At 46.7% G+C, this 71,492-nt stretch overlaps 3 protein-coding genes and 1 long non-coding RNA gene across 4 annotated transcripts in view; 1 reads left to right on the top strand and 3 right to left on the bottom strand.

Moving 5' to 3' along the window:
- Positions 1-1,727, bottom strand: part of LOC102710428 (protein PHR1-LIKE 2-like) — a 6,512-nt gene extending 4,785 nt beyond the window's left edge. The window contains exon 1 of the mRNA XM_040526773.1: positions 1,425-1,727. Coding sequence (XP_040382707.1) covers positions 1,425-1,608 — 184 coding nt within the window. The 5' untranslated portion in view covers positions 1,609-1,727. The remainder of the gene's footprint in view (positions 1-1,424) is intronic.
- Positions 1,728-10,988: 9,261 nt separating this feature from the next.
- On the top strand, positions 10,989-16,015 carry LOC102718862 (glucose-1-phosphate adenylyltransferase small subunit 2, chloroplastic/amyloplastic/cytosolic). Its single transcript, XM_040526603.1, has 10 exons — positions 10,989-11,315; positions 11,946-12,242; positions 13,189-13,458; positions 13,583-13,762; positions 13,970-14,073; positions 14,186-14,297; positions 14,488-14,586; positions 14,672-14,791; positions 15,381-15,498; positions 15,763-16,015. Exons 1-9 carry the CDS (start codon positions 11,058-11,060, stop codon positions 15,495-15,497), a joined length of 1,557 nt encoding a protein of 518 aa, XP_040382537.1. The 5' UTR covers positions 10,989-11,057; the 3' UTR covers position 15,498; positions 15,763-16,015.
- Positions 16,016-20,588: 4,573 nt separating this feature from the next.
- On the bottom strand, positions 20,589-25,877 carry LOC102718580 (pyrophosphate--fructose 6-phosphate 1-phosphotransferase subunit alpha-like). Its single transcript, XM_015840469.2, has 19 exons — positions 25,676-25,877; positions 25,114-25,277; positions 24,856-24,968; positions 24,561-24,635; positions 24,349-24,462; positions 24,030-24,097; positions 23,860-23,943; positions 23,687-23,740; positions 23,519-23,599; positions 23,348-23,441; positions 23,124-23,197; positions 22,934-23,044; positions 22,806-22,850; positions 22,665-22,721; positions 22,476-22,580; positions 22,287-22,403; positions 21,861-21,964; positions 21,151-21,316; positions 20,589-21,031 (listed from the first exon to the last, which is right to left on the bottom strand). The coding sequence occupies exons 1-19, from the start codon at positions 25,766-25,768 to the stop codon at positions 20,894-20,896; spliced, it is 1,857 nt and encodes a 618-aa protein (XP_015695955.1). The 5' UTR covers positions 25,769-25,877; the 3' UTR covers positions 20,589-20,893.
- Positions 25,878-53,313: 27,436 nt separating this feature from the next.
- LOC102711088 lies at positions 53,314-55,527 on the bottom strand. The gene is made up of 3 exons (XR_423736.3): positions 54,402-55,527; positions 54,228-54,310; positions 53,314-53,566 (listed from the first exon to the last, which is right to left on the bottom strand). It is a non-coding gene; the product is annotated as an uncharacterized LOC102711088 (long non-coding RNA).
- Between the last annotated feature and the right edge of the window lie 15,965 nt (positions 55,528-71,492).

The raw sequence follows: 71,492 nt of genomic DNA, 5'->3' as shown, positions 1-71,492 counted from the left end.
GATATGACAACTTCGAGTAACCCAGTAGCAGGGACTACAACTTCACACATCTTGCTCAACCACATGAGAATCAGTAAATCTGTCTTATTAAAGCACAAAATCAGTCATCAGTACACTAGTACAACAATCAGAATCCACTTTCAAGTGAAACAACACAGGCTCGCATAAAACAAGGCAACAAGAAAAGGAACCAAATCATGTTGACCAGTATAATGTGCATCCGGAGCAGCAAACTGAAGCCTCAAACACATAAACTCCATGTGCAACTGTAAAAAGTTTGACAAGAGAGCAATCCATAAGAGAATAATCTTAATCTCCCATCCTACCAGCGTAAGAGCACCAGATTGCTCCAAACTGAACCGGCAAAGGTTCAGCTACTTCTACATTAACATACCCAAAATCCTAAAGCAGACGACAGGCGCGTGTTCAGGGACTAAACCAAACTCGTTGCACGGAAGCTCCCATCTGACACCAACGAGAGTATGAGAGTAGATGGCAGCACTGGAAACGTGAAGAAATTGGCAACATAGATAATCCTCCTCCCAGTGAGCTACCCACGCATTCAATTCATGTGAAACTTATCTCTATCTTTGCGCTTATGCTTATAAAACAAAATTTAAATTTTCAACCTTAAATTTGGAGTTGATTCTAGGGTTTTTTTTTTCACTGAAGTTTATTTTCCAACCTTAGTTTTTAGATCACTAAAAGTACCTATATAATGTTTTTCACATTTTTTTTGCAAATATGTGTTTGGATTTTTTCCATAAAAAATTAAAACTTACCCCCATGAGTCAACTCAGCAACTTGGAAAAAACAGTTTAGTACTACCTATGTTTCATAATGTAAGATGTTTATTTTTTTTGTTGCAGCGCTATGACCATTCGTCTTATTCAAAAATTTAGTATAAATATAAAAAATGACAAATCATTTAATTAATAATAAAGTAAGTCACAAGCGAAATAAATGATATTTCCATAATTTTTTGAATGAAACAAATAATCAAACATTCCAAGCAAAACAGTCAAACATTTTACGTTATGAAACGCATAATTTTTTGAATAAAACAAATGATTACACAGTGCAAGTAAAAAAATCAAATATCTTACGTTACGTTAAACAGAGGGAGTATGTGTTATTTCATTAGATGAGATGATACGTTATCTAATTTTTATAATAATTATTTCATTGTATAAATAATACGATTAACTAACAAAGTTAAAAATCTACTTCAATGTGAAATGATAAATTTCTATATATATTTTTTTAAAAAAATTAACGTTTAGTGACTCGTGAAATGTGTGCGCAAAAGCCGGCAAATAATCTCCTCAAAACGCAGCATGAGACATTTAATGAGCACAGGCGAAGTCAAGCAGTAGAGTGGTGTGAACAGGGAGGAGGAGGGGGGGGGGGGCGGGGGAGCTGACTGTCGGGCCCGCCGAGCTGGGCGACGGCGTCGACGAAGCGGTCGTGGAGGTCGGCCGTCCAGCGGAGGCGGGGCTTGGGGTCGGCCGTCAGCACCAGGCCCGTGACGGCACCAACAGCGGCAAGGCCGCCTCCTCCATCGGCATCCGGGCGGCGGTGGTGGTGGTGGATGAGGCCGGGGAACATCTCCTCGGCTCCTCGCCTGCTGCTTGCTGCCGTCGAGACGAGCAAGCGGTCGATCGTTTTGGTTTTGGTGGTTTGGGGATGGAGATAGAGATGGAGGATGAAGAAGAAAGTAGGAAGGAGTATTCGGTGGCAGGCGCTCACGGACGGGCGCGTCGCGACAGGGCCTCATCATTGCCATCAATGCGCAGGTACATGGCATGCCACACTTTCCGGTTCGCACTTGGGAGTTGGGACCACCAGACGGACAGGCACCTCCACCAAGTTAACCTAGGCCGCGATTGTTTGGATAAGCAGAGAAAACGTAAGTGATATATTAATATATAATTAATTAATTATTAATTATTAAAAAGATATAAAATATATTAATATGATTTTTAAAACAATTTTCTATAGAAATTTTTTTAAAAAAACATCGTTTAGCAGTTCGTAAAACGTGTGCATGAAAAATGAGGGGTTAAGTTATCCTAGGCCTCTTGCCGAACGCGGCCCTAGTATATTACTAGGGCCGTGTTCGTTTGAGAGAGGGTAAGTTAACTTACACCTTACCTCTGCATGAAAACTATAGTAATAAATTAGTACATGATTAATTAATTATTAAAAATATAAAAGAGGTTAAAATAAGTTTTTAAAAAAACTTTTCTTTAGAAAACAAAAATACACTGTTTACTATTTCGGAAAGCGTGCGTGCAAAAAATAGGGGATAAGTTAACTTAGAGGGGGCAACGAACGTGGCCTAGGGATGGCAATTTTGCCCATGGCTATGGGTACCCAACCCGATGGACATGGTATGGACGTCATTTTTTATCCGTTGGCATGTCCGCCCGAGATCCGAATATCAAATGGATAGTAGCCGGGTTTTAATTTTTGCTTGTGGGTAACCCGTACCCGACCCGATATATATATTTTTGGTTGACACAGTGACATGCACAAAAGTTGATTTTGGCCTATTAGTTTTCTCTTGGCCCAACTAACCCCACATAAACAATCAACAAAACCCTAATACTCTAGTACTTCATGTGTCCAACCCGTTCTCCATCTCTTTGTGGTCGTCTGATCAAGTCCAGTAGTGCAAAGGCATTCTCCATCTCTCTGTGGCCGCAGCGGCAAGTCTTCACTCATGCAATGGCTCAGGCGGCCGTCGACGGCGGCGGGGACTCCAAGTGTCGACCTAGGCGACGGGCGGTGGCGGCGGCAAGGACTCCATGCAGTGGCTCCGGTGGCTGACGGCGGCGGGGACTCCATGTGGCGGCTCTGGCAGTGGTTGCAACGACGGGGCATCCACACTCAGGAGGCCAACGGCGTCGGGGACTCTACGCGACATCCAGCTGTGACGGTGGGTACTCCACAGTACGCATGGCTGCGGCGGTGGGAAGTCCGCTCGATGGACTGGGCAGTCGGCTACGGCGGCAGGTCGTCCATGCAATGGCTAGTGCAACTGATTACGGCGAGGAGGTGTCCAAGTAGCAGATTAGAGGGCCGACGGTGTTAGCGGGGAGCAGGCGACCGGCTACGACGGTAGGGGAACAGGCAGCCTGCGGCGACAATTGGGAAGCGGGTGGCTGACGGGTACCTAGTGGGTACCCGGCGCCTGTCGGGTATGGGTTTGGGCATAGCGATATGCTCGCGAAACATTTCGGGTAAGGGTCGGGTACATGATTGCGGGTATCGAGTCGTGTATGTTCCTGCTCTACCCATACCTGACCCGACCCATTGCTATCCCTATATGACACTAGCATGCCTAAGGATGGGAAGGGGCGGGTTGGATAGGAACGGATCCGAACCTGGACCCGAATGGAGAAGCGGGTCGGAATCCATCCCCGTACCCAACCCGAATAAGGACCCGCAACCCGACCTGGTGACCCGCTCACCCGTATTGAGTAATGTCTCACTTTAATCAACACAACAAATAAAAGACAATGATGAATTCAACAAGAACAAAATTTAAATTGGATGGATGTGCAGTATTGTAGTTCAGTGGATTACGATAACAATGATGAATTCAACAGATAAATGGTTTGCCATGACAGAAATGTGGACTTAGAATTGGGCTTTTGCATTTTCTATGGGCAGCAATTTAATGGGGTCATAGTTTAATATACCCCTCTCGGGTCCACGTGGGTAGAACTCCATTCCTGTCCCCTCACCCGCCCAAATACGGGGCCCCGGACCCGGTTACCTGTGGGTCAAAATTGGGACTCGTCCCCATACCCATAGGGGCGGGTACCCACCGAGGACCCAACTCCGCGGGTGAAATTGTCATTCCTAAGCATGCCATGACAATATTCGGGTCCTTTGCAGTAACAATATGTTACAAATGACACTGTTTGAATTGTGCTCTGAGTCTTGGGCTACAGTGATTTGCGCTAGAACAGTGACCGAATACTATAGCGGCAATGCACTAATAGTACACCGGTATAATGTATTTCACTGTTTAGACCATAGTACGGTACTATAGGTGTGTTTTTTAGCCGTTTGATGGAGATCGGACATCCAAAAATATGGTCTAATGCAAATCACTGTAGCACCTCTGCATTTTGTTCTCAAATGCAGAGGATCCCATTCCGCCAAGAGAACGCTGCAACGTTAGTGTTGGTGGCGTGGTAAACATGTCACGCTAACCAGCTTGTATGGCAGCATTGTCTCATATGGTAAAAAAAATTATTCAAGATTTAGTAATAAAATTATTTATTAAAAATACTTAAAAGATAAAAAAGATGAGCTGGTTGGCTAGTGTCGTCTTGTTGTGGTCAATGTCTGCCAAGATGCAGCATGAAGAGGCTGAGCTAGAATGACATATCCATGGTTTAGGGAATTCATAGTGGGGGTACTCCCCGCAGCCCCCTCATCTCTCTCTCACCTTGTACCCCCTCCTCTCTCTCTCTTTAGATCCAGGGCGGAGCTCAGGGTAGCGACCCCGGCATCAGCAGTGACTAAGGCGACGACGGTGGGTGTCAAGGCACCAAAACGTGGCGGGCGTCAGGGCGCGCCAGAGGACCGAAGCTCACGAGGACAATGGTGGCGGCGCAGAGCTTGCGAGGATGACGATGCCGGTGCGAGAGGGGTGATTTGGGGGAGACGTGTGCCCAAGGAACACGACAGGGCCACGAGCTCTCCTAGTGCATCGCTCTAGAAGGTCTTTGCCACGCTCGAGGCAGAGGTTTCGCGGGAGCACGCGGAGCTCTGCAGGTCAGGCAAAAAAGTGTGGGTAGCACTCTCTCTTCACCGTGGCGGGCTGAGGATCCACGCCATGCACGTCGACTGTGAATGGTCTTAGTGTCGGATCGTAGAGAGCAATTTGACTATTCATTTTTTTACCTAACACAATTGACTTTTGCGCTTGCCTTTTGACTATTCATCCTATTCTATATATATATATATATAACTATTAATTATTTTATTTTATTTTTATTATAATAGATATTTTAAGTATGATTTATAATTTATATATTTATATAAAATTTTTGAATAAGACAAATGGTGAAACATAGATTCAACCGTCACTGACGTCAAATAAAAAAAAACAGAGAGTATATTCTACGGGTAACTGAGACTTTTTTTTTAACTCATGCACTTTATTTAGTAGAGAAGAGTACACGTGTCATGAGTAGTCCTTGACACCGAGGATTGAATTGTATGTACCAGCAAGATAACTGAGACTTACTGTTTGAGACTCTAGATACTCCTACAATATATTATCCTATAATTTTAGGAAAAAATCTTTAAATGCACCTCAAAACCCACCCAATCCCTTCCATACACATGAGAATACTGAATCCCTTGTGTGCTCTTAAAAATTTGTTTAGAACCCTTCATACCTCTCGCATCAAGTCTTTGCCAGTCTAGAGGTTAATTTGCTAGACATATCTATTATTCCTTGTGTGAATGGAGAACATGCATGGAATTGAGAATTAATATGTAGCAAGCTCTCTGATAAGCCAACTGTAATAAAATTTTATGCATGTCCTCCATTCTCAAAGGGCATAATAGATATTTCTAGGCAAATTGAAATATAAACTGTCAGTTACTTGACAAAAGGGGTAAGTAAGGGTTCCAAACAAATATTTGAGGACATATAAAGGATTTGATATTTTTCAGGTGTATACAAGGGATTGAGAGAGTTTTGAGCCGTATACGAACAATTTTTCCAACATTTCTCTCTTGGACCGACACTTTGTGTTTTACCTCCAAATCTTTCCTGTAGCCTGTTCATTTGTACCGCTATTTTTCTTTCTCAATCCAAACCAAACAAAAAATGATTTGAGAAATGGCTTTTACAAAAATTTCCTCAACCGTTCGTTTGCATCCCCTCGATCACACCCGGGTTTCGGCGTAATAACATCCAACCGGGCAGCTGTAGCAAAATTTGGCAGCATCTTTTTCTGGAGGTGAGAAAGCATATTCTTTCTCTGAGAAGCAGAGAAGGATCTTTATATTATTTTAAACCTTTTTATTTTGTTAATTTTAAAACTAAAACTTCTAAAAAATTATCTTTACATCTAGATCTTTTAGCCACATCACCCCTCCTATTATGACCAAATAACAATTAACACACCGAATGTCAGGAGTTTGACATTGTAGTATTCTTGTACCGCTGATGTTGTCAATTAACATTGGCACACCGGCGTGTACTCTCTCTGTCTCGAAATAAGTTTATTTTTTATTTTTAATATATTATTTGACTCATCTCTTATTTTAAAAAATATGATTAATTTTAAAATAATTATTAGAGGATAAATATGAATAGTGCATGACTATTTTTTGATTTTTTAATAAATTATTAAAATAAAACATACAGTTAAACGCTGGACATGAAAAAATAAGTCTTGTTTTTAACAGATGAAGTATGTGTTATTTGGTTACGTTAGTCGGAATAGTATGACCAAAAGAGTTATATGTAAAAAAATAATCACGTTTAGTTTTAAAATTAAAAATTTAAAGAGGGTTCAACAAAAAAAATGAAAAAAAAAATCGCATAGAAAAACATGCAGAGCGTGAGAAAGATCAATGTGCACCAGAGAGAGACGTAGCCAGCCAGCTAGCCGGGCGGTGCCACTTCATTCTGGGCCGTCCGTCCCCGTGCACGCGCGTACGTACGGTGGCAAATACTACTACCATCACGAGCCGCCGAGCCATCCCTCTCCCCACGAGCACGAGGCAGCGAAATCCGCGAGTGGCACCGCGCCACATGTGACGGCCTTTTGCCACGTGAGCAAGCTAGTACCACCTGTGTACGACTGAGCATCGAGGCGAGCGGGGTCCACGTTGCGGGGTGATGGCCTTGGATCCAGTTCCACCAAGGAGCGGATATATGGTAGGGTGCCCCCGGGTTGCGCACACGGTTCTACGGCGAAGCTGGCCAGTGGGTTCGCATGCATCATGCTACCATTGTTTCCGTATTTGGCGAAACAGCGGGTTTTCAAATGAAAACTAATTTATAATTAAAATTTTTATATATGTGATTATAGTGACTCTAAATAAAAAAAGGTAAAGTAAATTATGATGAGAAAAAAATTTACAAATTAAGCTCTAAAATTTGAATTTTGGCTTACGAACGGGTGTAACTACGAAAGGACGGGAGCTTCTGCTCATTCCGTTTTATAATATAACACCTTTTAAATTTTATTTAGATTCATATAAATATTAATAAGTATAGACACATATAGAAACGAACATTGAAATGAAAAAGAAATATCTAGGCACGATCATAAAGTAATTAAGAAATTACATGTGACTTGATAAAATAAAAATATTCGCACATAAACCATTAGAATTTGTATGAATACGAAATTTAGTTTCAACTTCCAATTTTTAACACAATTTTTTCTATGTACTATTTTTCATTTTCTACATTAACCTTAGTTTCCAATGTAGCCAGTTGTATATTCATATCTAACTTAAGATTTTTAGCCATCCCGAGAATAAAATCTCTGATATCATGAAAAAGGCTGAAACCTAATATGGCTCCAACTTTTGACGCTCTTTCTTTCTATATTTTTACATTTTTCTCTTTATGTTCTTCTTTTTTATAATTTTCTATCTAGTTTTTATACTCTTTTATTTTAGATTTTCTTGCAATATTTACTGCATTAGTTCATATGTATTTTGTTACCTTTTTATCTTTTTAATTTTCAATTATTCCTTAAAATACCGTGTGAGCTAACTAGTTAAGGATATGCACTATATACACTTCCGTGCTCTGTGCCATTGGTCCCAGCTAGGGTGGTAATGAGTCTAACCATTTTGCCTACAAAATTTAAGGGACATGTTTAAAATGGATTGAAAATAAAATTATATAGAGTTTTGAGCTAAATCTTTTAAGAATGAAATAGGATTGTGAAAGAACCCACAGGCCTTCCCCATTCCCACACCCCTGATCCCACGTGATGTGCTCCGGTACCTAGCCCATATGGCATTCACTAGCATGCACAGGTCATGCACCCTAGGCTAGCTGGCTAGCAAGAGAGCCAATCCTGCTATTATATATTGTTTCTCTTTCTATGCACACATAAGCAAATAAAAAGGAAAACGTTAGCGTTAGATGCATTTGATCGTGTATATAGCACGCATGCCCTCCGTGCGTTGTATAGCTAAGGTGCCAAGCCATCGGTCCCCATGTGGTAAGCGCTAGGTAACATGACCATCGGTAGACGCCAGACTAGCATATGCCTCGCACGTAAACTAGGTAGATAGTACCTATTACATTTATTGTTTCTCCTCCCATACACACGTCACTAAACAAAAGAGCAAAACCATTAGCTTGAGATGTCTTCCCTGCTCACGCTCTATGGCCGAGGTGCCTAGCCATTAGTACCCATGTGGCAAGCGCTAGGAGACATGACCATCGATAAACACCAACCTAGCATATGCCTCGTGTATAACCTAGTACAGTGCCAACCCCACTACATATGTTCTTTCTCCTCACGTACACACACCAATAATGAAAAGAACATAACCGCTAGCTTTATATATATCGATGACGCACTCCACTGAAACGCCCTCCACGTACTCTATGACCAAGGTCCCGAGCCGTTAGCTTCATGCTGCAAATGCTATACAACATGTACATGCGATGGTATAGGCAGTAGCCCAACACTCCAACCTAGCTTAGGTTGGCTTGCAAGAGCACCAACCCACTACATACTGTCTCATCTACAAGTGTTAGCAAATAAAAGGGCAAAACCATGAGCTTAAGATGTATTATTGACAATTGACAACATGGTTATTTACATGGTAGTACTTAAGATGGTATTTAGAAACATTTTAAAGATAGGTTGTTATTACAAATTTCATTTTTTTTCTAAAATAGCAACAATAACAATGCACAATATACATTTCAATCATTTCAATAAAATCCTTATATAATTTTGCCTCTTTATATTGAACTACTTCAATAACTATTGTATATTGATCTAAATGTAAATAATCCAAGCTTTTTCTAGGAGTGATCTACAAATTTTGACAATGGGGCATCGGTGGAGAGAATAACCACATATTATGTGTTATGTACGCATTTGTACATGCCTATGGTATATGGCATGACTTTTTTTGTCTTGAGGCGCCCCACACAGCTGCTCCATGGTTTTGTACCAGCTTGAAACAGCAGGAGATTTGGCATAAGAACAAATTTATAAGTGTAATTTGCATGATATTCTACACTGCTTGAAGCAAATTAATTGATTGCACTAACAAAAGAAACTTTCATTAGAAAAAAAAACACTTGTTACAACAAAAACGGCACGCTTTGTAACCCGTTGTATAAGCTTGCAACCAACATCCTTCATATGAGAACAAACTTTATAGCTTTGTACAACTCTTGTTAACAAACTAATTTTGTCACGCTAAGGAATGAGCTTTTCCATTTCCCCTATATAAATTAGAGGACCCTGCACAGCATTTCCAAAGACAATACAGGGCAACACTTCTATAATATTCTGTTGCCCATCTCATTTGGGTTTTCTTCTGCATCCTTTTTTCAAGATAGTAGGGTTGTTAGTTTTTTTTTTGATTAATTGCAATCATGAATGTGCCTTTGGCATCTAAGGCCTCCCCTTCTCGCTCCAATGTTGCTGGTGAGCAACAACAATCAAAGCGTGACAAAACAGGTGTGGATGATGCTAGGTGTTCATCCAAGAACAAAAATCTCGACCGCAATGTCAATGAGGTAACAAATCTTTTCCACAAAAATACAATTATATCTCTATTATTAAAAACGGAGTCATCCATCCTGTTTTCCACCCCACGCCATGCAAAAACCATCGGTTCCAAAAAAAATCAAGTGGTTTCTTAAAAAAAAAGCTCATTTCTTTTCTCTTTGAGCCTGTGTAGTCTATCATCAATTATATGAATATATTGCAATGCATGGGTATATTACTAGTTTACTAGTAAATATTAAAAACTGTTGCTTGATTTATTTGAAGCTATAAACATGTATTTTTTTAAAAAAAATTATGGAATTGCTTACTCATATAGGACATATTTTTATGTGAATATTTCTCTGCGCATCATGTTCAACTTTATCATAATTTTTCTGTGAACAAAATATAAAAGTGCTTAAAATTTGTAACACCTGGATATAAAAAAAATAAAACTCTTTAAAAGCATGGTATGCACTAACAACAAGCAAGTTGTGTTAAAGAAGTTTATTCAAGATGCTATGGCTATATCATGCAAAACATTTGTGGTGTGTATCCATACCAAAATACAAGTCCTGCAAAAACAAACATCCTCGTGCCAACAAAAAGGGGCCATGTGCCATCAATAATTCAATGTGCCAGTTGATGGGTAACAATATATTGCAAAAATCCTTGTGTGATCTGTCACCCTACCACGAACACACACAGGAGGACCATTTCTTTCCCTATGAGGACATCATGGTCATTCCAAAAGGTAGTGACACACTGACACCTCCTCAACGCAGACAAAACATTCCATAAAAATTAAAAAATCTCTCTCTCTCTCTCTCTCTATCAAATAATTGTTTATGAAATAAAAATATTTACCCTACATTTTTAACAATTTGTTCCATTTAAATACATAGACATGAGAAAGAAGGATGAAATTTACAAATAAATAGATTAAACATATCTTCCACATATATTATTCTCTAAAAGCGCAAAGAATGAATAAAAACATTTTAAACAAAAATACATACATAGCCTATTTATTTCGAACCCTTCCTGATTTCAATACAAACAAAAGAGATCTAAAAGCAAAAAAAATTAAAATAAAAAAAAGGAAAAAAAAAAGGAGATCTGAGAGAGAAAATGGGTGACATTTATAGAGAGCCACACGAGGGTAAGGCTACCCCACTAGACGGCTATCTGTCCACTCGCTACTGGCCGTCCCTTGATCTCTCTCCCTCTCTCGTCACGCGGCCACTCCACACGCGCACGCAGGGACCCCGTGAGCCTCGCCTCGCCTCGCCTCGCCTCGCCTCGCCGCGCCGCGCCATGGCGATGGCGGCCATGGGCATGGGCATGGCCTCCCCGCCCTCCAAGGCCCCGCTGCCCCCGTACCACCACTCCGCCGCCGCCGCCGGAGCGTCGACCTCCTGCGACGCGCTCCGCCTCGCAGGAGGAGCGGGCCGGCCGCCGCGTCGCGGGGTGGCCTCGTCGTCGGGGAGGCGCGGGCGGCCGTTCGTCTTCTCCCCGCGCGCGGTGTCCGACTCCAAGAGCTCGCAGACCTGCCTCGACCCCGACGCCAGCACGGTACGCCCCCGCGCGCCACGCCCGTGGGTTTGGGGGGATGGGAGGGAGATTTCTGTGCAGCTTCGCTAGCTGCTCTGATCCGTGCCTGCGTTTGTGTGGTGGGAATCTGGCTTGCGCGGAGAAAGATCACGGGGGTTTCTGTTTCGGTAGTCTTCTGGATTTCGCAAATGCGGCTGGCGTCTCGTCCTTCCATTTGGACGTTTTCGTGGTTCCCTATTTGTTTATATTCTATCGATATACCTTTGGTTCCAACAAATGCGGCAATTGTAGGATGCTAGTTGTTGAGGTGCAAACTTAGTACTAGTAAGATTTTTGTGGGTGGAAGATCATAAGAAATTGGTAGCGGCTTGTCATATTCTTTGGCTTGTGTGTTCTTAAACTATTATGTGATCGGATCAGGTGGTACTTGGATCATTCTTTATCATTTAAAAACAATTCTCTTCCCAAATGTTTTTAATCATTGGGGTTTGACAGGATATTCAGTGGTCCATACTACATTATGGCCATTGGCTTATAAGGATCTCTGGATTCAAATTACTGAGTAAAATTTTTCAAGATAAGACTTTGCTCCACTCATTATTTGCTGGATGATGATTGCCTCTGCTGATGTTCTTCTTTTTGTTTCTGCAGAGTGTGCTTGGAATCATTCTTGGAGGTGGTGCTGGGACTAGGCTGTATCCCCTGACGAAGAAGCGTGCCAAGCCTGCCGTGCCATTGGGCGCCAACTACAGGCTGATTGATATCCCTGTCAGCAACTGTTTGAACAGCAACATTTCGAAGATCTATGTGCTCACACAATTCAATTCCGCATCTCTGAATCGTCACCTGTCAAGAGCCTACGGGAACAACATTGGCGGGTACAAGAATGAAGGGTTCGTTGAAGTCCTTGCTGCACAACAGAGCCCGGATAATCCTAACTGGTTTCAGGTATCTTAGTCAATACCAAATGTTTTATCTGATATCAAATGTAGTTCATCTATCGGTGGACATTACCTATTTATTTGCCACTCCAAAACCCTTTCCGTAGTAATAAAATTCATCCTTATCATTAATTTTGCTGTCTTCAGTTCTAAAAGTATACATTATTGAATTTTAACATTATAAATTATTTCCTTGGAATTATCACTCTCTTGCTACCATTTTAAGGATAATTCTTAACTCAATTAGGCATTTCAAAAACTGTGAACAAATCCATGCCAATGAGTGCTTTTGCATTTGTGTTCCAAGTCCAGTCCTGAAAGAGTGTACTGTTTGCCGATTAGTATAGGGAGATAATTAGTGTGGTATGCTTACTCAAAATTGCTATTACCTCTGCTGCATATTATAAAATTTTCTGGCTCTTCTAGATTCATGTGAATGTTAATGAATCTGAACACATATAAAACATATGCATCGATCCATGGATGAATCTAGGTCAGGTCAAAACATCTTATAATATGGAATGAATGTAGTAACATAATTGTTCTTGGTTAATAAAAGATCAAATCATGATTCATGAGTTGTAATTTAGTATGCATCAGAATTTCTCTTTTAGATTTTGAATGCTAGAGCATACAAGCACATAATTTCTGCTGGCACATGCCAATTTAGGCATATTATTTCCATCACTATGTTCTCTTTGATGGTAATAATCCATTCTGAGAATGAATTTACAAATAAAAAGGTGCAGCTGTATCATTCCACAGTGGTTTTCATAGGGTATACGAAATATAAGGGACGTTGTTTCTATGAGTGCACTGTCTATCACCTTGTATTTTGTAATGCACAGGCAACACTTGTCATTTGAGTTGGTTACTGAAGATGTCCATGAAGTGATGTAGGATCCCATGCTACCTTATACTAGTACTGATGCTGTTTTATATTCTGACCTCAGGGTACTGCAGATGCTGTAAGGCAATACTTATGGCTATTTGAGGAGCATAATGTTATGGAGTTTCTAATTCTGGCTGGAGACCACCTTTACCGCATGGACTATGAAAAGTTCATTCAGGCTCACAGAGAAACAGATGCTGATATTACTGTTGCTGCGCTGCCAATGGATGAGAAACGTGCAACTGCATTTGGCCTCATGAAAATTGATGAAGAAGGGAGAATAGTTGAATTTGCAGAGAAACCAAAAGGGGAACAGTTGAAAGCAATGATGGTATGCTTGTGTTGTGCCTTTCTTCCTATGTTGTGATATACAGTTTGAACTATCAGTTATATCACCTCAAACTTTAAAATCAAATGGCTTTTCCATCATTCTATTGCCTATTTTCATCTTGTAGGTTGACACTACCATACTTGGTCTTGATAATGAGAGGGCAAAGGAAATGCCATATATTGCTAGCATGGGTATCTATGTGATTAGTAAAAATGTAATGCTTCAGCTCCTCCGTGATCAATTTCCTGGAGCTAATGACTTTGGAAGTGAAGTTATTCCAGGTGCAACAAACATTGGAATGAGGGTATGGGAAGCTTGTTCGTTTATTAGCCCTTAGTTTTCTTCAGTTCATTGCTTTTGATTTTATGAATGTTAGCATTTGAACTTCTTTAACAGAAATATTGTCACACCATATGTAACGAATCTCTTTATTGCTGCACACTCAAAGGCATGCGTACATGTAGGTCATGTACTATATTTGTTTCTTAAGAATCTATTTTGTTGTTTGCAGGTACAAGCTTACTTGTACGATGGTTACTGGGAAGATATTGGGACCATTGAGGCATTCTATAATGCAAATTTGGGAATAACGAAAAAGCCTATACCAGATTTCAGGTATGCTTTCAAATTTTTGCGCTGTGCTGTCACTGAATAGTATGGAATCGGAAGCATGTGAATCTAGAATTGCCTTCTTATGATATAACGCATGCCTTCAAAATATCTGCAGTTTCTATGACCGGTCTGCTCCAATTTACACACAACCTCGACACTTGCCTCCTTCAAAGGTTCTTGATGCTGATGTCACAGATAGTGTCATTGGTGAAGGATGTGTTATTAAAGTAAGTATCTTTTAGTTGATCTTTAATAGACATAAATCTTTTAGTTGATCTCTTTCTCTGACTTCCTTTCATTCACTGTTGTGTTTGTGTAACCGTGATATAATTCAAAACCTTCTGTAGTTTCTATGGTCTTTTCTACATTTTGTTCAAAGTATTTTATCACGTTGCAACTCACTTTTCATGCTTGTAGAACTGCAAGATACATCATTCAGTAGTTGGACTCCGGTCCTGCATTTCTGAAGGCGCGATAATAGAGGACTCATTACTAATGGGAGCTGACTACTATGAGGTATAACAAGTGCATGTATAATGGGCTCTGTTAGAGAAATGAGAGGACTTATCCCTCTTCTTATTCTTTTTTTCTGGTTCCCCAGACTGAAGCAGACAAGAAACTCCTTGGTGAAAAGGGTGGCATTCCCATTGGTATCGGGAAGAATTGCCACATTAGAAGGGCAATCATTGACAAGAATGCTCGTATTGGAGACAACGTTAAGGTACTCCAAATTGATATACTTATCATCAAGCATAAAATATTTTTCTATGTTATTTTTTTAGGAATAATACTATTGGGTATTTATCATATCTTCTCCTTTGAGGTTTTGGATTGATTTTACTAGAAATAGTTAATTCCTACTAATAAGTGTACTTGCGATGATATTTTATCATTTTGCTATATGATATCATTGTGCTATAAAAATATCTTTGACTTGGGCTAATCTAACTATAATTCTATTCTTAGCATGAAAGAACATTCAGGTCTTCACTCTTCATTGAATAAAAAATGTAAACACTCAAGCATTGAGAAGTGTTTGCTTCCAGTGCTGCAAACAAATCCTAGTCATGCGCATATGTACCCGCATTTCATTCCGCATGCTGTTTTCAGATCCGGTTGTTTTCTTACAGCTGGACGTGCTTGTGTATTAACATCTCAATACTAGAACAGTTTTATCTTCTAAAGTCGATGCCTTGTAAATATGTAGGAAAATAATTGCATTACAAGATCTTGCATCTCCATTGTTCTTCTAAGCATAACACTGCTCTCTACATATTCCTATGTAATAATAATGGACACATGGTTTGCAGATAATTAATGTTGACAATGTTCAAGAAGCTGCAAGAGAGACTGATGGATACTTCATCAAAAGTGGCATTGTTACCGTGATCAAGGATGCTTTGCTCCCTAGCGGAACAGTCATATGAAGTAAGTTATCTATCCCCCTCTATGAACACGGGAGTGGATGCAGGCCTGCAATTCATAAAGCTCTGCTTAAAGAAACTACGCAACATTTCTTAAAAAACAAACTATGCAACATTTATAGGAGTTAGTAAAGCAAAGACGCAAATGCAACAGTCGAGGTAGAACTTGCAAGCTCAGATGTTCGGATGCTATGCATTTACTACATTATAAAATGCTTTAAATTGTTACAGTTTGGTGTTCTTTATTATGGCTTGCGTTGCCCTGCAGGCAGCTGCATAATATGTGATGAGGGCATCGGCGACGAGCACCAGGCCGGCGTTATAAGAAGAATAAAAGCAGTGCCGTTCAAGGCACCTTATTCCTTTTTTTTCTCCCCTCCCTTATTGTGCTTGTGTTAGGATAAATGTAATGGTAGAAGCAACTGTTTTTCAGATGTTCTGGGAGTGCAAGATACCCTGCTTGAATTTTCCATGTTTTGCTCTGCCTCTGTATGAATGAATCCCGTGCGTTTCTAACTCGTCAAATTACAAATTTGTAGGATGTAGTAACGTTTCCGAATTATGATCAGTTTACTCATCGCAGAACCCAAAACACACCTGATCAATCATGAAATGCAGAATCAATCCCCATTCAATGCCCTCGAGCTGGATCTTTCGTCAAGGGAGGACTGATAAAATAGCACAAAATTAGTGTGCATCCTTTGATTTGCCGGGGTGTAGTTTGGTTAAACTGAGATGCTACAGTGCTGACTTGAAATTTGAATGGCACCAGAATAAACAGTTTTATGACATTAAATACTATATCTTTGGTCACACTTCTTCATGTTCTCTCTTAGACCATGCACAATGTTTCTATGTGGCGAGCAAAGACGGCTCCACCTCGGCATCTGTTGGAGCCTTGAAGAGCCAAGGCACAGATGCCTCAGCTCTATGCATGCAACATGATGAACCACACAAGCGAGCTCCTTCCTAGTCAACTAGTCCCTTCCTCGAGCGCACAAGTTTACCCTCACGCCGTTTGGCTTGCTCTCCTACCATTGTTGTCGTAGTTGAGCTTGTCCTACCACCATCACCGCCATTGTCACTGTCGTTGCGGAACTCACCCTCATCATCCGATCTACACCATCGTGGACGAGAGGGAGCTCATGAGGCCAAATCCGGATGAGTTCACGGTGAGCCTATTGGAGCAAGAAGGGACAGTGGTGGCCGTCAGTTTGTATTTGAAGCAGAGGGAGTGCGGTGGCCATATCTAGTGAAGAGGCCGATACATATTTAGGAGAGGAGGTCGGCCCCATTGGCCCCAAAGCTCGGCCTGTCTGTCACTTCTTCACTTGCACAGGGTGATGGAAGGAGAAGAGGATTCTGGGCAGTGGCCTCGATTTGCTCCATCACCGATGATCATGTTGGCCGCCCACCTCGGTTTGCGCTGGCATCGGGGAGAGGAGAGTGGGGACACCACTATCGAGGTCGGTAGATGGGGGACACCATCAATGTCGGTGGGGGTGATGGGGTGCTGGGCTGGGGGTAGCCGGGCAGGGATATGCATGTACTAACTTTTCACTTCACATGGCTTCCACTGCATAATTGTGGATGAAAATATGAATTAAAATTACACAAGGGGTTATATGAAATGGGAGGGTCTGAAATGTAAAGTTTTATGAGTCTTACTAATGATATCCTGGACTACAAGGAGAGTGACATTATCCTAGATAGCACCTAAGAGCATTCCCATTATCTTATCTAAATATGATATTTAAAATAGATTCTCTTATCATATTAGTTATCTCACCAATAGAATATCCGCATTACATTATCTCTATATATTGTATTAATATTTTACGACCACCTCTTCTCATATTGTTATTGCTCTCTTTTCTTGAAATTGGATATTGAGATATTGAGTGAGGAGAGAACATCCAAATATGGAGTATTTCTTTCCTATATAGATGGCGCTCTATTTTTGGAGGATGGAATGAAGTATCTAATGGAGTAATATTCCCCCGCCACATACTTTATTTTCAAGATAGAAGATGAGATGGAGTATTTGTTGCGAATGCTCTAAGACCACTCCTATTAATTATTAATTAAGAGTGGCTTGCATTGTTCATGCCCTTAGCACTCTTACTGTTACCATGTTATATTCGGCTATGACTGCATTGCATTAATCTATTTTAACGACTTTCCATCTTAGGGCATCCTTAAGGTGGAATTCAAGTCATTTGTAGTACTGACACGGTAGCTGCAGTAGTATGAGCCTGCTAAAATATTTGAGCAATGTCTAAGTGCTGCAATAGGGGTCTTGTTTTTACTGTTCATGAGGTTCTTTATTGTCCTAGTTATTATAGCAACGATTCTTGTCCAATGATGTACGAAGGAGTGGTGGAGGCCATGGGCTAATACCCTTTTCATTCAGTCTTCTGTTGTCGTATGATATTGTTGTCGGAGTACCTATAGTCATGTTTTTTTCCCTTTCATAACAAATTGAGTAAATTGCACTTTAGAACCACCTTTTATTACCCAAGTTTTACTTTGGGGCACCCTTAAATTTATCTTTTTTTTTACTTTGGATATGGTAAATTTGACATTGTTATGGTTTCCGTAGGATCAATATACAAGAATTGATTTTAATTAAATAAATATCACAAAGCTAATTATTCATCACAATATATTAACCGTGACAATTATCTTACAGTTTGAACCATCCTGAATAACCTTTTTTTTGTCATATCTATCCTTCGTTTCAGCAAATATATGGACTACACGTAGATGAGGTTTCGCTGCCATACTAGAGACAATGTGTTAAATGTTGTTGATGTGTATTAAAAAAATCATTCAGGATGATCCAAACAGCAACTATGGCAAATTTATCTAGCCCAAATGAAAATATGGGTTTAATTATGTATTCACTCTAACAAATATTGCAATGTCTTATGTCTCTTATTTGACCTTAAGCTTGTGTCCCGCTAAAAAACATTCCTAATTATCCTTTCAACATTAAGTGCTCCAATCAGGAGAAAAAATATTTTCTTTTATAGTAAATCAAAGAAATGTCATTGACAAACACCCAAATCAAAAAAAAAAAACCATTGACAAGTGTGGCTTCTAAGAAATATCATCGAGAAATAACTTTGTCACGAAAATGCCATCATCGTCAAGATTTCGTCCATCTCACACCATTAAACACACCGCTCATCTTAGAACATTTAACAGGGGCCTGCAAACAGCACCATAACGATGATGATAACTGTTTACCTACAGTTTTCTCTATTTTTCACTCTCCAGATTGGTGGGTGCATACTGGCGCTAATATTGATGTGTTGATATTTTCTTGTTTTCTTCTTACCAAGTCGGGAGAGGTTCAAACTTATCGATGAGAGATGCATAGCATACAGTTGTTCATGGTGTTGGTACTATCAGTCTGAAAATTAATTTGAAAAATACATTGCAACTAAAGAATGTGGAGCATGTCCTTTCAATAAGGAAGAACCTTGTCAACGCCTCTCTAATGTATAGAGATCGTAGTAAGCTTGCGTTTAAGTCCATTGTTTATGGCTAAGATTACCCGGGTCTACTCTAATGTATAGAGATCGTTGTAAGCTTGCGTTTAAGTCCATTGTTTATGGCTAAGATTACCGGGGTCTATAATCCCATTTGCTCATGTTGCCTTGTTCTCCCAACATATGATGCAAGGCTATATAAGCTCTTTAAGGTCACCTTTTCATGCGCATTGAAGATACTCGAGCAATATTAGTGTATAGTTGAGAAGCTGCTAAAAGTGGGGCTCACCCTAAGTTTAACGATCCAATCAAAAATTACTTTAATATTTGCTGCCAATGAGTAGTGCTAATAGTCATGCCTCTAATAAAATAGCTTTCGTGGATTTCTTTCCCCTCCCAGATATAAAAAGTATTTATTTAATTCAAACAAATGTGAAAAATAATATTACTTAATTTAGAGGAATGATGTCATTAGAAAGTACTAGTTCTTTCCCTTATTAATAAGTTCCATACTTATAATTTATGAAACTATTTTAAGAAAATACCTTTAAAACATTCTTCACAAAAATACCAAGTTACACCTCCACCTCCACAATCTACTTGCTCCGACGAGTAGAAGGTTGTCTCCTCATATGTTCACATATTTGTGGCGACTATGTTTCTCTTACCGTTTAGATAAGATTTCCCCATATCCGTAACAAGCCAGGTTACTACGGTAAAATGAGAGAATAGACTGAATTTATCATAACTTTAATTTTTTGTTCAATTATTTTAAAAAGAATTTATAGGGTTACAACTCCTTGCCCATTACCACATGAAGACTATAGCCTGGTTAAGCGGAATTTGGTGGTCATTCTTAGAGCATCCCCAACAGTTCATGTATCTCATCCTCTATCCTAAAAATAGAGGATGAAAGATAAAAATTAAGCTCCTTCAGAACATCTCTCTCCTTCTCTATTGTTAGATGTCATCTATATTTGAAGAGAAAAATTCTGTATTTGAATGTTCTCTTTATCTATGGATGATCTGCTGAAGTACAAAGAGATATAGAGGATGAAACTGTTTTTGACCAAATTTAGATGATCCGTTGCGAATGCTCTTACGTGGTCAAGTTATTCCCTGGCCTGAGGGCAGACCTCCGAACATCCCTCACCCTGGCGTTCGATATTGAGCGACCCACCGACCAATCATCCCCCATTTTTCTTTTATTTCAGATGTTCAGACTTCAGAGAACATGAGCATTTTTCAGATCAATCTTTATCTACTTATACGGCATACCAAAATTTTTCATGGTTCTAAAGAGATGGATGGGAGACATATCAGTCTTTATGGGTAACATTTGTGAATTTTTCTGAAGTAACCTTGGCGAAATTAAGACTACATACGCGCTAACTGTGAGACATGAAGTTTGAAGTAGCCACTACAGTAAAAAAAGATATATCACTGGACTCATTTTTACGGAATTTGATGGGTGATTTCAGGGAAAACCTACACATACCATTTTTATGTTCTCTAAGTAGGTAGGGACTAGTTCATTGTTTATCAAAGTTTCAAAACTTTGATTAGATCTTGTGTAGAACGCCAGAATTTTCTTTTGTACCGAACGCAGTAGTATACAAGTTTCATTCCCATTTGCATAACACCACAAATTTCAACCAGATAATTTGAGCTCCAAAATTGCAAAACACCAATTACATCACATGCATTTCAGATCCTGGGACAGCTGCGCTTCAGGATCAACTACCGTTTCCGATGTTTATTGACATGAACTCCAGTGTTTCTCACCGCACCCCCAAGAAACGAACAGAAACGAAAATGAAGTGGATGAAGCTACCAAATACCAGTAGCCCAATATGCCAGTCTCTGCCGGTGTTACAAAACTGGACTTATTCTCTACAACGCTCAGTTGAAATGGTAGAGTGGCAGCTCGGCGTTGAGCGGGTGTGACATCACCGTCAGCACGTCCGTCACCGACAACATCGAGCTTATCGCCGCCTTCAGAACCTCCCTCGAGCAGCCGGGCTTCACCATGGTCCTCACCTGGGTGTGCATCAGTAGGCAGCATTTTATTGTTAGAGGGCTACTTATGACATAAGTTGTATCTGAAAGAGTGGAACTACTGAGGGACAGATGAATGCAGTGTGTTTTCAGGAGTGAACCTTGCTGAGACAGTCTTTCAGTATCTCGATGTCACCCATGTAGTCTTGGTTCTCAATGGTCAGTGTGATGGGCTTTGCATTGCAACCTGGCCCTTCGTATTGAATGCCTCCAGGGGTCCTATAGAAATCATCAAGGAGAAAGCTTGAAGCTTTCTCTCGCAGCAACCTGGGAAGAACAAGAAACAGTTCAAGTTCTTGATCAGATAGGTCTCAAGGGTGACTAAGGGATAAATTGCGAATAGGCAGCAACATAAGCCATACATGAAGTAATTCAGGTTATTGACCAGATTAAGTAGATCTGTAAGTTTTACTAACAAAGAAATGTGAATAGTTTTTGCTTCTGTTGCGAGTGCGAAACAATGAGATTTGCTTGTTTATCAAATTTATTCATTAATTTTGTTCAGCAGGGATTTCTCAAGTCTCAATATGTTGAAATCATGCAAAAGCTAAACAAACATTCTCTCAGTTTTTTTGGGTTCACTACTGGTATCTTCGATTATTGAGTGTGTTTATGTCATCAAATCAAACTGAAAAGAATAAGCATGCACAAGCAAAGCATAGTGGTGTTTCAAGTATAATTGTATCACATTGATTGTAATAAATTAAGACTCCATATTTTATCCTTCTTGTGAAATTGGCATATTATGTCACTGGCTCACTGGACTAAAAGAAAGGAATGCAGTTTTTAACTCTGAACCACATGGACTTACTCATAAGCCTTCCCTTTCAGGTCAATTGGAGAAGGATGAATGGCAGGTTTTCCTATTGGGATTGCTCCAGGACCACGTAAGTGTCTTTTGACACTCATCATTGCCTAATAATGATAATGTCGTGTGAAAATGTCAGTAACAAGTACTTAACAGATAATAGCATTTCATGCATCTGAAAGCACTAATATACTTCATTAAAGTTTCAATTAGATAATATAGTTCAATAGAATTTCAAATAAATTAATTATTGCCAGCACAGTCACTGCCAGTGCCAAGGGAGCAGTCAGACGAAGATAATGGTATGGATGTATATCCAGGAAGAGTAATGAGTTGACCCATTTGCAATGGTGAACAACATGGTTTCCTATAAATCTAAAGGAGTAAAAATTTAACAGGAAAGAAATAGTCAAAAAGTCAAGATCTTACAGTTAGAGGAGCAGCAGCACATCGCCACTTGTCTACAGGGTCCTTCAGATTGGCTACAGTTGCCATGTACCCAGTCAAGCCAGCTGCTATCATATGCAAAGAGATACGGCCAAGAGCCTACACCAACAATGTTCGAGGATTAGTTACTGGTTCACTGAACTTTCTGACATACACAGGTTGAATTCTTACATAAGCATAGTCACAGTCAAAGTTTGACGGGACGGATCCTCGAGCCTGATATCCAAAGAAATGACACACAGAGCTGAACTTCCTTCCCTTGTACCTTCCTTCTTTCTGAAATAATCAAACAATAGAATCAGACACAAACAATCCGGAATATTAAAAAAACCCAGAAAAAGTAACAGTAGGGAAACTTACTGTTCTCTTTATCATTTCTGCTTCTACTAAGTGGGCCAACAATTGCTCAGTATCAATCTGGAAAGACAAGGCCATTATGATGCAAAAAAGTTGCATAAAGTAAGTTTCTATGAGTAGTTTATCGAGCACCAAAAATCAAACCTGGGACAGCTGGGCAGAGTTGTCCGATTCTTGATGGAGGAGCAGCTGAATGAAAAAGGGAAGTCCACATTTTAGTTTAGGTCAGTGTCACAAGTATCAAGCAATGCAACATTGTACAAATGCAAGACCTCTCTTCTGATGAATGGTGGCAAGAACTGGAACAGTGCAGCTGCCCATGGAGACAGTTGTGATGGCATCTCTGCCACAGGAACATTGTTGTTGTGGAGGATATTGATTTCCTGGAATAGTTGAACATAAATCAGAAGTGTAACAAAAGTTATGATATTTGTCTTGTCAGGTGGATGGAATAAACCATACCTGAATCAAAGCATACATTTCTGGAATGCTTTCTATCAGCCCTTCTGGAATAAGGAGCACACCATGGAATTTCCCTGAGCATTGATTGAAAGCAAGAAAATCACTCTATCAGAATATCCTAAATATTAAATGTTAACAAAGTTGGATTCAAAGTTCAAACCCCCCAAAAAAATCTGTGCATTATTATTCAACAAGTTGTCGAAATTCAAACAACCAGGGCATACCTAATTCTGCCCTTGCTTGTACTCCATCACATATCTTGCTTATAACTTCCATCAGTGTGAGTTTTGATAGTGCCACCTCCTCTGCTAAGATAAGCTGCATTGAGAAGTTAAATAGATGTTGGTATTATTTTTCTCAGAGGAATTTTGTCTACGAATTTAATCAAATCATACCATGTTTGGGTGTGATTGAAGTGCGCATTCAAAGGCCACATGAGATGCTTTTCTGCCCATCAGGCGGACAAAATAGTAGTACTGATAGGCAACAACACGTCAGTCAAGTAGTGTATTAGTAGATTGGGATCTCATTAAATGATTCAATGATATTAGAATTACAATTACCTTTCCAGCTGAGATTGCATCGAGGCAAACATTGCTCACAAGCTGAGAATTAACCTGGAAAATGAATTTACATGCATGTATGAGTGATAACAGTGTGGTATACAGCCTCCAAAGCATTTATGGATACAAGTCCATTTATTCAGTGAAAATTGGTAGTAGCCAGTTATGCTTACCTTGCACACTGTATCGAATCCAACTGTTGTTTCAACAAACTGGTTCTTGAGATCACCATTCAGTGAAACGGGCACACCTACGACCTGTTAAATATGCACAAACTCCTGAGATGCTTTGGTGTTCTTAGAAATGAGGGGTCTGATTTACATCTTAACTAAAATGGTCATACCTTGGTCTTACAGTTATTCTGGACAAGGGTCTCTGCAAGTTGTGCAGCATCTGAATTGGATGTCACTCCTGGAGATAAAGTGTGAGGACAGAGTTAACACTATTAAATGCATGCTTAATTTGCAAGTTGAAATTACTACACAGAGTAGCGTTTTTTAACAACATGACATATACAATGAAATAATTCAAAAGGGTTTGTAGATATACATTGATGGTCAGCATGCTAAAATATGATTACTTATATCAGAAATGAACAATCGCAACTATGCAAAGGTTAGGTCCTTTTTTTTGCACAGTTTGGACAGCAATTTTATTAGTACCTCCGATGATGACCAGTCCATCCAAGTTTAGGTTGTTGCATGTGGTCATTGCAGCATTGACTTGCTTAGTGCTGCGGATCTGATCAATACTCCTACCGAGCAAATCAAAACCACCTTCAAAAAAAAAAAGCAAACATTTATGCATCATGCTTAAGAACAACAGAAGAAAGTCAACCCTCAAGGAAAATAAATAAATAAATGAATACACCAACCTTGGTTCTTGTATGAAGCAAGAACATCATCTGTGATCTCGATTGTCTTGTTTGCAAACAGTCCCTCAGTGCCACCTACCCACAACCACCACTAAGAGTTACTAATCAGCACAGCAGCAATCAAATGACATATCCCCACTTTCTGAGAGAATAAAATTATGCCTGAACTGGAATATTCCTCGACTGATAGAGAGGATCCAATCCAACACAGTGATAACATGCTAGTGTAGCACAGATTCTACATATTTTCTAAGATAATGGATAAGATCAAAAATACAAGATAAGTGGCAATTACCAACGAATCCATAGAGAACACTGTGAGGGTTGTAAGCCTTGAGAGCATCATGGAGACCCCAGATCACGTTGTGGCCTCCCGGCGACTGCCTCCCGGAGAACACCACGCCCACCCTGCAGTACCAAGAATCCAAGTGGAGAGCGCGAGTGAGACAACGAGCGGTCGCAACCAGAGCTCACGACGGAGTGAGGAAATCTGCTCGTGGATCGAATGGTTTCTGTCGCGTGGTGGTGGTGAGGAGGGGTTTGACTTGGGAACCTGAGCGGCTTGCGGGCCTCGTCGGCGGCGGCGTCGGCCGGCGGCGCGACGAAGCTGACGAGCGGCTGGCCGTAGGTGCAGGGGAAGGCGTCCGCGACGACGTTGGCGCAGGTGGGGTCGATGGTCGTGGTCGGGTCGCCATACTCAACCTTCACCGTCGCGCCCTGAGAAGGACGGGGGAAGCGGAAACTTTTCAGCGAAGTGAGAAAAAAAATCAAATCTTTGGCGCATTTACCTCCAAATAAACACAGAAACACCACGAATCATGACAAAACCAAAGGCCGAAAAGCGTTTAATCCCAAAAATCTTCATAAAAGGCAAGTCTTGTGAACGATCTTCGTCAGAAAACCGAAGGCCAAGAACCGCGGCCACTAAAAATTCAGTCCCTCGGTGACTGCTCCCCTGACCATTTCCCCATTCTTGGTACTGAATCGGTAGCAACCCGAGGTCCAAACGATAAATCGTGGCCAAGAAAAGGAGACGGCGACACGGGGGCAGGAGAGGAGGAAGCAGCGAGAACCGCATGCAGAGCGGAGCAGGGAAGAAGAAGAGAGAGCTGAACCTGGAGGCAGGGCGGGAGGGCGGGGCGGTAGAGAGACCTCCGGTGCTGGAGGCCCCCCGCGAGGTCCTTGGGCGCGCCGAAGTCCGCGTTCATCTCCTTCTTCCTCTGTCGGTCGATCGGGTTTCTTTCTTGATCTTGGGTGGTGGAGTGAGCTCTTCTTCTCTTCTCCCCTGTGCCGGTGTTGGTCGCTGTCTGCCTATGTAGGAGAAAGAGAGAGAGAGGGGGAAGAAGGGGATAAGCGAGCGAGAGACGGCGACCCAACCGAAACCGACCGATACTAGCTGCAGGCGCCGCTGCGGCGCCTGCGGTTTGACGACGCACGCTGCCGCCTGCATCCCTCTCCCTCTGATCCCGCTCGCGCGCAGTCGGTTTCGCCTGTCGCGCTCGGGCGCGGCGCGGCGCCACAGTGCACACCGCCCACGGTGCGGTGTGCTGAGGTCAGCTTTGAGCTCATTTTTTCCTTTTTTTCTTTGTGTTGTTTTTCTGTGGGTGGGTCATGGCCTCATGGTGGAGAGTTGGTGGGCGACTTGAGAGTGACCCTCTCTCTGGCTCTCTCTCTCTATATCCGGATCGATGGGCCCACCGAGGAGTGGGTGTGCCTCTCACCCTTGGATAAATGATTTCTTACTAGACAAACCATATCCCAATCCTCTAAATGATTAAATCTAAATAAATCATAACAATCTGACCAAATATCATCGTAAGGAGAAAATGGACATTTGGCCACCTTCAAAAGACGGTTTCGCTAGAATGTCATTTCGAAAACGCGTTTCGTTAAAATGCCATACTGAGCGAAGACTTACAACCATTTTACCATTTTGCTAGTTTTATTCAATTTCTTATTTTTTTTGCCTCGTCCAGCGGATGGACTGACCAAATTGCCCCCGGTCGGTCTGTTACAAAACAGACCGACATCGGCAGCACCTCATGGTGGTGGGTGAAGGCGACGTCGACGTCACCGTCGGCTGCGAGCGCGGCGAGGAGGTGCTGGCCCAGGTAGCCGCTGCCGCCGCCGACGAGCACGCACCTCCTCTCCTCCATCTCTCTTCATGAGGGGAGCGTGAGATCTGCAGTAGCATTGCAGCTTCAATGGCAAAGTACCTGGACGATGGTTTCGAAGACGGCGTGGAGGCCATAGCCGGCGGAGCGGATGTCTACCCGGAAGGCGCGGAGGCCGGGCAGTGCGTGGAGGAGCGGCTGTGGCAGCTATCCGAGGGGCAATTTGGTCAGCCCATCCGGTGGATGAGGCAAAAAAATTGAGAAATTGAATAAAATGAGAAAAATAACAAAATGACTGTAAGCCTCGCTCAGAATGACATTTTAACGAAACACGTTTTCAGGATGGTATTATGGCGAAACCGCTTTTTGAATGTGGTCAAATGTCCATTTTCTCCATCGTAAGAGCATTCCCATCGGTATATGTATCGCATCGTCCATTCTAAAAGTAGAGGATAAAAGATAAAAATTGAGCTTTTCCATCTCAGCCTCTATTTTTAGATGAGATCCATATTAGGAGAGAAAAACTCCACATTTGAATATTCTCTTCATCCTACAAAGAGATACGAATGATGTCATATATGGATAAAATATAAAGGATGAAACTGTTTTAGATAATCATCCAAACAAAGATATAGATGACTAAATTTAGATTAGCTGTTGGGTTACTCTAAATCATCTGTTATACAAGCTTGTTCGGTTATACGGCACGGTTTTAATAGTTTAGGCTCTCATCGTTTATCCTATAACGCATATTATGCTACCAATTTCTTAGTTTTAAATTGGTTTTAGTTTACTTATTATAGTTTTTTTATTATCAGTGTTTAAGTCATTAAAATATAAATATAAAATTTTAGTTACAAATATTTCGTTTTGTCGCTAATACGCTGTTGGCCAACAGCGGTTGAGGGCCCTAGTGTCCGGTAAATTAAGGTATGATAATATTAGATTATAAAGAATTAGTCCCTAAATTTTACTAAGTCATCAAGCCAAAAATACTCTAACCATCGTTGCCCTGTTAAATCAAAATTTTGGATTAGTTACTTCAAATATCAACTCTCAAAAAACAGTGTAAAAATTGATCTCAAATCAACGATTACGTACGTCCACAGTTTTGCGGTACTAAAATTTAATAAGGTTACTGGTACGTATTAAACGAAACATTCCATTCATTCGATAGTTTATCGTGCAGCCCCATGAGTTTACAATTCTACAACCATAGCGTTCCTCGGTTTTACCTTTTCTTTAATTCGGCAAGGATGAAACCTACGTGTCAAAGCTCGTTTCTTCCGTTCATATTTTAGAACTACGACGACCTAGCAAATTGTGAATTACTTGTATTTCTTGCACATTTTGAATACTTATTTTAAAAACAATATAACACAAAATTTATTTCTGATACCTCTACAGTTTTATAAAAAACATTATCACACCTACAAATTAAATTAAGCCGGGATGATCACTACTACACAATAAAAAAACAACCGATACATCCATATCAGATATATAATACCCGACGTACATAGAAAAGAGACCCGTCAAGATTTTCTATGTAAGAAAACCCGGCAAAAATAAGTGTAGTCATTTGTGCCAGAGATTAAGACTGGGTGTATATCCGATACAAATAGGATTTATGATCTACCACGAACCGTTTGTTTTCAAAAACAAACATAAAAGTTACCATAAATAAAAGAAATCGATCAAGAACTGATGGCACACATATTTATGAACTTTTAAGACAAGAGATCGTGTAGCCTGGCTGCTTGCTACAGCCTACAGGTGCAGGCGATGGTTCGAGCGAACAAAAGATTCCCGTGGACCCACAGCGAAAACCTCGTCTGGTTTCCGGCCGGCGATCCGAGCCGCCGCATGGCCGCCACGTGCCAACTTGCGACTGCTCAATCGGGATGACTCACGGTACGGCGATTCCTGATCCTTTCCAAAATAAAACAGCTCCTCCTGAACGAGAAGATATCAGGCCTTACATCGTTTCGTTTTTTTAAAAAACAATCATATTTTTACACATCATAATTAATTTTTAGGTAAAACCTTTTATATAAGTATATGTTTACGTTGAAAATAACAATAAACGATCACACACAGAGGTCTGAGAATCTATTTTAAACCATTCCAGTGCAAGACTAATTCTGGACGTGTCAGTCAGTTTGATCCTGTAACTGATAAGATATAACAAAGGAAACAGTTAACACCGAAACCGCTATTGGTCAGATAGCCGATACCGTCCCAGGACCCTAGCCGATGGACTAACAATCGACTTTACAGGAATTTTATGATATCAAACGTAAATATGCCCAATCGGCTGAGTCAGAAGCAAGATAAATACTAAGTAGACAAACCAGCTAATTAATCTTAAAATATCGGACCTAACCGTGACAGTCTTAAGATTAACCAGCCGATCGGACCACTCTAGTACTTATCACACGTACAATTGACAGCTGATACGAGACTAAATGTGGAATTAAATATGAACTCGGACGCTATACTAATTACCAGCATAAAACAATAATAACCAATAACATGCATACTTATACCAGATGTAGAAGATCGAATCTAACCGAGACAGTACAGATCTAAGCATAACTACCCACGAGATCAATTAATTATTATAACATGCGAATAATAACATAGCAAACCAGCGTAAATTGTTAATCAACTCGTTAAACCTGACCTATTGGACATATCTCTATAAGTAGATCATACTAAATACACATAAATCAGACTTAATCAAGACAGTATACAACCTAGCACGATATAATCATAGAAATATGAAGATCGACGAGCTTAATAAACCAATCGACAGATTACTTAGGATAATGCTGGTTACAACTCCAGCAATCAGCTCTCACAAGCCCTCGATCCAATCTGATGACGTGAACCCGACAAACCAGATTGATCGGACTGAACCGAGACAGAATTAGGTAAACTAGAATTACGTTAACAGATAGATAAGAAAAACCCACGAGGACTTGATTGAGAACTAATACCACTTCAAGCTAAAACAAATTAAAGCAATACTAGAACTCAGTCCGCCGATCAACTAGGCAGGAGATCGGACTTATCCGAGACACTAATTTTCTAGTTGATCGACGGGTTTTGACAAGCAGGAACTTACATTGCGAAGCTGACAAACCCCGCGCCGAGAGCTCAAGCAAGTCGAAGGTTTTGAGGTGATGCGCCAAGTTGAATTGATCTAGAGATAATTTACAAGGATCCCGAACACATATATTTATAGCCTCGGGTATTAACTAACCTAACCGGATAATAATCCGTTACTAACTAACTTGCAGGGTTCCAACTCTAACTAAATATAAGAATCCTAACTGAAATCTAAGATAAAGCCTAATTAATCTACACGGATACATAATTAAAACCGAATCTATCTCTAAACCTTAGGCCCAATCGGACTCCAATTCCTGTCCGATTCAGACTCCATCGGCTGTAACCACACCGTGTCTAGCTTCCTACCCCCAGCCAATTCGCGTCTCCTTGTCCGACTCGGTCTTTAACAGTGTTTCAATCCATAATGACGATTTGCCAAAATCTGGCGTTAACACATGCCCCCCAATTTCGAAATAATTCATTGTTCCGAAATTTCCTTTCTTGCAACCGACTTTCGCCATCGGCTCTCACTGTAGCAACGGTACAGTTTCAACAGTTCCCCTGTTTCGGCGCACTGTGCTAATGGTCATTTCCCACTTGCTTGCGTTATAAGCTTCCGCTTTCTCCAGACTTAGCCATTTTCGCCATTGCTCTCTTCCTCATCCTCGTGCTCTCGCACTCTGCATCCCCGCACCTAGCACGCTCGTCCATCTCTCGAGCTCGCATACTTCGCACGAGACCGCCAGGTACACCGCCGTCGTATTTCGTTCGAGCCCGCCGCTTCCAAGCGCTGCCCCTTCTCGCGACTCCAAGCCTCTTTGCTGACCACAATGGCTTTCCCAAGCTCATCCCCGAACACCCCCTATGAGATTCCTGAGGTACACTCTCACTTCTGCCCCCATTCTGCTTTCCGCCACCGAGTACCCTATTTCTTCTTCCACCTAGGGTTTACTGTTAAGATCTTTTCTTGATCACTCCCATATGGCATGTTATCAATCTACTCGACGTCTGATTCCTTTTTCTGCATTGTTTTCTTTTTCAGCAACTTAAAATCAGATCATGATTCCTAGCCCAAACCCTAGATTTTACTTTCTTGGACCGATGGGGAACCCTGATCCCACATAAATTAAATGCTCAGAGGCCAATAGGCTGCCTTTTAAGAACGCCCGATTGACCACCTCCGACTGGACCTAGTCCTTTAGGTCCATTCCAACTTCCTTGACTGGTTGGAGAGATTGGTACAATCGGTTATATAAGACTTATGGTGCTCAGTGGGAAGAACTGGACATCAGCCACTGTATAGGCCATAGCCTTTCTGAGATGGAAAAAGATGAACCACTCCTGGCAGCCGCCTATTTCTGGTCCGATGCCCTAAATGCTTTTATATTTGGCCATGGGATCTTCACCCCCACCCTTATGGACGTAGTGATGCTGATGGGCCTAAACATCATGGCCCCTATAAACCCACTGAACCTAAGAGGCACCTTTCAGCATCGGCTACAAACCAAAAACGTGGGAGGTTGGTCAGGATACATCGCCTCTCACCGCAAAGATTCTGGGACGACTGACCATAGGGAGCACAGTGCGTTCCTCAATCTCTAGCTGGAGAGGTTTGTATTCTGTGGGCAGACTTTAGGTCCCATGTCACACCCGGAGTTTCGTCCTAAGCCTAAATTGTAAAAAGAAATTCGTAAGTAACAATTGGCTTAATTAACTCAGGAAAAATCCCTCTAAAAGGAATTAATTCAACTAAATCGAGGCTCGCAAATCGATTAACTGGATTTAAATTCAAAGTGCAGAAGTATAAAATTTGGCCAAACAAATTAATTTAAAACTCGGCAAAAGTGGGGTTTTCCTTTTTCCCTCCTTTTTCTTTTCTTTTTCCCTTCCTTCTCAAATTGGGCCGAAGTCCAACTTTCCTCCCTCTTTCTTTTTCCTTTTCTTTTTCTTTTTCTTTTTCTTCCCGGGCCGGCCCAGCCGAACCGGCCCACCGCCTCTCCCTCGGCCGGCCCAGCCGACCGGCCGCCCTCCCCCTCTTCGCGCGTGCCCCCGCCTGGGCCGCGGCTCCGGCCTAGCTCGCCCGCTCGCCCGCTCACCCGCGCCGCGAAGTCCATCGTCGCTCCCTTCTCCCTCGCGCCACTGACAGGTGGGGCCCACCTGTCAGTGACCGTTTCGCCACCCCGCGCCAGCCCGCGCCCGCGCCGCGCCGGCCGAGTCCGACTCCGTGCCGCCGCCGCAACCGCCGCCGCCGCAACCGCCACCGCCGAGACCGCGTCGTCCCCGACTCGGTCTCCAACCTCCGCCCGCCCTAGCCGGTGCCGCCACCCTATAAGTCCCGAGCCGCCGCGCGCCGTCGCCCACTTTCCGCCGTCGCTCGTGTCGCCGCCGCGCTGCCGCCTCTCGCCGCCGCCGCGCAATCTTGCCACCAGTTGCCGGTCGTCGCCGCCTAGCCGCGTCATCGTCTCCGCCTCGGTGTCGCCGACCTTTCCCGGGCTCTCGTCGTCGCCGGTGGACGTCTCGCGCCCGTCGCGGCTCCTGCAACCTCTCCGCCGCCGCGTCTCGCCCGTCGCCGTCACCCATCGATCTCCGCCGCCACCGCCGATCTCCCGCATCCGCCCGCGTCGCCACCTCCGCCTCGACCTCGCCGACCCGCCCGCGCCCTCGCCGCCGTCGGTGAGCACCCGCATCCTCCTCCCCTCTTTCTCCCCCTTTTTGGCCGACCGCCGCCGAGTCGCGTGCCTTCGCCGGACGAGTCCGAAGCTCGCCGCTCCCGCCGGCCGCCATGGTCGTCGTCGCCTCCGCGTCGCCGACGTCTGGCCGCCGTTGCTTGCGCCCGCGCGTGCCGCGCCGTCGCTGCTCGCTAGTCGTCGTCGCCGCTGTTCTGCCGGGTTGCAGCCGTGTGCCGCCGCCTCGGCCGTCGTCGCCGTCGCACCGTCGTCGCTCGCCGGTCGTCACCGTCGCGCCGTCGCCGTCACGCCGCCGTCGCCGTGCGTCGCCACCGCCGCGTCGCCCGCAGCTCCCGCCGGTCGCCGCCGTCCGCCCGAGCCGCGCGCTCTGCTCCCCTCCTTTCTGTTCCCCTCCCGCTGACGAGTGGGACCCACCCGTCAGTCGTTCCCCGCGCCCGCCTCCTCTCTCTCCTCCCCGGGCCCGCGTGTCAGTCTCTCCCTCTCCCCTTCTCTCACCGACAGGTGGTCCCCACCTGTCAGCCGTCAGTTTCCTCTCTCCTCGCTGACGTCAGCAGTCCCATTAATTGCGCAATAATTGATTTAGGACTTTTCTGTTTAGTTAAAAACCCAGAAAACTTCTAAAATTCATAAGTAATTCATCTAGTCTCCGTAAAATTTCATTAAATTCATAAAATTATCAAGAATCCATTAAAAATAGTTTCTTTTGCTGTTTCAGTAGAGTTTGTGCCTGTTTTATTTATTTTTGTGCTTTGTCGCTTAGATTCGGACCCCGCCGAAGAGCCGGTTTACTTCGAGATCGTCGCCGAAGTCCCCCAAGGGCCAGAGCAAGGCAAGTGACACTCATCCTTGAACATATTGAACCCATTATTGCAAATTCCCCGCTTTATTACTTCAAATATGCATTGTTTTAATTAAAGTACTTACTTTATGTTATTTTCGGGTAAACCTTATTATTATGCCGTTGTTTATCCAACTTTATTCATTGCTGGACCAGGGGTAACTTGATTAGAGACAGGCCTAGGTTAATGCTTAGCCATGCTTAGAACAAATAGCTCATGGGATCACATTTAATTATGCTTAGTTCTGAATAGCCGAGATAATGATTCACTACCCGGTACGGGTTAATGTCAATTAAAATATTGATAATGGTGGGCTGTGGGTGCATGGTTTTGAGAGTCGCACCCATGGTAATTAAGGACCGGTTCACCGGAAACCCTGGAAGTAAATAAGTGCTAACCACATGCCGAAATGGGTAAGGTGGGATTTGAAGCATGACTTCGAACTATTTGACGTACCCAGGCAAGGGTAGGCGTGATGGAGTATGGACGGGCAATCGTGGTGTAACGAAAGCTTCTCCTGCTTTCGGATCTACCAAGGCACAAGAGGGGACTGCCCGACTTGGTGTAAAGGAGGGGGTGAAACCTGAAGTGTGGTGCGATTAAATAGGGAGGGTTGTGTAACGGGTCCTATCACGGTCTCCTTTCCGGTATGCCGTGGTGGTATGTCGGCGCACGTTCAAGTGTAGTGGAGTCGTGTCTTATAGGTACAGTAGTACACCTCTGATCAGAGTATAAACTATTCGAATAGCCGTGCCCACGGTTACGGGCGAACTCCCAGCTTCACTGTGATTAGTGAACCGTAATAACTTGAATAAATTTGTTATCACTCGGGACTACTGCAACGTGGTGTAACGTTGAGTAGTGGTTGGGCCTGTTGCAACGTGGTGTAACGTTGGACAGTGTTGTGGTACTTTACAACTGCTTATTTTATTTATGCTTTACCGTTCTAAATTACCTTTATTCTTTAAGCTCTGTTATTTGTTTAAACTGCTGCTTTCTTGCAACTAACTCTAGCCTGTCCTTGTTAATCCTTATGCATCATTTATTTCCCCCTTGTCCGTGTTACTTGTTGAGTACGGTGGTTTGTACTCAGCCTTGCTTAACTTTCCCAACCCAGAGCTAGAAGCAGAGTCCGATGGAGGTGCCTTTCAGGAGTGAGCTGTTCCGCCGTCGAAGTGTTGCCTGTGGACTGGAGCCGTACCCGCTGGAGCTAGTCTACCCCTTTGTTTTTCTTTCCGCTGCATTTCCGCTAGAATAAGTGTAACTTTCAGTTGTTTCTAAGAACGATGGTTATGTAATCAACATTGTCTTTTTGTGTACCCTGGCTGGTCCTGGACAGGGACTTAATACACAATTAAGTTCAGAAATTCGTGTGAGGAATTTCTGGGCGTGACAAGTTGGTATCAGAGCCTCCTTTGACCGTAGGATCAGCCCAATGGAAACCCTAAGAGCCCTCTACTTTTCATGTTTGTGCATAGTTTGCGAAAGTTAGAGTGTTTTGAAAATGGGTTAGTGCTTTTCAAAAGCGTGAGTCATTTAAAAAGACAAAACCCCTTTGGTTGAAAAGCGTGAGTAAATCGATTTACGGGTAAAGCTTTATTTACTTCCTTTCTTTTATGATTTATTTATCTTGAAACAAAATTTTGCATCTATTGATTCCAAATCCTTGTGTTCTTTAGATGGCTGACCACCCCTTGTACCATCGTGGAAACGGAATGGCTGGATTCGTGGCAGAGTTGGCAAGAGTCTCGTTCACGGCAGGATACCCCTACGAGCCAGAGTACACCACGATCCATCCTCTGGAAGGCGAGTTCCCCCACCGAGTAAGATTGGAGCTGCATGGAATCCCCGGTTTCCTCCCTAACTTGGAAGCAGAAGGAGCCGGAGGCACAGATGAGCATGCCTGCCAGGAAGCTGCCTACAGTTTGATGACAACGCTCAGGGCCAGGCATGACCTGACGTTTCGACATTTGGCTTACCGGTATCACCCTGGTCGTGGACCCAATTCCATGGTCAGTAGGTTTCGGTCTGCCCGAAGTGAGCAAGACCCTACCTTCGGTAGGATGTGCACGGTGCTGCAGGGCCTCGACCAGATGCATCACGACCTCCACGAAGCGTCCAAGGCTCTGAACGACGCCAAGCTCACCCAGATCGTTCGTCTGCAAGATGAGGTCGATCGGTTGAAGAAGGAGAACGCCAGGCTCAAAGGACTCCCAGAGCCCGGAGGTGCAAGGTGTCGCACGACGGCAAGGAAGCGAACCCGTGGGCCGCCTAGAGTTCAGTCTTACCCCGGTGCCCCGGATGAACCAAGACCACTGATGCAGATGGTGCCAACCTCTCCGACCCCAGTGCCTGAGGAAGGTGTCTCCCCGTTCAACGCTGCAAGGAACCGCAACAGGGTCGTCACGGTCTCGAGCAGCAGTGAGTCCGCTTCTGGTGAAGATGACGATGGCCTCCCCAGCAACTCAAGAAGCCGCTCTGAAGACGAGGAAGAAGATCCGTCTCCGATCGTCGATCGTCGCTCTCCTTCCGTGCCCTAGACGTCGCCTTTAGCTTCGTTTTAGTCGTTGTGTGCTAGTTTTGGTGTGTTAGGTTTGCTTCGCTTGGGGCTAGTGGTGAACCATAGCAGTAGTGGGGTTATGGTTGTGCCGCCAGGAGTTGTGTGGTTTTAAGTGTGTTTCTTAAGCAAGACAATTACAGTTCACTAATTAAATAAAGCCCCTGTTTGCTTAGTCGTTTCTTTTTCTTCTTTCTCTTTCTGTTCCTCCTGCCCCGCAGATGGTGAACACCCGCCACGGCAACCGCGACACCGACCAGTCCAGCACCGGAGGACCGCCCCGCCGCCTCCACCAGAGAACCCGTCGCTTGCCCAGATTCTTGCTAGCCAGACGCAGATGCTCTCTTGGATGATGCAGCAGATGCAACAGCAACAGCAGCAACACCAACAAGTGCTCCACCAGCTTCTAAATCAAAGTCAGAACAACCAGCAACAGCAGGGACCACCCCCTGTGCAGTCCAAGTTACCAGAGTTTCTCCGTGTCCGTGCCCCAACTTTCTCAAGCACCACCAACCCCATGGAGGCAAGTGATTGGCTCCATGCTATCGAGAAGAAACTCAACCTATTGCAGTGCATTGACCAAGAGAAGGTTTCCTTTGCCGCACATCAACTGATGGGTCCCGCCTCTGCTTGGTGGGATAATTTCCTGGTTACCCGCACCGCTACCACGGAAGTGACTTGGGCGGAATTCTGCCTTAATTTCCGCAAGGCCATATCCCCGACGGGATAGTCACCCAGAAGAAGCGTGAGTTCCGCGCTTTGCAGCAAGGTACCAAGACGGTGACTGAGTACCTTCATGAGTTCAATCGCCTAGCGCGATACGCTCCCGAGGACGTCCGCACCGACGCCGAAAGACAAGAAAAGTTCCTCGGAGGCTTGGATGATGAACTGAAGAAGCAGTTGCTTTCGGGCGACTATGCCGACTTTGAGAAACTAGTGGATAAGGCCATCCGTCAGGAGGACCAGCACCTCCAGATGGACAAGAAGAGGAAGGCTTCGCAGTTCAGGTCTAACCAGCCGCCTCCTCAGAAGCCCCGATTCCACACCGGCCCCTATCCTTCGAATCAGTAGGACGGGCAATCAACCTTCATTGTCCGCCAACATCGTCCCTACAACCCCAGCAACTTCTCCAGTGGTTCATCCCAGCGTGCTCCACCTCAACGCGCTCCCCCTGCACCAGCTCCCCGGCAACAGAACGCTCCTCCACCAACAGCACAACCTCCTCCGGCCAGGAAGGATGCAGGTGCAAAGCCTGGAGTGTGCTAGAACTGTGGCGACCCAGGTCACTTTGCTGACAAGTGCCCGAAGCCGAAGCGCAGTGGGCAAAGGTTCGTGCAAGCTCGCGTGAATCATGTCACCGCCAAAGAAGCACAGGCTGCGCCAGAAGTAATACTGTGTACGTTTCCTGTCAACTCCGTACCTGCTACAGTACTTTTTGATTCTGGTGCTACACACTCTTTTATTTCAAGGAAGTTTGTGGGATTGCTTGGGTTAAGAAGGGAAAAGTTAAGAAACCCGATGCGGGTTAGTACTCCAGGGCATAGTATGTTTTCGGACCTTTATAGCCCTGACGTGCCCATAGAAATCCAAGGGACACCCTTTCTAGCCAATCTCATCCTTCTCGAATCTAAAGACCTAGACGTCATTTTGGGAATGGACTAGCTTACCAAGCATCAAGGAGTGATTGATTGTGCCAAGCGTACAATCACCTTGACCAGTGAAGAGGGTAAAGTGGTGACTTATCAGTCGCTGGAGTCAATGACAACCAGGACTTGTTGGAGTCAGATGGAAGCCGAAGAGCAGCCCTCGGAAAAAGTCAAAGACCCAAAGAAGTTGGAAGACATACCAGTGGTTTGTGAGTATCCGGAAGTGTTTCCAGATGATCTCACAACGATGCCGCCAGAAAGAGAGATCGAGTTCCGTATCGACTTGGTACCCGGAACCGCACCGATCTATAAGAGACCCTACAGGATGGCCGCCAATGAGATGGCCGAAGTGAAGAAGCAAGTGGATGAACAGCTCCAGAAAGGTTATATCCGACCGAGTACCTCGCCTTGGGGTGCCCCGGTTATTTTTGTTGAGAAGAAGGACAAAACTAAGAGAATGTGTGTGGACTATCGTGCTTTGAACGATGTCACTATCAAGAATAAGTATCCTCTCCAAGGATTGATGACCTATTTGATCAGTTGAAGGGAGCCAAAGTTTTCTCCAAGATCGATTTGAGATCAGGGTATCACCAGTTGAGAATTCGGGAAGAAGATATCCCTAAGACGGCATTCACTACTCGCTATGGCTTGTATGAGTGTACGGTAATGTTGTTTGGACTTACTAATGCCCCGGCATTCTTCATGAATCTCATGAATAAGGTGTTCATGGAATACCTGGATAAGTTTGTGGTTGTCTTCATCGACGACATTCTTATCTACTCCAAGTCAGAAGAAGTGCACGAGCAACATTTGCGGATTGTGCTAGAGAAGCTAAGAGAACACCAGTTGTATGCCAAGTTCAGCAAGTGTGATTTTTGGCTGCATGAAGTGAAGTTCCTTGGCCATGTGATCAATGCCCAAGGTGTAGCAGTGGACCCCAGCAACGTGGAGTCAGTGATCAAGTGGACCCCGCCTAAGACGGTTTCCCAAATCAGGAGTTTCTTAGGACTTGCGGGCTATTACCGCCGGTTCATTGAGAATTTCCCGAAGATAGCCAAGCCAATGACACAGTTGTTGAAAAAGGAAGAGAAGTTCAAGTGGTCAAGTGAGTGCGATAGGAGTTTTGAAGAGCTCAAGCAAAGGTTGGTTTCGGCACCCGTGTTGGTTTTGCCGGATCAGATGAAAGACTTCCAGGTTTACTGTGACGCATCCAGAACAGGACTGGGATGTGTGCTAATGCAAGAAGGAAAGGTGGTTGCTTACGCCTCTCGTCAGTTGAGACCACATGAGGGTAACTACCCGACCCATGATTTGGAATTAGCAGCTGTAGTGCATGCCCTAAAGATTTGGCGACACTACTTGATCGGTAACAAGTGTGAAGTATATACGGATCATAAGAGTTTAAAGTATATCTTTACACAACCAGATTTGAACCTCCGTCAGCGAAGATGGTTGGAATTGATCAAGGATTATGATTTAAGTATCCATTACCATCCAGGCAAAGCAAATGTGGTTGCAGATGCTTTGAGCCGGAAGAATTACTGCAATGCTGCGATGTCAACAGAAGTTTGTGAGCAGTTGCAACAGGAGTTTGAATGACTAAATTTGGGTTTAGTCGAGGAAGGTTTTGTGGCAGCTCTAGAAGCACAGCCCACTTTGGTGGATCAAGTTCGCCAATCCCAAGCAAATGATCCGGAGATAGCCGAGCTAAAAAAAAATATGCGAGTTGGTAAAGCTCGAGATTTTTCAGAAGATGAACATGGAACAATCTGGATGGGAAACAGGTTGTGCGTACCAGATAACAAGGAGTTGAAGGAGTTGATACTCCAAGAAGCTCATCAAACCCTGTACTCTATTCACCCCGGGAGTACCAAGATGTATCAGGACCTCAAAGAAAAGTTTTGGTGGGTTAGTATGAAGAGAGAAATTGCAGAATACGTCGCCTTGTGCGATGTTTGTCAACGAGTCAAAGCAGAACACTAAAGGCCAGCAGGACTGTTGCAACCTCTCCAGATTCCAGAATAGAAGTGGGAAGAAATCGGGATGGATTTCATCACTGGTTTACCAAGGACTGCTGCCGGTCATGACTCGATTTGGGTAATGGTTGATCGATTGACGAAGGTCGCTCATTTCATACCAGTTCACACTACCTACTCAGGGAAAAGTTTAGCCGAGATTTACTTGGCTAGGATCATGTGTCTACATGGAGTACCGAAGAAGATCGTTTCTGACCGAGGAAGTCAGTTTACTTCAAAGTTTTGGCAGAAGCTACAGGAAGAATTGGGAACCCGACTGAACTTCAGTACAGCCTATCATCCCCAGACAGATGGTCAGACGGAAAGGGTAAATCAGATTCTTGAAGATATGCTCAGAGCTTGCGCTCTCGACTTTGGTGGAACTTGGGATAAGAATCTACCATATGCAGAGTTCTCATACAACAACAGTTATCAGGCAAGTCTGCAGATGGCACCTTTTGAAGCATTGTATGGGCGAAAGTGTCGTACACCTCTCTTCTGGGATCAAACAGGAGAACGTCAAGTTTTTGGGACTGAAGTTCTAAGCCAGGCCGAAGAGAAGGTCAGAATAATCCGTGAAAGGTTGAAAACAGCTCAAACCAGATAGAAGAGTTATGCAGATAATCGTCGAAGGGACTTAGCCTTCGAAGCAGGAGACTATGTGTACCTCCACGTCACACCTTTGCGAGGAGTGCACCGGTTTCAGACCAAAGGAAAATTGGTACCACGTTTCGTGGGACCATACCGGATAGTGGAACGCAAGGGAGAAGTTGCGTATCAGTTGGAACTCCCCGCTAACATGGCTGGAATCCATGACGTGTTCCATGTGTCGCAGCTCAAGAAGTGCCTACGTGTGCCTCAAGAACAGACCAACTCCGAGCACATCGATCTGCAGGAAGATCTAACTTATGTGGAGAAGCCAGCACGGATTCTAGAAACCAGTGAAAGGAAGACTCGGAACCGTGTGATCAGATTCTGCAGAGTTCAGTGGAGTCACCACTCAGAAGAAGAAGCTACATGGGAAAGAGAAGATGAGCTCAAGGCCGCCCATCCGCACCTCTTCGCCAGTGCCTCCGAATCTCGGGGTCGAGATTCCGTTTAAGGGGGTAGGTTTGTCACACCCGGAGTTTCGTCCTAAGCCTAAATTGTAAAAAGAAATTCGTAAGTAACAATTGGCTTAATTAACTCAGGAAAAATCCCTCTAAAAAGAATTAATTCAACTAAATCGAGGCTCGCAAATCGATTAACTGGATTTAAATTCAAATTGCAGAAGTATAAAATTTGGCCAAACAAATTAATTTAAAACTCGACAAAAGTGGGGTTTTCCTTTTTCCCTCCTTTTTCTTTTCTTTTTCCCTTCCTTCTCAAATTGGGCCGAAGTCCAATTTTCCTCCCTCTTTCTTTTTCCTTTTCTTTTTCTTTTTCTTTTTCTTCCCGGGCCGGCCCAGCCGAGCCGGCCCACCGCCTCTCCCTCGGCCGGCCCAGCCGACCGGCCGCCCTCCCCCTCTTCGCGCGCGCCCCCGCCTGGGCCGCGGCTCCGGTCCAGCTCGCCCGCTCGCCCGCTCGCCCGCGCCGCGAAGTCCATCGTTGCTCCCTTCTCCCTCGCGCCACTGACAGGTGGGGCCCACCTGTCAGTGACTGTTTCGCCACCCCGCGCCAGCCCGCACCCGCGCCGCGCCGGCCGAGTCCGACTCCGCGCCGCCGCCGCAACCGTCGCCGCCGAGACCGCGTCGTCCCCGACACGGTCTCCAACCTCCGCCCGCCCTAGCTGGTGCCGCCACCCTATAAGTCCCGAGCCGCCGCGCGACGTCGCCCACTTTCCGCCGTCGCTCGTGTCGCCGCCGCGCTGCCGCCTCTCGCCGCCGCCACGCAATCTTGCCACCAGTCGCCGGTCGTCGCTGCCTAGCCGCGTCATCGTCTCCGCCTCGGTGTCGCGGACCCTTCCCGGGCTCTCGTCGTCGCCGGTGGACATCTCGCGTCCGTTGCGGCTCCTCCAACCTCTCCGCCGCCGCGTCTCGCCCGTCGTCGTCACCCATCGATCTCCGCCGCCACCGCCGATCTCCCGCACCCGCCCGCGTCGCCACCTCCGCCTTGACCTCGCCGACCCGCCCGCGCCCTCGCCGCCGCCGGTGAGCAACCCGCATCCTCCTCCCCTCTTTCTCCCCCTTTCCGGCCGACCGCCGCCGAGTCGCGTGCCGTCGCCGGACGAGTCCGAAGCTCGCCGCTCCCGCCGGCCGCCGTGGTCGTCGTCGCCTCCGCGTCGCCGACGTCTGGCCGCCGTTGCTTGCGCCCGCGCGTGCCGCGCCGTCGCTGCTCGCCAGTCGCCGTCGCCACTGTTCTGCCGGGTTGCAGCCGTGTGTCGCCGCCTCGGCCGTCGTCGCCGTCGCACCGTCGCCTCTCGCCGGTCGTCGCCGTCGCGCCGTCGCCGTCGCGCTGCCGTCGAGACACGGAGATGCATGTCTTATGGCGAGATTGTTTCTTCTTTCCCGAGTCACTGCATGTCAGCTGTCCAACTAGCCCATATATTCAAATTATGTTACCTCGGACCAGACCCTAATGCTTGTACTTGGTTGCATACCCCGACTCAAAGGATTACGAGGTACCCATCATATTGAGACTGGAAGAAATTCTGGCCGATAAGTGCTCCCTGGAAAATCTGGCCTTTGCCCTAACTCCATGCCTGCTGCTCGTTAGCTTCCATTCTGGACGATCGGCCCAACCATCATACGAATTATATCACCTAGCTCTAGCAGCCAGACAGCTTGGGTGTGGCCAACTACCAGCCGATCTCTTCTTTCTTGGCAAGATCGAGATGAGGGGCAAGGTAACTTCAGCACTAGAGATCAACCGGATCAGCAAAATGGCCGAAGTGATCCCCTTTGGGTCGATGACCTCCTTCGGTTTTGGAGTCACTACTCTGGATGCTTACACTGGATGGTGGGAGGAACTACACCAACACTTCTTCTCGACCGTAGTCGGTTTCTTTTGTAATCGGATCGATTCCAATTATGAGTACTCCGATTCCTAGGTAATTTCTTATGTAGAACATACTATTTATTTCTGATGCACCTTCTTTTCAATCACTGACCTTCTCCAACCTTGCAGCCTACCCATGCAGTTCCCGCCATCAGCAGAGCGGCACGCCAATTAAGTATTCAACCTCGATGCTACCAGCTATAGGTCATGGTGCCCCTTCCCCTAGTGAGTATATTAAAAGGTTTTCGGGACCACCAAGTCCGTTAAGTACCAAACGAAGCAAGAAATGCGATCGGACCCCCGAAGAAGAAGTTGAAGATCACCACGGAGGCCATTCTCATGGAGACTACATTGGCTGATATGGATGCCACCATTGATGCTGCTGCTGGTGATGATTCGAATACTGACGTCAGGAAAAAGGTGATCACCTGTCTCTTCCCTTCTCAGCAGGTAATTGTGTCTTGAACTAAAACTGCTGCTTTATTTAGCCGATTGTTTCTCTAATTCCTTTTCCTTTAGTCTCCTATTAAGTCATCGGTCGATGCCGCCCCGGCGCCAACTGATGTCGTCGATCCGGCTCTTTCTGCCGATGCAGTACCTGCGCCATCGAGCCCAGCCCCGCGCCTACAGCAACTGGCCCGACCCTAAGATCTGGGAATAAACGGAAAATGGTGGTCCACCGGCCTTCTCGGCGAGCGGTGTCTTTAGCACAGGTATTCCCGCTGACTTCTCTGGTATTGCTACCATGGCTAATACTTGCCCTTCTGTACCAGCCTCACGATGCTCGCAGCTCAATGACTCTACTAGCCGATATAGACCCAGCGCCAGCACCCATTACGGAGGAAGCCTCCTTACCGGGTAGTACGCCTACCCAGCCCACCAATGTTGCTTCCATGGCACAGGTAACTTTACCTCAGCTCATCTTCTTGCTTTACTCGTGTTTTTCCTCACCCATGGTTTTCACCCCAGGACTTGAGCAATTTCTTCCCCTTCGACGTTGGCCAATACATCGGCTCGCCTGAAGCTGGTGCTGATGCTCCTATAGCCGTGCCTACCGACCTCCAAGAGTGGCTTGCTGACATTTTTGCCAGGCTGGACTATCTGGTTGACACTGATCAATGATGCCGGCCCAATCCGGTCCCGGATTGAAGAAGTACAAGATAGGCTGCCCGATGACCTAATCAACGCGATAGCTTCGGCGGGCTACATCGAATCCCACCGGCTCCCTGTGCGCCGGGCTCACCAATGGATTGCTGATCGCACCTCCCAAGTATCCGCTCAAGCAGCAGTACGTGCCGATCGGGATAGGGCCGTCGCCGAGAAGGCCAAGTTAGATGAACTGCAATCAGCCGCGCTTGGAATATCGGCCACTATGGCTGACTTAAAGGCGCAGAAGGCCGATTTGGAGGCAAAGTTGGCCAAGGTCATGGAGAACCTTACTGTTGAGGAAGAAAAACTGGCCAACCTGCCATTGGCGATTAACACCCAAGAACAAGTCCTGAAGTTAGTAGTTCAGGCCGCCATCCACAGCCGTCGGTTCTTAAAGGCCATCCCCAGTACTAACGTCGAGGACCTGAAGATCATTCAGGATGGTGACGATGTCTGCATGCCTTCCGGAAGAATCTGGGCTTGTAGATCTTTTAACTTTGTTTCTTGTTATTGGTTTGTAATGTAACCCAGTACCTTTGTCGGCTCTTGGCAACTCTTGATATGATTTATGCTGTCCTGCCATGACTTGTCTTGGTTTGTAACGAAGTTTTGATCTAAGGGTGATGCTTCAGCATCGGCCATCTTGAGGCGATACTAAGTTGTATCGGCTTTGACGTTAATCGGCTTGGCCGATCATGTATTTATCCATACGCTCGGATAATACTTCTTTAGATATTTTCCGTTTAATGCTCTTTCAAACACTTCTCCATCCAACCCCTCTAGCATGTATGCGTTTTCGGGTGCGCACTTGTGAATCCAAAAGGGTCCCTCCCAATTAGGTAACCACTTGTCGAAAACATTGTCTGTGGACCCGATCAGCAAAACTAGCTTCCATACCAATTCACCTGCTTCAAATGTTTTTGACTTAACCTTTTTGTTGTAGTTCCTTGATACTCGAGCCTTATTCTCTTTTATCTTTTCTTACGCCCTCAACCGGGATTGGGGAACTTCTTCGGACTCGTCCACCAGGAGGTTGTAGTATTCATCGGCTGTTAGCTGATCTTGCAGGGTCAATCTTCTGGAGCCGATGTTATTCTCTCATGGGAGCACTACTTCGTGTCCATATACCAGTTGATAAGGTGAGACTTGGATGGACCCATGGCATGCCATCCGATAAGCCCAAAGCGAATCGGCTAGCGAAGTGTGCCATCTCCTGGGTTGCTCGGCTATCTTCCTTTTTATCAGTTTGATCAAACTTTTATTTGACGCCTCTGCCTGTCCATTAGCTTGAGTGTAGTAAGGAGATGAATTGAGTAGCTTGATTCCCATACCGGTAACGAACTATTGGAACTCCTCCGAGATGAAGACCGATCCCTGGTCGGTGGTTATTGTCTGCGGAATTCCAAATCTATATATGATATGCTCTTTGAGGAAGTTAATTACATCGGCCAAAGTCACCCTTTTCAACGGTATAGCCTCGACCCACTTGGTGAAGTAATCTGTAGCCGCCAGTATGAATTTGTGTCCTTTGCTTGACGGAGGGTATATCTGCCCAATCATATCAACACCGAACCTCTAAACGACCAAGGTTTAATGATCTGGTTCATGGCCGATGCTGGCGATCTCTGTACGTTTCCAAACTTTGACAGTCTTGACAACTTTTGTAGTAGGTAAAGCAATCTTCTAGCATGGTCGGCCAATAGCTCTCCGCAGCAGCCACTTCATCTTGTAAGCCGATTGATTGGTACCACATATGCCATCGTGCACCTCGCACATGACTACTTTAGCCTCTTCTTTGTCCAGGCATCTTAGTAGAACACCATCAATCGTCCTGTAGTATAGCAAGTTTTCGAGTAGCACAAACTTGAGCGCTTTATACCTGGTTTTTCTATTGGCCGATGATGACGGGTCTTTTAGATAGTCGATAATTTCCTGTCGCCAGTCATCGGCCTCTGCACACGCTATGCTTGCTTCTCCTATCTGCTCTAGTTGTGCTATTTCTGCTTCTATTTCCGAGCTCATCGGCCGGTAAGCCGATGCTCCCCGGGCAAGGGAATTTGCCTCGACATTCTGTTCCCGGGGGATGTGGGTCAACGTGATCTGTTTGTAGTCCTCCAGCAATTCTTTGGCCGCTTCATGGTAGGTCCTGAGGATATCGTCTCTGCATTCGTATTCCCCAGACAGTTGCTTGATTTTCAATTGGGAATCCCCCATGACCTCAATTGCTTTGGCTCCTATTTCTTTTAATAGTTCCAATCCTTTGATGAGTGCTTCGTACTCGGCCTAATTGTTGGTCCGATACGGTTTGATCGTGTATGCGAACTCGAAGCATGCCCCCCCGAGGCGAGATTATCATTAGGCCGATGCCGCACCCATGCCTACAGACGGATCTATCGAAGAAGACAGTCTAAGGCATGACTTCGACGTAATCAGCCGCCTTGTGGTGTTCAACTATGGAGTCGGCCATCACTTGTCCCTTTACTGCTTTGGCCGACTCATATTTCAGGTCATATTCCATTAGCGCCAGAATCCATTTACCCATCCTTCCCTTCAAGACTGGAGCTGATAGCATGTACTTGATCACATCAGCTTTACATACCACTGTACACTCGGCTGCTAGCAGGTAATGCCTCAATTTGGTGCATGAGAAATATAAGCACAGGCATAACCTCTTGACTTCTAGGTATCTGGTTTCGGCATCCAACAGCTTTCTGCTTAAGTAATATACCACTCTTTCTTTGCCTTCTACTTCTTGTATCAACACCAAGTTGATAGTTTTCTTATCGGCTGATAAATAAAGTTTTGAAGGGTACCCTTTTTTTGGGTGGCATGATGACTGGAGGCTTCTTTAAGTATTCTTTGATCCTGTCGAAGGCTCTCTAGTGACTCTCCCTCACGAGAATTCTTGATCGACTTTTAATTTCAGCAGAGGAGAGAAGGGTTCGATTTTCCTGGATAGATTTGATATGAATCTTCGGATGAAATTAATCTTGCCGATCAAGGATTGTAATTTCGTCTTGTCTTCTGGAGGTTGAGAGTCGTTTATTCCTTGGAGGCAACCCTCAGTTTTTTCGATCCCTTTTTCGTGCACCATGAACCCTAAGAATTCTTCGGCCGACACGGCAAAGGCACACTTGGTTGGTTTCATCTTTAGTCCATATTGTCTCGTTCTTTCCAGCACGCGCCGAAGGTTGCTCAAGTGTTCTTCCACTGTTCCGGACTTGACCACCATGTCATCTATGTAGATTTCCACCAAAGAGCCGATCATGTCATGAAAGATGTAATTCATGGCCCTCTGATAGGTGGCTCCGGTGCTCTTAAGTCCGAATGTCATTACGTCCCATTCGAATGAGCCAATTGCCACTGGGCATCTGAAAGTTGTCTTGTGAATGTCTTCTTCTACCATAAATATCTGATTGTAGCTGACATTGCCATCCATGAAGCTTACCATCTTGTGTCCAAGGGTTGTATCTACTAACTGGCCGGGCACCGGCATTGGGTATTCATCTTTCGGAGTTGCTTTGTTCAGATCCCTGAAATCTACGCACACCCGAAGCTTGTCGTTTTTCTTGAGCACCGGGACGATATTGGAGACCCACTCTGCGTACCGACAAGGCTGGATGAACTTAGCATCGTATAACCTGGTGATCTCCGCCTTGATTAGTTTGTACATATCGGGTTTGAATCTCCGTGGTGGTTGCTTGAAGGGCTAATAGCCTGGTTTAATCGGGAGCCGATGTTCAACGATTGATCGACTTAATCCTGACATCTCATGGTACTCCCATGCAAAACAGTCGACGTACTCTTTTAAATACTTTATTAGTTCTTGCCGAAACTCAGGGGTTAGGTTCGCACTGATGTATTTCGGCCTCGGCCTATCTCCGGGTCCTATGTCTATCTCTTCTAGCTTATCGGCCGACATAAACACTTGACCTAGTTTTCCGTCTAAGTCGTCGACTGCCCCAGTCAGGGTGTTTACTAGGACTCCTAATCGCAATGTCCGATACGCTTAGGAATTCCCCGACCAGGGCTTTCTAGAGATACATTCGTAGCCTTCTGATTCCAACGTGGGGAGGTCGGTTGTGGCTACGATAACCGACCTATTGGCTGCGACCACTTCCACCTAGTCTCCATGCCATTGTATCAAACTTTGATGCATGGTGGACGGGATGCAGCAGTTGGCGTGGATCCAATCTCACCCGAGGAGTAGATTATAGGACACCTTGCCATCGATGACGAAGAATGTGGTCGACTGTGTTTTGCTTCCGATTTTGAGTTCGACGTTGAGGCACCCCTTGGCTTCTAACAAATTGCCCCCGAAGTTCTTTAGCATCATGTTGGTCTTGATAAGATCTTCGGGGGTTTTACTCAGCTTTCTGTAGGTGGAGCTAGTACGTCATCAGGTTGATCGCCGCACCTCCGTCGACCAGCATCTTGGCCATCGGCTTCCCATCCATGTGCCCCTGGATGTACAGCGGTCGAAGGTGCCGATGGTTCTTTTCTGCCGGCTTCTCAAAGATGGCTGGTTGCGCTGGTAGCACTAGTTGGGCAGTTGCCTCCTGTGTTTCGTCGTCGGACCAGTCGACCCTATACTCAGCTGGAAGTATGACAACCATGTTCACGTTGGCCGATGGCTTGTGGACTTCTAACTTGATACGCCATTCTTTACACGTCCTTTTGGGTGCTGGTGGTTGCTCTTCGGCCTGCTACGGCTGTAGTTCGCGTTGGCGAAGCCGTTGCAGCCGTCTCTTCTGGTTTTTAGTGAACAGACCACTAGGACACCACTGGTTGGGCTTCATCGACGGTTGCTACTTTGGTCGTCGCAGTACTGCCTGATTTCTTCTTCATCGTAGTGCTGCTCCTGAGGTCCTAACCTATCATGTACTAGCACGTGGTGCCTTGTCCTTCTTGGTGGCGTCCTTGACCCTCCTGGGGTGTGGCTGCCGGCTGGTGTAGTCTTGCTCATCAGGGTTGAAGTCAGGGGCAGTCCTCCTTGGACGGCAGCCGTATTGTCACGCCCAGAAATTCCTCACACGAATTTCTGAACTTAATTGTGTATTAAATCCCTGTCCAGGACCAGCCAGGGTACACAAAAAGACAATGTTGATTACATAACCATCGTTCTTAGAAACAACTGAAAATTACACTTATTCTAGCGGAAATGCAGCGGAAAGAAAAACAAAGGGTAGACTAGCTCCAGCGGGTACGGCTCCAGTCCACAGGCAACACTTCGACGGCGGAACAGCTCACTCCTGAGAGGCACCTCCATCGGACTCTGCTTCTAGCTCTGGGTTGGGAAAGTTAAGCAAGGCTGAGTACAAACCACCGTACTCAACAAGTAACACGGACAAGGGGGAAAAATAAATGATGCAACGGGATTTACAAGGACAGGCTAGGGCTAGTTGCGATGAAGCGGCAGTTTAAATAAATAACAGAGCTTAAAGAATAAAGGTAATTAAGTACAGTAAAGCATAAATAAAATAAGCAGTTGTAAAGTACCACAACACTGTTCAACGTTACACCACGTTACAACAGGCCCAACCACTACTCAACGTTACACCACGTTGCAGTAGTCCCATGTGATAACAAGTTTACTCAAGTTATTAGGGTTTACTAATCACAGTTAAGCTGGGAGTTCGCCCGTAACCGTGGGCACGGCTATTCGAATAGTTTATACTCTGATCAGAGGTGTACTACTGTACCCACAAGACACGACTCCACTACACTTGAACGTGCACCGACATACCACCACGGCATACCGGAAAGGAGACCGTGATAGGACCCGTTACACCACCCTCCCTATTTAATCGCACCACACTTCAGGTTTCACCCCCTCCTTTACACCAAGTCGGGCAGTCCCCTCTTGTGCCTTGGTAGATCCGGAAGCAGGAGAAGCTTTCGTTACACCACGATTGCCCGTCCATACTCCATCACGCCTACCCTTGCCTGGGTACGTCAAATAGTTCGAAGTCATGCTCCAAATCCCACCTTACCCATTTCGGCATGTGGTTAGCACTTAATTACTTCCAGGGTTTCCCGTGAACCGGTCCTTAATTACCATGGGTGCGACTCTCAAAACCATGCACCCACAGCCCACCATAAGCAATATTTTAGTTGACATTAACCCGAACCGGGTAGTGAATCAATATCTGGGCTATTCAGAACTAAGCATGATTAAATGTGATCCCATGAGCTATTTGTTCTAAGCATGGCTAAGCATTAACCTAGGCCTAACTCTAGTCAATTTACCCCTGGTCCAGCAATGAATAAAGTTGGATAAACAACGGCATAATAATAAGGTTTACCCGAAAATAGCATAAAGTAAATACTTTAATTAAAACAATGCATATTTGAAATAAATAAGCAAGGAATTTGCAATAATGGGTTCAATATGTTCAAGGATGAGTGTCACTTGCCTTGCTCTGGCCCTTGGGGAACTTCGGCGACGATCTCGAAGTAAACCGGCTCTTCGGCGGGGTCCGAATCTAAGCGACAGAGCACAAAAATAAATAAAACAGGCACAAACTCTACTGAAACAGCAAAAGAAACTATTTTTAATGGATTCTTGATAATTTTATGAATTTAATGAAATTTGAATGGACCTAAACGGAGACTAAATGAATTACTTATGAATTTTAGAAGTTTTCTGGGTTTTTTAACTAAACAGAAAAATCCTAAATCAATTATTGCACAATTAATGGGGCTGCTGACGTCAGCGAGGAGAGAGGAAACTGACGGCTGACAGGTGGGGACCACCTGTCGGTGAGAGAGGGAGAGGGAGAGACTGACACGCGGGACCCACGGGAGGAGAGAGGAAGGAGGGGCGCGGGGGGAGACTGACGGGTGGGGCCCACTCGTCAGCGAGAGAGGAACAGAGAGAAGCAGAGCACGCGGGCTCGGGCGGACGGCGGCGACCGGCGGGAGCGGCGGGCGACGCGGCGGCGGCGGCGCACGGCGACGGCGGCGCGACGGCGACGACGCGACGACGACGACCGGCGAGCGGCGACAGCGCGACGGCGACGACGGCCGAGGCGGCGACGCACGGGCGCAACCCGGCAGAACAGCGGCGACGGCGACTGGCGAGCGGCGACGGCGCGGCACGCGCGGGCACAAGCAACGGCGGCCAGACGTCGGCGACGCGGAGGCGACGACGACCACGGCGGCCGGCGGGAGCGGCGAGCTTCGGTTTCGTCCGGCGACGGCGCGCGACTCGGCGGCGGTCGGCCGGAGAGGGGGAGAGGGAGGGGAGGAGGATGGGGATGCTCACCGGCGGCGGCGAGAGCGCGGGCGGGTCGGCGAGATCGAGGCGAAGGTGGCGACGCGGGTTGGAGCGGGAGTTCGGCAGCGGCGGCGGAGATCGACGTGTGACGGCGACGGGCGAGACGCGGCGGCGGAGAGGTTGGAGGAGCTGTGGCGAGCGCGAGGCGTCTACCGGCGACGACGAGAGCCCGGGAGAGGTTGGCGACACCGAGGCGGAGACGATGACGCGGCTGGACAGCGGCGAGGGCGTCCGACGGCGAAGTTGCGCGGCGGCGGCGAGAGGCAGCAGCGCGGCGGCGACTCGAGCGGACGGCGGAAAGTGAGCGACGGCGCGCGGCGGCTCGGGATTTATAGGGTGGCGGCACCGGCTAGGGCGGGCGGAGGTTGGAGACCGAGTCGGCGACGACGCGGTCTCGGCGGCGGCGGTTGCGGCGGCGGCGGTTGCGGCGACGGCGCGGAGTCCGGCTCGGACGCGGCGCGGCGCGGGCGCGGCGGGCGAAGCAGTCACTGACAGGTGGGCCCCACCTGTCAGTGGCGCGAGAGAGAGGAGGGAGGCGGCGCGGACTCACGGGCGCTGGCGTCGCGGCGAGCTGGGCCGAGCGGCGGCCTAGGCGGGAGCACGCGCGGGCGGAGGGAAGGGGCCGGCGCGGCTGGGCTGGCCGAGAAGGAGTGGGCCGGCTCGGGTGGGCCGGCCCGGGAAGGAAAAGAAAAAGAAAAAGAAAAGGAAAAAGAGAGAGGGAGGAAAATTGGACTTCGGCCCAAGTTGAGAAGGAAGGGAAAAAGAAAGGAAAAAGGAGGGAAAAAGGAAAACCCCACTTTGCCGAGTTTTAAATTAATTTGTTTGGCCAAATTTTATACTTCTGCAATTTAAATTTAAATCCTGTTAGTCGATTTGCGAGCCTCGATTTAATTGAATTAATTCCTTTTAGAGGGATTTTTCCTGAGTTAATTAAGCCAATTGTTATTTACGGATTTCTTTTTACGATTTAGGCTTAGGACGAAACTCCGGGTGTGACACGTATCCTCTCTTCCCAGCAGTATTGGAAAAACGAGTAGTCCCAATCATCGTCGTATCGGGTCTACTCGTCGTGCCTTTGGTTCCTCTCGTAGCGCCGATGGTACCTGTTCATCATTGAAGTGGATGTGATATTGTTTGTATCTGGACGCCTCCTTGAACTGCTACTTGACCGTAGCCGATGTCAGTGTAGACCATGTTGACGGGGAAGGGGTGTCCGTCTATTTTCATCGGCTTCTTGGTCTACTCAAACAAGATGTGGCCTTGTTCCACCGCCGCTTGGATTTGACGCCGGAAGATCTGGCAGTCGTTGGTGCGATGGGAGATAGAGTTGTGCCATTTGCAATATTTTTTCTTCTTCAATTCCTTAGTCGATGGTATGACATGTCCTGCAGGCAGCTGTGTGTGCTTCTCTTGCAGCAGGAGGTCAAAGATCTTATCGGCTTTATTGACATCGAAGTCAAACTACTCCGTCTCCTTTGTCGTTTTGACCCAGGGACAGTTCACTGACTTTTTGTTCCTGGTCCATTCTGCCATACCTATGTCAGATTCATCGATGTCAGAATCCGACGATTCCTCAGCTAGGTATGCTACTCGACGCTGGAATTTATCTTTTCTGGCCTCCTGGTGTCGGACTTCATGGGCCGATACCTTTTACACGAGGTGAGCTAAACTCTCGAATTCCTAGGCCGAGAACTTTTCTCTGATCTGGTCGAGCAAGCCCTGGAATGCTAGCTCGGCCAATTGCTGGTCGCTCATATTTAGCCGATAGCAACGACTTCTTACATTCTGGAACATCTGAACATAATCATGGACCGACTCATCTATTCACTACAAGATATATGTTGTTTTTTGATATCGTACTTATGTCATAATACATGGAATTTATGTCACAATATAAACTTTGTGATATCTAGTTGACGAAAATCCAAACGTCAAAAAACCACCGTCACAAATTCGTTTTGTGACAACTGTATAGTTTCATGTCACAGGTGTATGACAATAGATTTGAATGTCAGAGATTTATGACATTGACTTGTTGTCATAAAATCCTAGACCATGCCACATAGATAAATGCCACATAGGATGAAAAGTTGACGTGGTGACCAACATGGCAGGTGACGTGGTCATTGACACGTGTGGGATGATGTGGCACTGATGACGTGGCAGCTAATGTCAGCAACTTTTTTATATGGCCCATTTTTTAAGAACCCATTATTTCTTTGACGGCCCATTAATTATTTAACAGCGGCCCATTATTTTTCTTTTAGAATTGGCCTATTTTAGAACTAGGCCCATTTAAAAACAGACCCATTTTATCAACCAACTATCAGGTCAAAGCCCACTAAATAGGCCAATTAAATTTGAGCCCATGAAATTCAATCCAATTTCTCGTACATTTCAAATTCAAACCTAATAACATATATCATCTCAGATTCAAGTAATAATAGATGCAATTAGAATATAAAGAATTCAAACAATAGTTCATCTCAGATTCAACCTAATTACAAGAGGTGGCCCGAAACATGGCTTCCTGAGAAACACACACAATCCACTAATCCAGGGTGTAGCTCCCATCAGCCATCGCTAGCTGCCGATAAATCATTTGTTTGTCAAGTTGTTGGTAGTTCCTGCAAACAAGTCCATGGTTATGTAGTGTACAATAGCTTTATAGCAACTAAATACTTGTAAGGAATCATTGACAAATACTTGAATAGATTTGCATATCCTTATAGAGGATTAAAAAACATCCAGTTAATATAACAGAAAATATAGTGTGAAGAAACACAACTATCATGTGCATATACAAAAACTTATAAAAAGTAGGGCAACCTTTTCAAATCGGAAAGTCAAGTCTAGTCGCTTCAGTACCAATTAGGATGACTAATCACAACGAATCGGGCGACCTCCTGACTAATCATGGTTAGAACCAAGTCGTCTCAGAACTGACTAGGACAACTAATCATCACTAATTGTGATTATTCAGACGACTTGAAAACATTATCCATCATATTTGGGCTAAGCTATTTCTGCACTCTTCCGTCGTCAACGCGATCTGGATGAACTCATGTAACAATTACTTGTTATATAAACACTGCACAATGAGACAGTATTTGAACATTTTTGTTCAACTATGTTTGTATTTGAATCCGATACAGTACTATCCTTGGCTGAGACTTTGAGTTAGTGCAATAGATGCCTAAGATGGTATGATTTTCAGGATACATCAAGCAAAAAGCTATAAACTCAAGCCAGCAAAAAAAAAGGTTTCATCCTTCAATTTCCACTAACCTCTATATTGTGCTTCCCCTTTAGAGCTTCGATGGCGGCCAAAGCTTGCTCTTTTGTTCCATACTTCAAAAAGGCACAGCCAGCTGCAAGATCCATGGTTGTTAAAGGTTCTCAGAACTGTTTACGGTTCTATATGACCAGTGCTTTACATCTCAGTCAACAGGAAATTTTTACCTTTGCTTGTCTGTTGTGAACCTCTCGAAATTTGTAAATCCTTGATGCTCTCATATTGTGAAAATAAATCAGTCATTTCAGCATCAGTAACATTTTTTGGAAGCATCCCAATGAAAAGTTTGTGCTCTGGAAGCAACAGTATCAACACGAGAACAAAATTGGCTTAAACCAACCAAATGGAAGAAGATCCAATTGCATGTGACACTGAAGAATCAAAATCATAATAAAAAGAGTTAATGACTAGTGAACAATGACTCACAACAGGCTGGAAACAGTTATTATCCCATTTGACCATTGTGCTTTCCTAAGTATGCAACTGATTGACGTTACAGCAAAAGAGACAAAATTATCATAGCTAGAACTCGAAACACTATGTAACGGCAAGAAAGCAGCAAATAACATCTGTACAATTCCACTTGTCTTGAGTGACAGCCAAATCATCCACGCAAAATAAAAAAAAAGCGCATCTTTATTCAGTTATTGGCTAATGAATCTGGCGATGGCACAGACAACCTATATTCAGTATCCGATTGAAGTTGACCAGATTAAGTGTACATCTAAGAGCATCATGCAGATGAAATTGAGCACCCGACGCTTACTTTTGCATCTCAGACTCGAACACATCCATGAGAAACACCAAAATTCAAAGCATTAGCGGAAAACTAAATGTCGAGAAACTATCATCCCGACCCCCAAACAGCTCAAAATCTTTGACTTGCTCCATAAGAGCAAACAAATCCAAACGTTTTGCACCAGCATCGGGCCAAATCCCACTAACACAACACAAACTCAGCGCAAATGCAAGTCGACAAGAAATTTGAAGCAAGTACCTAGAGCTCCTAAACAGTGACCATGAGATGCACATCTCAATTAACCACGCCGTAAACCAGACTACAGCAAACAGCACAACAAAACACAAACGCGACGGGCTCGGCCGCAGCGCCGCCACCGACGACGCCCCCAGGCTCCTGCTCAGCGCTGGCGCCATAGGGCCCAACACCTTGAGAGGTCCGCGACGACGACGAGGGAGGTGACAGTGAACAGGGACGGAGACGCGCCGCCGGCTGCCGCTCCCCACGCCCTGCGCCGCCGACACTGAGAGAGGAAGAGAAAGAGAGGCAGAGGTTGCGCTAAGAATAATAGGTCTTAGCTCCCCCTAGACAAGTGTCATCAACACAAACAAGCATGTAGATAATGATTTAGACTAAACTACAAAGTGAGTACTTAAGGTTCAACAATCATTCAGGCATACATGCAAGGAAATAAGGCGTGGTAAGAACTTAAACAGTCATTACAACCCAGCGACATTTAAACTGAAATAAACAAAGTCTGATAAATAGGGGGGGTTGATCTGAGAGGGGGGAGGCCGGACTGTCCGGCTCCAGGGCGGACAGTCCGGCCAACACTATCTATCAGCAGGAAAAGATGGTGACCCCTCTCAATTCCCTACAACTTCTCCCTCTTTAGCATCAAAGCACCAAAAAGGAAGCATTGTAGGGTAGAATGAGGGGATCACTCCTCATCATCATCGATATCATCATCCTCGTCATCGTTGTTCTCATCATTATCTTCTTCTCCCTCGGCTTCCTCACTCTCCTCCTCCTTGGTTTCTTCGTCACTATCTTGAGGAGCGCGAGAGGAGGAAGCTCCAGCTGCTCTAGTGGCCACCTCTGCTTCATAGGCCATGAAGAGGTCAATGTAGTCTTCATCCTCGGACTCCGGTGGAATCTCATGCCCGTTGTTCCTTAGAATCTGATTTATCTTCCGCTCATTTGAATTGATGTTCACGGCATTTTTCTTGCAAATGCCGAAGATCGCTCAAAGCGCCTTCTTGATGGGCAAGGATGGAGAGGAGGCACGAGGCAGCTGGGAGGAGGAGCTTGAGGGATCTGAGGACGGTACGAATAATGCACGCACTCCCCCTCAAAGTAGAAGCTAGTCATCCTCCGAATCATGATGTGCAGGAACGGGGCATAAACTAGACCTTTGGAGGGATCTAGAACAATGGCTTGAATCTCATTCCATATGTACTTCATCACGCTGAAGGGCGATGCAGAGGCGCGCATGCTACAAAGCAAGGCGGCATGGCGAGCTGTGAGAGCTGACTTATCGCCACTCTTGGGGGAGATGGTGGTCTTAATCATCTCGAGTAGCAGGTCAAAGTGAGGGAGAAGACCCTTGACAGTTCTTAAGGTGACCTTGCTACTATCGTCCACATAAAGTCTCCTTATGGTTTCTTGAGAAAGGGCAGGCTGGAGATGAAGGTCGAGCTTGGAAAGATCAGAAGCATCAAGTCCAAGAATAGAGGCAAACTAAGAGATGGTGCTGGAATATTCAATTCCATCTGTCAACCATCGGACCCTCTCTTCGGAGCCATCGTCATTGTCCTCAAAATAGGCATTTGCATAGAATTGACCGATGAGCTCCTCACTCCAATTGTGCTCCAGACTCATCAAGGTATCAAGATTTTTTTGGTGACAAAGGTGAACAGCCATCTTTGCCACCTGGCTTGACAGTTTTTGCATTTAATCCCATTCAATCCACTTCATCTTCATGATAGACGACTTCTTCCTCCCAAGAAACATGGAGTTGTACCAATCAACTTGGACTTGTGAGTAGAACCGATAATCGGAGTTGTTCTCCAATTGCTGTTCCGGAGCCCTGCCACGATCTGTTCATGCTTTTGCCATGTTTTTGAGATAGTCAACCGCCTATCTGGGAGTCTCATGTCCAATGGCTGCGGTCAACACTGGCTTGGTAAAGAGGCGAATCGCCCCTACAGCTGCTTCATTATTCAGCCTCTGAGCATCACAAGGCCGACGAGCTGAACCGGTGGGTAGAGCAGAAGAGGAAGGCTCCTCAATGCGAATCCCGCCACTTGGACGGCCACGATTTGCGGTTCTCTTCCCTCTTCTTCTTGAAGGTGACACCTCATCGACCTTCTTCTTTCCCACCTCGTCAACCTTCTTCTTTCCAATTCTACCCCTTGGATATTTCACTGGAGGGGAGTTGTCACCATCTGACTCGGTGGAAGTGGAGACAGGGTCTTGACGCTTCTTGTGTCGCTTTTCGAGCACATTGCTGCTGCCGCCACGAGTCATGATGATCTTGCACATACAAGGAATCAAAGAGGGTATGAATATTTGAGTGTAAGATAGAGCCAAAGGTATGCAAGGGTCTAGAACTTGACAGGGGCCAGACAGTCCGGTCAGGCTTCTCGGCCGGACCGAGCCTTCTGGCCGGATTGTCTAGTGTAGAACATCAGACTGTTCGGTCCTGGGTAGGGAACCAAAAATCAACCAATGCATTTTGAGTTTCGCAACAGATCAGCTAACTAGACACCGAGTAAAATGACCCTATGTGGTTAGAATGGTTTCTACGACCTTAGATTGTGAGATCGGGGAAAAAGAACGTGGAAAACCAAAGAACGAATCGAAGCGATACCATGAGTCAGAAGTCATCGATCCTTGTCGTGGGGGTCAATTTCTCACTTCCAATGGAAGGAGAAACATCGAATCCGATGAAGATTTGATGGTGGAATCGAGAGATCACCTCAGGGGGTTGAGAGGAGGCTAGGGTTTGAGAAAAAGAGAGAGTGAGGAGAGAAATTGACTTGGGGTCAGCCTCTCAGGGTATTTATACCCTAGGGGCCGGACTGTCCGGTCAAGGGCCAGACCGTCCAGCTGTTTGAGAACAGGCAGGCTGAGGGCTTTGGTCGGACTGTCGAGCTAGGCTGCGGACAGTCCGGCCTAAGCAGACATGACAGAGTTCAAGGAGCTGAAGTGAGACTCGACGAGAGGTGTTGACTTTGTTTGCGGACCAGTACAATCAACATTACATAACAATGATCCTCAAATGAAAATCAATCTTTTTGCAATCTAGAAAACGAGTTTTCGGAAATCACACAAGATTTTCACAATATTTTTCTCAAAACAAGAATTTTGATGTTTTGTATTGAGGGAAATGTTTGAGCCTTTCTCCTGGTATTTGGGACCAATTCTATAGAAGAGTTGATCTCTAAAAATACGACTCTCTCGGTCAAGTCCAAGAAGGCCGCCAAGGCTGAGGTGGGGAAGGCGGCAGCTGCCGACACGGAGACCGCTCCGTCCAGGAAGGCAAAGTAGTCCAAGTCCAAGGTGGAGCCGGGGAATGCGGCACTCGATCCCTCACTGTCAAGCAAGTCTGGGAAGGCCAGAACACCGTTGACGACGGTTGACGCGATCAAGATTCTTGAGAAACATGTGGCGCATTCTAAGAATCATGGCACGTTGCGCAATGTTGATGAGATTATTGGCGCTGCTGGTGATAACCTTGAAAGGAAGAACATCAGGAAGACACACATATATGAGAAGGTCCGGAGTCTCAAGAATCGTTACTGGGCCACAACCAAGAAATTTGAAGAGAGCGGCAACCTATCGGCTGAAGAGGATGACTTAAGGATGTATCAACTATCATCGGAAATCTGGGGAAAGGATGCAAAGAAAGATATTTCTGCTCTCGCCTCGCAGAACAATGGTACCCTGACAAAGAGTAAGAAGGGGCAGGTGCAGGCCAAGAAAGATAAGGTGGATGGAGATTCAAAGGAAGACGCCACTGCTGTGAATGAAAATGGTGGTACTCTAGTAGAGAATAAGAAGGGGAAAGCCATTGTCACGCCCGGAGTTTCATCCCAAGCCTAAATATGTAAAAGAAATTCGTAAATAACAATTGGCTTAATTAACTCAGGAAAAATCCCTCTAAAGGAATTAATTTAATTAAATCGAGGTTCGCAAATCGACTAACTGAATTTAAATTCAAATTGCAGAAGTATAAAATTTGGCCAAACAAATTAATTTAAAACTCGGCAAAAATGGGGTTTTCCTTTTTCCCTCCTTTTTCCTTTCTTTTTCCCTTCCTTCTCAAATTGGGCTGAAGTCCAATTTTCCTCCCTTTCTTTTCTTTTTTCTTTTTCTTTTTCCTCCCCTCCTTCCCGGGCTGGCCCAGCCGAGCCGGCCCACCTTCCCTCGGCCGGCCCAGCCGACCGGTCTCCCGCTCCTTCCCGCGCGCGCGCCTGCGCCTAGGCCACCGCCTCGGCCCAGCTCGCGCCCGCGCTCGCGGCGAAGTCCGCCTCGCCTCCCTCCTTCCTTGCGCCACTGACAGGCGGGCCCCGCCTATCAGCGACCGAACCCGGGCGCCGGCCGAGTCCGCCTCCGCCCCGACTCCCCCGGACGCCGCGCCACCTCGCCACCACCACAACCGCCGCCACCGAGTTCACCGCGTCGTCGACTCAGTCTCCACCGGCCGCTCCGCCCTAGCCGGCGCCGCCACCCTATAAAATCCCCGTGCCTCTGCCCCGCCGCCACTTTCCCCCTCCGCCCGAAGCTTCCCTTCGTCGCCGTGAGCCGCCGATCTCCTCGTCGGCCGTCAGACGTCGCCGCCCACCCGCGTCACCACCGCTGCCTCTACCTCGCCGACCTCCCGCCGGCCTCCGTCGCTGCCGGTGTGCACCCGAGCATCGTCGTCGCCCCTTCGTCCCTCCCGCCGCCATGCCCCGTCGTCTCGACGCCGTCGGCCGATCTCGCCACCAAACGTCGCAAGCCGCCGCTCGTCCGCGTCCCCACCTCCGCTCGTCCGCGTCCCCACCTCCGCCTCGCCCTCGCCGATGTGCCGCCGTCTCTGTCGCCGCTGGTGAGCTCTCCTCTCATCTCTCCCTCTTTCCTTCCCCTCGTGCCGCCGCTGCTGACCTTCCCGTGCCGTCGGCAAGCGCTAGGAGCCACGCGCCGCCACCGCCGGGTCGCCGCCCAATGTCGTCGCCGTCACGCCGTCGTTGCCGTGTCGTTCGCCGTCGCCGCTGTGCGCCACCGCTTCGGTTGCGCCGTCGTCGTGCGCCGCCGCTCCGGTCACGTCCGCCGCTCGGCCGCCAAGCTGCGTCGCTGCTTGGCCGACGCCACCTCACTCCTCCCTCGTGCTCCCGTCTAGCTCCTCTGGCCGCTCCCGCTCGTGCCGCTGCTCCCGTTCGCGCCGCCGCTCCGCAGCGCCGCCGTGCCACCGTCGCCCGGCGCCGATCGATCTCGTCGCATCGGCCGTCATCGCCGCGCCACCCCGATGAGCCCGCTCTCCTCCCGTCCTCTGTTTCTTCGTGCCACCGCGAGTGCGTCTCGCCGCTCGCCGTCGGCCGACGTCCTCCGCCGCCACCCGATCCCGCCGCTCGTCGCCTGTCACGCCCAGAAATTTGTCACACGAATTTCTGAACTTAATTGTGTATTAAATCCCTGTCCAGGACCAGCCAGGGTACACAAAAAGATAATGTTGATTACATAACCATCGTTCTTAGAAACAACTGAAAATTACACTTATTCTAGCGGAAATGCAGCGGAAAGAAAAACAAAGGGGTAGACTAGCTCCAGCGGGTACGGCTCCAGTCCACAGGCAACACTTCGACGGCGGAACAGCTCACTCCTGGGAGGCACCTCCATCGGACTCTGCTTCTAGCTCTAGGTTGGGAAAGTTAAGCAAGGCTGAGTACAAACCACCGTACTCAACAAGTAACACAGACAAGGGGAAAAATAAATGATGCAACGGGATTTACAAGGACAGGCTAGGGTTAGTTGCAATAAAGCAGCAGTTTAAATAAATAACAGAGCTTAAAGAATAAAGGTCATTACGAACAGTAAAGCATAAATAAAATAAGCAGTTGTAAAGTACCACAACACTGTCCAACGTTACACCACGTTGCAACAGGCCCAACCACTACTCAACGTTACACCACGTTGTAGTAGTCCCGAGAGATAACCAATTTACTCAAGTTATTAGAGGTTCACTAATCACAGTGAAGCTGGGAGTTCGCCCGTAACCGTAGGCACGGCTATTCGAATAGTTTATACTCTGATCAGAGGTGTACTACTGTACCCACAAGACACGACTCCACTACACTTGAACGTGTGCTGACATACCACCACGGTATACCGGAAAGGAGACCGTGATAGGACCCGTTACACCACGGTATACTCTGATCAGAGGGAGAGACTGACACGCGGGTCCCACGGAAGGAGAGAGGAAGGAGGGGCGCGGGGTGACTGACGGGTGGGGCCCACTCGTCAGCGAGAGGGAACAGAGAGGAGGGGAGCAGAGCGCGGCTCGGGCGGACGGCGGCGACCGGCGGGAGCGGCGGGCGACGCGGCGGCGGCGGCGCACGGCGACGACGGCCGAAGCGGCGACGCACGGCGACGGTGGAAGGACAGCGGCGACGGCGACTGGCGAGCGGCGACGGCACGGCACGCGCGGGCGCAAGCAACGGCGGCTAGACGTCGGCGACGCGGAGGCGACGACGACCACGGCGGCCGGCGGGAGCGGCGAGCTTCGGTCTCGTCCGGCGATGGCGCGCGACTCGGCGGCGGTCGGCCGGAAAGGGGGAGAGAGAGGGGAGGAGGATGGGGATGCTCACCGGCGGCGGCGAGAGCGCGGACGGGTCGGCGAGATTGAGACGAAGGTGGCGACGCGGGTTGGAGCGGGAGATCGGCAGCGGCGGCGGAGATCGAAGGGCGACGGCGAGGGGGCGAGACGCGGCGGCGGAGGGGTTGGAGGAGCTGCGGCGGGCGCGAGGCGTCCACCGGTGACGACGAGAGCCCGGGAGAGGTTGGCGACACCGAGGCGGAGGCGATGACGCGGCTAGGCGGCGACGACCGGCGACTGGTAGCGAGATTGCGCGGCGGCGGCGAACGGCGGCAGCGCGGCGGCGACTCGAGCGACGACGGAAAGTGAGCGACGGCGCGCGGCGGCTCGGGATTTATAGGGTGGCGGCACCGGCTAGGGCGGGCGGAGGTTGGAGACCGAGTCGGCGACGACGCGGTCTCGGCGGCGGCCGTTGCGGCGGCGACGGCGGTTGCGGCGACGGCGCGGAGTCCGGCTCGGACGCGGCGCGGCGCGGGCGCGCGAGCTAGCGGAGAGGTGGCGAAACGGTCACTGACAGGTGGGCCCCACCTGTCAGTGGCACGAGAGAGGAGGGAGGCGGCGCAGACTCGCGACGCGGGCGCGGGAGCGGGAGCTGGGCCAAACGGCGGCCCAGGCGGGAGCGCGCGCGGGCGGAGGGAAGCGGCCGGCGCGGCTGGGCCGGCCGAGTGGGAAGATGGGCCGGCTCGGCTGGGCCGGCCCGGGAAGGAAAAAAGAAAAAGAAAAAGAAAAAGAAAAGGAAAAAGAGAGAGGGAGGAAAATTGGACTTCGGCCCAATTTGAGAAGGAAGGGAAAAAAGAAAGGAAAAAGGAGGGAAAAAGGAAAACCCCACTTTTGCCGAGTTTTAAATTAATTTGTTTGGCCAAATTTTATACCTCTGCAATTTGAATTTAAATCCTGTTAGTCGATTTGCGAGCCTCGATTTAATTGAATTAATTAAGCCAATTGTGCTTGGCCACCAAGCTGCGTCGCTGCTTGGCCGACGCCACCTCACTCCTCCCTTGTGCTCCCGTCTAGCTCCTCTGGCCGCTCCCGCTCGCACCGCCGCTCCCGTTCGCGCCGCCGCGCCACCGTTGCCCGGCGCCGATCGATCTCGTCGCATTGGCCGTCGTCGCCGCGCCACCCCGATGAGCCCGCTCTCCTCCCTTCCTCTGTTTCTTCGTGCCACCGCGAGTGCGTCTCGCCGATCGCCATCGGCCGACGTCCTCCGCCGCCACCCGATCCCGCCGCTCGTCGCCGCTCCAAGCTGCGTAACCCCGTCGCCGTCTCCGCCTCCTCCGTGCCGACTCGTCGTCGCCGTTCTCATTGCCGTCCCTTCGCCCGTGACCACCTTCTCCGTCGTCGCCGCCGGTCGCGCCGTCGCTGTCGCGCTTGTCGCGTCGTGGCCGTGGCCGAGCCACGCCGTCGCCGGCGTCGCCTTCCCCTCTCGGCCGAGGCCGCCTCCCCCTCCTCTCTGTTCAAAGGTCGCCGATAGACGGGCCCCACTCGTCGGCCGGTCTCTTCTCTCCCCCTCCCCGGGCCCCACCTGTCAGCCGCCCACTTACCCTCTCTCCCACCGACAGGTGGCCCCCACCTGTCAGCCGTCAGTCATCTCTCCTCGCTGACGTCAGCAGCCCCATTAATTGCGCAATAATTCAATTAAGGTTTTCTGTTTAGTTTAAAAACACAGATAATCTTCTAAAATTCATAAGTAATTCATCTAGTCTCCGTTTAGGTCCATTCAAGTTTCATTAAATCCAGAAAAATGCCAACAATCCATTAAAAATAGTTTCTTTCTCTGTTTCAGTAGTTTTTTAGCTTGTTTTGTTTGTTTTGCCTTGTTTGTCGTAGGTTTTAACCCCGTCGCAGCGCCGTTCGTTCTCGAAGTCGTCGCCGAAGTTCCTCGTGGGTCTAAGCAAGGCAAGTGGCACCCTTTGATCATATTGAACCTATGTTTATAAAATTCCTCGCTTTACATTCAAACATGCATTGTATTCAAATGTGTTTACTTTATTTATCTATTGGGCATTTACCAATATATCCGTTGATCCCCATTCATTATTATTGTTATCCCAGGGTTAATTTGAGTAGACTTAGGGTTAGGCAATGCTTAGCCATGCTTAGTTTAACTAGCTTACCAATTATTATTTAATTACTGTTACACTTTAATAGACCTTTAATGGTTGTAATCATTATTAATATCTCGTTGAGGATTAATACAACTAAAATATTGCTTATGGTGGGCTGTGGGTGCATGGTTTTGAGAGTCCCACCCATGGCAATTAAGGACCGGTTCCGAAGGTTGAAGTGAGGTTCAGTCCGCCATCGAGAATGCCTGTGGTGTGGAGCCGTCATCGCCAGCTGAAGCTAAAGATTAGATGGTTTAGTTTGTTTTCTTTTTCCGCTGCATTTCGATAGATAATTGTTTTTATTTGTTTTTAAGACGTGGAACTGTGTATTAATTTGTCATAGTGTGTACTCGGGCTGATGCCTGGACCGAGATTTAATACATGCTATTGTTCAGAATTTTGGTGTAAATTTCTGGGCATGACAGCCACCAAGCAGAAAATAGGTGCGGAAGCAAAGATCGGATCATCTAAGGAGACTGCTCCAACTGCTAGTCCAACCAAAAGCAAGAAGGGAATCACAAAGACAAATTGAAGGAAGAATCAAAGAGTGGTAAATCAAAGGAGACAGCCACAATTGCCACTCAGTATGATGGTACTTTGGTTGGTACTAACATGGGGAAGGATGACAAAGATACACTGTATGGGGACACAGAGATTGTTGTGCCAAAGAAGGCCACAACAATTGCCACTCTGGGTGATGGTACTTTGGATGTGCCAACAGAGGCCACCACAATTGGACGGGGACACACAAAATGTTGTGCCAACAGAGGCCACCACAATTGCCACTCATGGTGATGGTACTTTGGTTGAGTAAGAAGAGGAAGGCTGACAAAGGGAAATTGGATGGGAGGACACAAAATGCCATGGCAACGGAGGCCACCACAATTGGCACTCATGGTGATGGTACTTCGGTTGTGAGTAAGAAGGGGTAGGCCGATAGAGGGAGATTGGATGGGGACACATAGAATGTCATGTCAAAGGAGGCTACAACTAATAGTAAGGGAGGAGAAAATCACGAAGAGGTATCACAAAGAGAAGCTAATGAAACAAACATACGTAGTGAGTTTATTGAATTGGAGAGGTTGTATCCCAACCTTACTTCTTTTGTGAACAGAATGGAGGTTCAGGATCAACGTGGGTCAATCTTCAAGAGATCATTTGAGTTAATTAGTGATGATAAGGCTTGCACCCTGGAAACCAGGATCAAGAAACAAAGGATAGATGAAGTGAAGATGTAGCTCTATGGTGCAGACACAAGGAAGGAAGTTGTCGAAGCATTCTTGGGTTTGCTGGGCTAAAGCATGGAGGTGCTAACAAGAGTTTTGTGTGGTATGCATTCATCTTACTTGCATTACGTTACCATTTGTAGGTAAAGTTCTGTTACAAGTAAATGTCATTAAACGAATGATATAATGACATTATATCCTGTTGTCATACTAAATACGTCCAAAAACCATATATTTCTTGTAGTGACCTTTGTCTTGCTCCCCCTCAACTTCCCGGGGTCTTACATCTCCAACGGCCTTGTTGTCTATATCCTCCCGCCGGATTCTAATTCCTGCGTCATTCACTTCAACTTGCTCTACTTGAGAGCCATTAGTTTCATCAAACGTCACACCCCTTGAGGCTTCAACAATATCGATGGTTTTGTTGAAGACTTGGTAGGCATGCGTGTTAGCCTCGTATCCTAATAAGAAGCCTTCATCTACTTTGGTTGCAAACTTAGAAGATCTAGGCCTTTTGCTAACAATGAAGCATTTGCAACCAAAGACACGAAAGTAGGATATGTTTGGCTTTTTACCGATTAGAAGTTCATATGCAGTTTTCTTGAGAAGCTTGTGGAGGTATAAACGGTTGAGGGAGTGGCACGCGGTGTTGACTGCACTGGCCCAAAAGACATCTGGTGTCTTGTACTCATCAAGCATTGTCCGAGCAATCTCAATGAGTGTCTAGTTCTTCCTCTCCACAATCCCATTTTGAGGGGGGTCATAGGGAGTGGAGAACTCGTGCTTGATTCCCTCTTCTTCAAGGAACTCTTTGACTTGGGTATTCTTCAACTCTCCTCCACTATCACTCCGAACCCTTTTAATCTTCACTTCAAATTCATTTTGCATCCTCTTGGCAAATTTGAAGATTTTATAGTTTCGCTCTTGTCATTGAGAAAGAAAATCCAAGTGAAGCGAGAAAAGTCATCAACAATTACTAGACCATGTTTGTTACCTCCCAAGCTTAGATAAGCTATTGGTCCAAAGAGGTTCATGTGCAATAGTGTCACGCGCAGAAATTTACACCAAATTTCTGAACAATAGCATGTATTAAATCTCGGTCCAGGAATCAGCCCGAGTACACACTATGACAAATCAATACACAGTTCCACGACTTAAAAACAAATAAAAACAATTATCTATCGAAATGCAGCGGAAAGAGGAAAACAAGACTAGACCATCTAATCTTCAGCTTCAGCTGGCGATGACGGCTCCACACCACAGGCATTCTCGACGGCGGACTGAACCTCACTTCAACCTTCGGAACAACCTTCTTCTGACACAGGTTCTGGCACTTGCTCTGGTGGGGGAAAAAGTAAGCAAGGCTGAGTACAAACCACCGTACTCAACAAGTAACACCCAAGAGAGGGAGAATAATGAATGCAACAGGGTATCAAGGATAGGCTAAGGTTAACTTGCACAAAAGCTGCAGTAATTTAGCAAAACAGTAAATAAAGATAGGCTGAAATAAAAGTAAGGTAAAGTAACAATTAAAATAATCATCCACTGTCCAACGTTACACCACGTTGCAACAGGCCCAAACCACTGTCGAATGTTACACCACGTAGCGACAGGGTCAACCCTCTGCCCAACGTTAAACCACGTTGCGACAGACCCAAACCACTGCCAACGTTACACCACATTGCGCAGGGTCAAACCAGTTCCAAGATTAATAAAATTATTAAAGGGGTTCAACTAATCCCAGTGAATCTGTCAGTTCGCCCAATAACCGCGGGCACGGCTATTCGAATAGTTTTACTCTGCAGAGGTGTATAACTTTACCCACAAGACATGGCTGCCAAGCATGTTACCATGCCCTAACGTATCACCACGATACCTCAGTACGGAAACCATGATAAGACCTTTCACCTAGCCCTCCCTAGACAATCGCACCACACTTCAGGTTTCACCCCCTCCTTTACACCAAGTCGGGCAGTCCCCTCTTGTGCTTTGGTAGATCCGGAAGCAGGAGAATCTTTCGTTACATCACGATTGCCCGTCCATACTCCATCACGCCTACCCTTGCCTGGGTACGTCGAATAGGGACAAGCTAGATTACGAGTCTCACCGTTGCCCATTCTGGCTTGTGGTTAGTACGTGTAAGACCTTCAGGGTTTCCTGAGAACCGGTCCTTAATTGCCATGGGTGCGACTCTCAAAATCATGCACCCACAGCCCACCATAAGCAATATTTTAGTTGTACTAATCCACCTCGGGAAATGAATAATGATAACAACCATTGAAGGCGTACCAAAGTGCAACAATAATTAAATAATAATTGGTGAGCTAGTTGAACTAAGCATGGCTAAGCATTGACTAACCCTAATTCTAGTCAAATTAACCCTGGGATGACAATAATAATGAAGGGATCAACGGGTATAAAGGTAAATGCCCAATAGATAAATACAATAAATAGATTAGCATAAAACAATGCATGTTTGAATGTAAAAGCGGGGGATTTTATAAACATAGGTTCAATATGATCAAAGAAGGGTGCCACTTGCCTTGCTTAGACCCACGAGGAACTTCGGCGACGACTTCGAGAACGAACGGCGCTTCGACGGGGTCAAAACCTACGACAAGCAAGGCAAAACAAACAAAACAGGCTAAAAAAACTACTGAAACAGAGAAAAAAACTATTTTTAATGGATTCTTGGCATTTTTCTGGATTTAATGAAACTTGAATGGACCTAAACGGAGACTAGATGAATTACTTATGAATTTTAGAAGTTTTCTGGGTTTTTAGCTAAACAGAAAAGTCCTAAATCAATTATTGCGCAATTAATGGGGCTGCTGACGTCAGCGGAAGAGAGAGGGGCTGACGGCTGACAGGTATGGACCACCTGTCAGTGGGAGAGAGAGGGGAAGTGGGCGGCTGACACGTGGTCCGATCGAGAGGGAGGGGCTGACGGGTGTGACCCGCTGGCCGGTGAGAGGGAAACAGAGAGGGGAGGAGGGCGCGGCCGGCTGGCGGCGAGCGGCGCGACGGTGCGGCGGAGACGGCGAGGGCCGAGGAGAAGGGGGAGGTGGCGACGGCGATGACCGACGGCGCGAGGGCGTCGACGTCGGCGACATCGACCGGCGACCGGAGGGCGACGACGGTGTCGGCGAGCACTGGCGCGAGGCGACGGGCGGCGGCGCACTGCGAGGCAGGGGTCACGGTGAGCGGAGGGGTGGCGGCGACTGAGAAGGTGGCGATGGCGAAGGTGGTGACGAGAACGGCGACGACGAGTCGGCGCGGAGGAGGCGGAGACCGCGACGGGGTGGCGCGGCTCGGAGCGGCGACGAGCGGCGGGAGGGAAAGACGTTGACGGACGCCGGCAGCGGGGCTTGGCGACCGTGTGACGACGGTGACGAAGGGCGGAGATGAAGGTGGTGGTGGGCGGAGGGGCGACGGCGACGCAAAGATGACGATTGCGACGAAGTGGGGAACGGCGGTGTGGAGACACGGCCGAGAGGGGGAGGGATCGGGGCGGCGCGGCGGTGAGTCAGCCGGCAGCGCGGCGGGCGGAGGAGCTCAGCGACGGCGTCACGAGGGAGTGGGGAATTTAGAGGTGGCGGCTACCGTGCGTAGGGCGGGGAGGCGGTGACGGCGCATCGCGGCGACGGCAGCGTCGGCCAGGCGGCGCACGCACGGAGGAAGAGCAGGGGGGATGCAGCAGGGCGGCGGTGCGGGAAAGCGGGGGCGGCAAAACGACGGCGTGACGGCGACGACGTCGGGCGGCGACCCGGCGGCGGCGGTGCGTGGCTCCTGGCGCTTGCCGACGGCACGGGGAGGTCTGCAGCGGCGGTGAAGAGGGAAGAAAGAGGGAGAGAGGAGAGGAGAGCTCACCAGCGGCGACGGAAGGCGATAGCACGTCGGCGAGGAAGAGGCGGAGGTGGAGACGCGGACGAGTGGCGACTTGCGACGGCCGACGAGGAGATCGGCGGCTGGCGGTGACGGAGGGAAGCTTCGGGCGGAGAGGGGAAAAGTGGCGGTGGGACGGCGGCGCGGGGATTTTATAGGGTGGTGGCGCCGGCTAGGGCGGGGCGGAGGTTGGAGACCGAGTCGGTGACAACGCGGTCTCGGCGGTGGCCGTTGCGGCGGCGGCGGACTCGGACTAGGCCGGCGCGGGCGCGGGCGCGGGCGGACGAAACGATCACTGACAGGTGGGCCCCACCTGTCAGTGGCGCGAGAGGGGAGGGAGCGGCGATGGACTTCGCGGCGCGGGCGAGCGGGCGAGCTGGGCCGGAGCCGCGGGAGGGACGAAGCGCGCGCGGGAGGAGCAGCCGGCCGGCGGGGAGTTGGGCCGGCTCGGCTGGGCCGGCCCGGGAAGGAGGAAAAGAAAAAGAAAAAGGAAAAAGAAAGAGGGAGGAAAATTGGACTTCGGCCCAATTTGAGAAGGAAGGGAAAAAGAAAGGAAAAAGGAGGGAAAAGAAAAACCCCACTTTTGCCGAGTTTTAAATTAATTTGTTTGGCCAAATTTTATACTTCTGTAATTTGAATTTAAATCCAGTTAATTGATTTGGAACCTCGATTTAATTAAATTAATTCCTTTTAGAGGGATTTTTCCTGAGTTAATTAAGCCCATTGTTGTTTATGAATTTCTTTTTACGATTTTAGGCTTGGGATAAAACTCCGGGCGTGAAAAATAGCTCCAACATTCGTGTAGTTGTCATGATGTTCTTCGAAGGATGAAACATCCCGACTTGTATCCCCGCTTGCCAAGCACCACAAACACGGTCTTTCTCAAAAGAAACATTCGGTATGCCAAGAATGTGCTCCCCCTTTAGAAGAGTTGAGAGTTGACAAATTTCGCATCTCGGAATGGCCGAGGTGTCGATGCCAAATCCATCCAAGAGTCGATTTGGCGATTAAGCAAGATTCGGGATTCACTCTATCATTGTCGAAGTCAACAAGATAGAGATCTCCCTTTAATCTACCCTTAAACACCTCCGATTTGTCATCTCTACTAATGACGGTAACATCTATATCCATGAAAAGGCAATAGAATCCAAGCTTACACAATTAAGAAACCGAAAGTAAATTGTAGCTAAGCGACTCGACAAAAAGAACATTGGAGAAGGATTGGTCTTTGGAGATGACAATTTTACCTAAGCCCATTCCCTTTCCTTTGCTGTCATCTCCAAAGATTATGTCGTCGCAATCTCCGCCGTCCTTGTCGAGTGAAGTAAACACACTCCTCTCTTCGGTCATATGATTAGTGCATCTGCTATGGATCACCCAACTTGAGACACCAGAGAAGTATGCCTACAAGAGTCAGGTCAAGCATGCAATTTAGGTACCCAAACCTTTTTAACTTTGGGTCCCTTTACAATGTCAATCAATTCTTTTGGAATCCATATGTTAGGCCTTTGCTTCTCATGTCTTGATCCAATGAAGAGAGCAACCACATATCCACGGTTGTTCTTCATGATCTCATATGACCCATAAAGGTGACTGAGCTTAGCCGGATCCTCATGGGTTGAGGTCGGCTTTTGCTTGTCTCTCCTGCCCTGTTGAGGTCGGACTGTCCAACCATGGGGGCCGGACCTCTCTGCCAGACAGAGAGATCTTGTCGGATTGGCCGGCCCTGGCTCGACTGTCTGGCCTGGCCTCTCTAGGGAACAGAGGGCTTGGGCCGGACCATTCGGCCCATGGGACCAAACCGTTCGGGCCTGGCCTTTTTGCTGGACAGAGAGACTAGGCAGGACTGTCCGGGTTGCCTGACTTCAGGACATCTTTTTCCTCCCTCTTCACTCTTGGACTCCCCTTCCTTCACAAATACTAGACACGATTTGCCATTGATCATGGCCCTTTTTGAGCTAGTATTTGTGTCGGGGAAATACCCAAGACCGCACATATCCTTGTTGTGATGCGTGGTGATAGTCTTGAAGAGGGCTTCTTTGGATTGACAAGTTCGAATGCATTCAAACTTTACCAATGTCTCCAACCTCTCTTTCTCCTTCTTCAACTCCTTGAATGCTGCATTGTTAGTCTCAACAATCCTTAAGTTAATAGTTTTGCATTTCTTACATTCAAGTATGGTTTTGACTATTGTGTTGTCTTTAGAGTTGGAGAGGTTGCGCTAAGAATAATAAGTCTTAGCTCCCCCTAGAGAAGTGCCATCAACACCAACAAGCATAGAAGCTAATGAAACAAACATACGTAGGGAGTTTATTGAAGTGGAGAGGATGTATCCCAACCTTACTTCTTTTGTGAACAGAATGGAGGTTCGGGATCAACGTGGGTCAATCTTCAAGAGATCATTTGAGTTAATTAGTGATGATAAGGCTTGCACCCTGGAAACC

Source organism: Oryza brachyantha, chromosome 8 (genome assembly GCF_000231095.2).
Source record: "Oryza brachyantha chromosome 8, ObraRS2, whole genome shotgun sequence".
Taxonomy (NCBI): domain Eukaryota; kingdom Viridiplantae; phylum Streptophyta; class Magnoliopsida; order Poales; family Poaceae; genus Oryza; species Oryza brachyantha.
This window is presented reverse-complemented; position numbering and strand designations above follow the sequence as displayed.

Bases quoted from the DNA above. Each gene is read 5' to 3' on its own strand.
- LOC102718862 (XM_040526603.1), top strand. From the start codon at position 11,058: ATGGCGATGGCGGCCATGGGCATGGGCATGGCCTCCCCGCCCTCCAAG. The intron at 11,316-11,945 runs GTACGCCCCCGC...TTGTTTCTGCAG, and splicing joins TCGACCCCGACGCCAGCACG to AGTGTGCTTGGAATCATTCT. The intron at 14,298-14,487 runs GTAAGTATCTTT...TCATGCTTGTAG, and splicing joins GTGAAGGATGTGTTATTAAA to AACTGCAAGATACATCATTC.
- LOC102718580 (XM_015840469.2), bottom strand. From the start codon at position 25,768: ATGAACGCGGACTTCGGCGCGCCCAAGGACCTCGCGGGGGGCCTCCAG. The intron at 22,851-22,933 runs GTCTTGCATTTG...TTTTTCATTCAG, and splicing joins CACCATTCATCAGAAGAGAG to CTGCTCCTCCATCAAGAATC. The intron at 22,581-22,664 runs GTAAGTTTCCCT...TGATTATTTCAG, and splicing joins CAGAAATGATAAAGAGAACA to AAAGAAGGAAGGTACAAGGG.